General features: G+C 42.7%; 1 protein-coding gene across 2 annotated transcripts; it reads right to left on the bottom strand.

The window, feature by feature from the left end:
* Positions 1 to 18810: 18810 nt before the first annotated feature.
* Positions 18811 to 71045, bottom strand: LOC137561459 (uncharacterized). 2 transcript variants are annotated; one of them, XM_068272755.1, is made up of 11 exons: positions 70567 to 71045; positions 70405 to 70464; positions 66058 to 66204; positions 56949 to 56993; positions 46235 to 46282; positions 40752 to 40796; positions 39756 to 39800; positions 35558 to 35602; positions 34016 to 34057; positions 30388 to 30474; positions 18811 to 19417 (listed from the first exon to the last, which is right to left on the bottom strand). In XM_068272755.1, the coding sequence occupies exons 1-11, from the start codon at positions 70696 to 70698 to the stop codon at positions 19343 to 19345; spliced, it is 771 nt and encodes a 256-aa protein (XP_068128856.1). In that variant the 5' UTR covers positions 70699 to 71045; the 3' UTR covers positions 18811 to 19342. The 2 variants fall into 2 exon arrangements, 1 of the variants encoding a protein (XP_068128856.1); XR_011030022.1 differs by having other exon boundaries at positions 19401 to 19417; positions 30388 to 30469.
* Positions 71046 to 72089: the final 1044 nt, after the last annotated feature.

Raw genomic sequence — 72089 nt, 5'->3', positions numbered from 1 at the left:
AACCAAAATATTCATCACCCTTTACTGATGGGCTTCCCTCTCTACAAATAAAGGAATTAGGGTCCCTTTACACTTAATCAGCTGCTGTTAACTGTAATCAAAAAATAACAACTGATGTACAGTCCAGCGTCCGTGTCCCCCTATGGCCTCTTTCACACCATACACTGAAAAAACATTGAAATCTTTTCACAGTGCATTGCCATTGGGGAAAAAACAACAACAACAAAAAACAAGAAAAAACAAACAACAACAAAATTGTATGCGTACTACTACTAATGCATACCAGCGCATTAAGTGTAAAAGGGCCCTCAGGAGAACCTGGGCTATACAACTCTTTGGCCTGTGTATACACAGTGTCCTCCCCTAAAAACTTTAACCCATCCTCTCTCCTCTTCCAATAATTAACTCACTATTTCCCAGGTTAATCATGATCACTTTAATTTATTCTTGATAGTCGGAGTCAATTACTCCTCCTATTACTATAGCTCCTTTCTGAGCAAAACTGAATTGGGTAGCTATTTGCCCATAATGTTAGTCAGGTATTTTACATCCTATACCTGTGGGAATGGTTGTAACCTGTGAGGGGTTAATGATAACAACTTCTAAAGCATGCAAATCCAACCCAGCTGATACAGGTTTTCCCCTATATGGAGCTACCGCATCCTTATGCATTTTTCAATAAGAAATCGTTTCTACTTTAACCACCCCACCAGCTAGTTTCTGGTATAAACAAAAATCTGTTATCTTCACAGTTTGTTTGTATTATTCTAAACTAGCATATGCATACATTCTAGCATCTTTAACAGAGGTATTCTTAAACATATAATACACTATATCAGTAAGGTCTCAAAGCAAACTTCATACAATTCATTAGAAACAACTCAATTCACACTTCATCATCAACACATTCTGCCACTTCACGCCATTCAGCTAATCAGTACAACATTCAACCCTAGAGAAACCAGACATTTCTCTGCAAGACAAACAAATCTCATTTAGTAACTAATGACCTTAGCCCGTTTAAAAAAAAACAAGCTAGGCCTTTCGCTGCGCATGCATGTGCCCGCTGTGCACATGCACCCGCCACGCGCGTGCCCTCATACACCGTTGCGCACACGCTAGCCGCCTCTGGCCCTATCCTCCCTCAACTTTTCCCCTGTGTTTCTGCGCCCCTCCCTGCACATGTGCAGTGCTAAAAAAAAAACCAAAACAAAACTCTGAATAGACGCAGAGACACTGGCATATTATATAAAAAGGTTTTCCAGTCTAATTACGCAATATTTTCATTCTACATTGCCATAATAGACTTCACAATTCTATTTCTTTCACACGGTCTCATCTAATCTAGCTTTCTTAGCTCAACAGGTAAACAATTTCACTCCTGCACAATTATAGCTAGAAACCAGGGGAAAAATTGCTGGCAGAGATGTCACCGTGACACCATAATCACATTTAACCCTGTAACCCAAAAAAAAAAAAAAAAAAAAAATAAAAAAAATAAAAAAAAATAAATGAGCATTTGCAGGGATTTGGAAGTTCTAGCAAAACCCAGCACAACGCACAGTGCTGCACCAAACACACAACGCACACACACACAAGAAAGTTGCTTTACTATTTCTCACCTCTTTAACCATTTATTTTATCAAACAAGACGCATATCCCATGAAGTAAGAGTTAAAGGTCAATATTTTTTTTTTACAGCATGTACTCCTGAATGAAAAAAAAAAAAAATAATGCTTGCCAAGCACCCCCAGTTGAGGAGAGCAGCATCTCAAACACTCACTGGCTCACACACATTCCCTAGGAGCACTCACCTCCCGTGCACAAATGCATTTTTTTTTAAAAAAACATTCCTCTATGCATTCAATTAAACAAAAACCAGACATATGAATACATAGCTTACGACTTCACACTGTATTAGGATATTTATTCAATTATTTACATTATTTACAGGTATAGCAGTGAATCATGGATAAGTAATAGAGTAAAGAATCAATACATTACCGGATATTGCATCATCACTCCGTATCGGGGGACCAGCGATCGTCAGGAGGCAGCGCATACACAACATCACACAACTCGTCAGTAGTGGAGAGTCCCATCAGAGCAAGGGAAATCTCTCTTTCTTATACTCATAGCTCCACCCATTTTCCCTATTGCATCCTGGGGATGCACAGGCATGAGCTTCACTATGGTTGGATGACTTATAGTCAATATTTTCATAAACAGAACTAGTTCTAGTTAAGTTGCGCATTCCCTGAAACAGTTAATTCAGGGTTACGCGCTTATTGCAACACAATGTTATATAACCATATCACGTGCCACGCATGCTCAGTACTTGTTGTGACTGGGTGGGTTCGTCCTTCAGCCTATCCACAACGTGGAAGTATGATTCATCCCTCGTGATAACCGCGTGAACACAGCGCACAGCCGTATGTTTTTATAACTTGCAGTAACCTTTTGTTCTTCTGTCAATGGTTTTCTATGGAGAATGGTCCATCACTACTAAAAGATGCAAAATATGTCCTCTCTACCTACTGACTAGCTTGCTAATGTGTTTCTTACCTAACAGCCAGTCATTCACACAGACTTTTCAGACTTGTATCACACCAACATTACTGAGCATGTGCAAGCAGTCTAACACGGCTTAGCCGCCTATAACGTACTGCATGCAGTACTTTCTCTTGACGTCTAGCGTTACAATGTATCGCAACGTGGGCACTGTGAACAGCCCATTGATTTTTCATTACTGTGCGGTGGGCTGCGTTACAGGCTGCTCTAACATGCGCCTATAACATCCCACTGTGAAAGCAGCCTTAACCTAAGCTCACTTTTCATTGTTGGGCAACAGATATGAAAACAATGAAAAGTGAGTGGCTAGGTTATTCTATTTTATAACAATGCATAGACCTTTATGTAGCTGTTAGTTAACCTTTCTTAACAGCCTAAATTGAAGGTAGTGTAATTTCATTCATCATTTTTATGGAAATGTATCATAGCAGCTACCTGTGGTAATACAGTTAATTTCCCGCTTTCACCAGAGTTTCTAAAGGCTACTGTTAAGATTAATTGCCAGGGACTTGCAGTTCCAGCACCTTCATGGCAATTCTGAGTTAGGAGACCTTCCCTAGCGGCTCATAAAACAGTGGTTGTTCCGCACACATACACCCAATGAAACTCTATCCCGGGTGGCCAATACTCCCAAGAAAACGCAGAAAGTTGAATGGACCAATAGTTTTCGAGGTCACACCGCAAGAAGGAGAGATGGAACTCTGGACACTCAACATCCAAAATAGTTAACATGCAGTTAAGTTTCAGCATGACTGTTCAATTTTTCTGGAAAAGGGCGGGGTTTGTTCTTTTGTATGCTGTAGGGGTTATCCCTCTCTCATTCAATTTGTATCATTTATGTTGTCATGTGAAATATGTGCCATCACGTCACACTACTTAACTACAATTATGGTTATTGAAATAGTCAAATGTAATGTGAAGGGCTTGAGATGTCTGGTGAAAGGTGTGCAGGTTCTGAAACATCTCAACAAGCTGCACACACACATTGCTCTGTTGCAAGAGACATATTTAAAGAGAGTCTGAAGCGAGAATAAATCTCGCTTCAGACCTCATTGATAGCAGGGGCACGTGTGCCCCTGCTAAACCGCCGCTATCCCGCAGCTTAACGGGGGTCCCTGATCCCCCAAATCCCCTCCATAATGCGGGGGAGCGCTTCCTGGTTGGGGCAGGGCTAACCACCGCAGCCCTGCCCCACGCGCGTCTGTCAGCGCGTATCTCCGCCTCTCCCCCGCCCCTCTCAGTCTTCCTTCACTGAGAGGGGCGGGGGAGAGGCGGCGATGCGCCGCTGACAGACGCGACTGGAGGCAGGGCTGCAGCCGTTAGCCCTGCCTCCAGGAGCGACCAAGTCTGCGACCAAGTGTTGCAGTGGGGGGTTTGGGGGTCAAGGGACCCCCGTTAAGCGGCGCTATTGCGGCGGTTTAGCAGGGGCAAACGTGCCCCTGCTAACTATGAGCTCTGAAGCGAGATTTATTCTCGCTTCAGAGTCTCTTTAAAGAAATCTGAATTTTATCATCTAAAAGGTTCAGTGGAGCAAAGTGTGAGGTTCCCTTCAAAAGGGAGGAAAGCAGGGGTGATTACTTCAATCAACTAACAATTCCAAGCAGAGTTTATTGATATGCAGCATGATGAGGATGGAAGATGCCTTGCCATGTTATCAGGGCCGGCACTCCCATATAGAGATGAGCCGAACGGTTTGCCGGCGAACGGTTCCAGGCGAACCTAGGGTGGTTCGCCTTCGCCGACGAAGGCGAACTTTCTCGGAAGTTCGATTCGCCCCATAATGCTCTATGAGGGTCAACTTTGACCCTCTGCATCACAGTCAGCAGGCACATTGTAGCCAATCCGGCTACATTAAGCCCTGGAGCCCCACCCCCCCTTATATAAGGCACGCTCCGGCGGCCATTAGCCTCACTCGTGTGCCTGCTAGAGACAGACTAGAGACAGATCCTGCAGACTTGTTCTCCTAGGGACAGGCTCTTGCCTTCTTAGCTTGCTCCTAGCTGAATCTTATTGCTGTAATAGCACCCCAGAACAGCTCTTTTCAGAGCTCATCCTGCTCGTGTGATAATTTTTTTTTCCTGTGTTTGAAACTGACACTTGTGTTGCTTAGACAGCATTGCTAATTCATACTGTGTGTGTCCCACTGCCAGTAGCCCAGCAGCAGCAGCAGCACATTCAGTGACTACCTGTGTGTGTGACAGGGAGCTGCACATTGTACTACCCAGTACTGCATTTACCTACTACTAGTACCTGTTGTGTTTAGTAAACCCACCTCATCACTGCATACACCTACGTTTGTGTTGAGTGAACCCACCTCGCTGCACATAACTACCTTTTGTGTTGAGTGAACTCACCTCACTGCATATCTACCTTTTGTGTTGAGTGAACTCACCTCACTGCATATAACTACTCACCTGACTGCATCTAACTACCTTTTGTGTTGAGGGAACTCACCTCACTGCATATCTACCTTTTGTGTTCAGTGAACCCACCTCACTGCATCTACCTACCTTTGTGTTGAGTGAACTCACCTCACTGCATATCTACCTTTTGTGTTCAGTGAACCCACCACACAGCATCTACCTACCTTTGTGTTGAGTGAACTCACCTCACTGCATATCTACCTTTTGTGTTTACCTAACCAAACATTACTGAGTGAGGAAGAGCAATCCTTACCATGGTGCGCAGTAGTCCAGCACGACCGTCACTACACAAACAACTGTTTGCGGTGCGTTACACAGTGAGTTTGGTGTGTCAGTGTGCAGCAGTACTCTAATTACACTCCCTGATTGATGTATACACATGCAAGATGTTTTAAAGCACGTTAGGCCTGCAATTTAGCATTCAATGTGATTTCTTCCCTTAAAACGCTGCTTTGCGTTCAATCCAGATTTTTCCCCGGGACTTTTGGCGTCTATCCCACTCCGCCATGCCCCCCTCCAGGTGTTAGACCCCTTGAAACATCTTTTCCATCAGTTTTGTGGCCAGCATAATTTTTTCTATTTTTCAAAGTTCGCCTCCCCATTGAAGACTATGGCGGTTCGCAAACGTTTTCGCGAACCGAACCTTCCGCGGAAGTTCACGAACCCGGTTCACGAACCTAAAATCGGAGGTTCGGCCCATCACTACTCCCATAGAGGGCCCCCGACCTCTATGGCTCCCAACCTCTGCAGGTGCCTGTGCCGCCGACCCTGCTAAATGCTGCCTGCTTCCCCGCTCGCTCTGCTCCCCGGGGCCCTTGCTAACAAGCTACAGTAGCAATTACTCACCTCTTCCAGCGGACGGCATAGTCCGGGCACTCTTGCCTTGTTGTCCTCCACCTCCTCTATGTCCTGGTGCGTGTTTACGCACCAGGTCATAGAGGAGGAAGAGGTGAGTAAATGCTGCTGCAGTTTGTTAGCCAGGGCCCCGGGGAGCAGGGGTAATTGCCGGGAAGGGGGGGGGGGGTGTTCAGGCAAGGGGTTTCCCCATTCAATTTGCCCCAGAGCCCCTTAAGCCAGCCCTGCATGTCATTGAGATTACAGGGGGAAGAACTTACAATGTATAATGTGTATGGTGCTCACATAGAAAATACCCTCTTCTTAAAAATGTTACAAACCCATTTCATAGGAAAATATACTGTATAAACAATTGAATAAAAGCAGGGGATTGTAACTGAATTATGTACGAGGAAGACAGATTGGGCATTATATTGGGATCTCTCGGAAGGCAAGTAAAAACACACAGTCTAGGCTAATCGTCTCAAGCTAGGACATTTAAATAAATTACAAGAGATGTGTCAAAGGGGGTGTGGCCAACAAAACAGCAAAATCAGTTAGCCCTTTGCGCACTCACATGCAAATGCTTTCATGCAAATCAATCATTCAGGAACCACTGTTATTCTTACAGCTAAGTTCAAAGCTGTGGTCACCATTACAAAAGAACACATTCTCTTGCATACGCTATGTAGAGGCTCCTCAAAGTTCATATGTATCCTAACTCGTGTCCTATAACATGCATAGTGCATACCTCCCAACATTTTCATGGGAGAAAACGGGACACTTAGGCCACACCCCTAGCCCCCCCCCCCCCCGGCCACACCCCCAACCCCCTAGTCACGCCCACCCCACACACAAAAAAGTTTTTTGTAAAACAAAGTTATTTACTCCCAAAAGGGAGTGAGGGTACCAGTGGGTGGGGAGAGTGAGGGTGCCAGTGGGTGGGGAGGGGGAGGGTGTCAGTGGATGGGCAGAGAAAGGGGGGAAAAAACGATCAAGGCACCAGCCCAGGATGCGGCATGGATGGCCGCCGCCCGCCGCCATTACACTTCTCCCTCCCTCCTAATGTGCCTCCCAGTGTCCCCTTCCCCCCGCAGAGTAAAATGGGCAGCAGAGCGGGCAGTAACTTACCACTGCCGTACCAGGAACTCCTCTGATCTTCTCGCTTCCTGCTTCCTGTGACGTCACAGGAAGCCGGAAGATCAGAGGAGATCCCGGTACGCAGTGGAGAGGCAGTGGTAAGACTTACTGCCCGCTCCGCTGCCCATTTTACTCTGCGGGGGGAAGAGGACACTGCGGGGCACATTAGGAGGGAGGAAGGGAGGGAGAAGTGTAATGGCGGCGGCCATCCATACCGCATCCCGGGCTGGTGCCTCGATCGGCTTTTTTTCCCCCTCTCTCCCCAGCGGCCGGGACCTGGAGGGGGGGGGGGCAGCGTGGGACAGCGGGACGGCTTCTCGAAATCGGGACCGTCCCGCCGAAAATGGGGCGGTTGGGGGCCCTGATAGTGCAAGCATGCAAGCATTCAGTGCCTCTCCCTATCTAAAGATTAGGAGCACATATCCTAATGTCCTCTCTTGGGACAGATAGTGCATCAAACAAATCCCACAAGGGAGTTACAAAATACATCCATGTGCACCATACACAAGCTAGTATACACTGTGTGTATGCTGGCAATGATCATAGACAGGGACAGAGGGAGAGCCTACAGATAATATAAACAAGACATATAAACCCACCTAAAGTGAATAGAATCGAATGGATTAAAAGAAAGGGATAAATACTTAAAATGTACCTGAGATGGTACACTCGACCCTATTTATGCTTACCTGGGGCTTCCTCCAGCCCCATGAGGATGGTGGCATCCCTCATCGTGCTGTTTGGCCCCTCCCTTCTGCCACTATGACTCTTTGTAATCCAGGCAGTCGTGGGCTTCTGCACATACACGGCTAAGCCGCACGTGCACCCCTCGCCGCACCCCCACGGCCTGGAGCACTCTGCTAGCGCAGAACGCTCCCAGGGACAGAAGTGATGCACAGGCACAGCTTAGCTGCAAATGCACAGGAGGCAACAACTGACGGCGGCTGACCGGATTAACGGGAATCTTAGCACGAGAACAGAGGGACCAAGGAGGACGGCGAGGGAGGCCATGGCGCTCATGGGACTGGAGAAAGCACCAGGAGAAAAAAAAGATAAAGCACATTGTTATGTGCGATCTTTTGAAATTTCAGCTTCACCCAGCAGCCTTTTAATACAGTTATTTTAATATTTATTATTCTAATGGAGATAAAGGTGAAAAAATTATTTAAAAAAACATTGTTATAAACAATATTTTGAAACTTTGGCTTCACTCTGTGCCCCTTTTTTTCCCCTTGTGCCTTCATTTAATGTACACAGGGAAGCACCTAGCCATCTATATACTTCAAGGGGGGAGGGGGGGTAACATCTCTGGCCACCTTCATATAACAAGTAGAGGGTGGGAGGAAGCGCCTGGCCACCGTTCGTTATACTTTAAGGGGGGGGGAGGGGTCATCTGTGGCCACATATATACCACAAGGGGAGGGAGGGGGAAGCACCTGGCCACATATATACTACAAGGGTAGGGAGGGGGGAATCATCTGTGGCCACATATATACTACAAGGGGAGGGAGGGGGGTAACATCTGTGGCCACATATATACTACAAGGGGAGAGAGGGGGGGGGGGAGAGGGAGGGAGTGAGGGGGGAAGTGCCTGTTCACATATATACTACAAGGGGAGAGAGAGGGAGGGAGGGAGGGGGGGAAGCACCTGTTCACATATGTACTACAAGGGGAGAGAGGGAGGGAGGGGGGAAGCACCTGTTCACATATATACTACAAGGGAAGAGAGGGAGGGATAATGAATGGGCGAACCAGGGGTGACTCTTTTGGGAGAGTTACTATGAACTCTCACGTAGGCAGCAGTGTGGTAGATTATGCCATCACAGACACAGACCCCATAAATATCAATGCCCTCATAGTCACCCCTGAAACACACCTGTCAGACCACAACCCAGTCTTTCTGTACCTGAAATCACTGATAAACCAACCGCACAGCAACCTCACCAGACCGGTCTCTACAAGCTGCCACCACCCTTCAAATTGCCCAAACAGTCTGCCACCGAGTACACCAACTTGACCAAAACTGCCAAAATCCAAGAACTGCTGACAAACTTTTATAACAACCCATATGAACCAATTACCAACAGGGTGTCAGCCATGCAGTGAAGGACATGTAACATCTTATATACCATGGCAGTGCTAGCAAGCCTCAAGCAGACCAACTTCAAGAGATCCACAAATAAACAGTCCCAAAAATGGTTTGACAGTGAATGCAAGGCTCTACGTAATTCTCTAAGGGCAGCCTCTAACCAAACGCACAGAGATGCCAACAACCGAGACCTAAGGGAAGCCCATGACCACCTACAGTGACAATACAAAGACACCTTCAGGCGGAAAAAACAGAGCCACATCTCCCACAAACTCCAAAAGCTGGAGGACTCCCTCCAGGACAACTCATTCTGGGAGACCTGGACCATATCGGCGCAAAGCCTAAAAAAGCCCTCTTCATATCCAAAATGGCCACATCTGGCTCCACTACTTTAGGGACCTCTACAAAGACATCCCAGAAAATGCCCAAACCCTGGAACAGAAACAAATAGCCGCAAAACGAAGGACATGGAGGAGACAATCAAGGACTTTCAAAACCCTCTGGATACACCAATCATGGTTCAGGAAATAAGAGAAAGAACAAAGCTGATAAAATGTAAGAAGGCCAGCGGTACAGATGGCATCCTGCCAGAGATGAATAAATACTACAGGATAGCCTGGGAGTATTGGAGAGTTTCTGCACCACATGGGCACTGCCCATCAACCCAAAGAAGACGAAAGTGATGGTGTTCCAGAGGAAGAATGGAAATAAAACCCCCACCTCCTCATTTATATTAAATGGCTCCCCACTGGTGTCCACCAACAGCTACACCTACATGGGGTTGGAGATCAACCAATCAGGGAGCTTTAAACCAGCAGTAAAGGCCCTGAAAAAAAAATGTCTGCAGAACATTTTATGCCATCAGAAGACAGCTTTACCACCTAAAACCACCAGTGAGAGTGCGGGTAAAGATATTCGACAGCATCATCAACCCAATCCTGCTCTATAGCAGTGAGGTATGGGGCCCGGCCACCTACCCTGACCAATCAAAATGGGACTCCAGCCCAACAGAAATCTTCCATCTAGAGTTCTGCAAGTATCTTCTGCAAGTCCATCGCAGCACTTCGAACTCAGCCAGCCGGGCAGAGCTAGGTAGATTCCCATTATGGTTGACTATTCAGCAGAGGGCACTCTCATACTGGGCGCATATACAGAGCAGCAACCCCAGCACTTACCACCATAAAGCCTCACTGAACCAGGGGGGCGAGGCCATACCACGCACTCTCAAGCAAAGCATCAGCAGCCAGCCCAGCCAAGACCACCAACACAGGCTGACAAAAGCCCAAATAAAAGGGACTATAGAAAGCTGCAAGGAACGATACATAGAGGAATGGAGAAGTGACATAAAGAACTCAAAGAAACTCACTGTCTACCAATCACTACAGAGGGAGTACCCAATGGCTCCATATCTGGAGAGGCTACACCACCACAAAGACAGAGAGAACCTGAGCCTGTACCTCCTGAGTGCCCACAGCCTGGAGGTAGAGACAGGGCGGCACAAACAGACATGAAAGCCCCGGGAGGAGAGATTGTGCAAGCAAAGTGACCAGGGAGTCCTGGAGGATGAGGCCCACTTCCTGTTACACTGCAGTAAGTACGCACCTGTGAGGACTGTCCACTTCCAGAGACTCTCTGAACAGAACCAGGATTTTACCTCCACAGATGAGGAGAGGAAACTCTACATCCTACTGGGGGAGGAGGAAACAACCGTGCAAATAGCTGCCTGATATGTCACAGCCTGCCACCAACTGAGAGGAACATGATACCACATGGACTGTATACCCCCAATAACCCCTATGGACCATATATCTCAGCCCCCCATATTGTCCCCTACATCCTCCACACCCTAAGGACTACATACCCCAACCCCCTATACCCTTCCCTTCAGGGGTGTAACTATAGAGCGTGCAAGCCATGCAGGCGCAGGGGGGCCCGGAGGAAGAGATGCCTAACAGGGGGCCATGAGAAGAAGAAGCTGTGTGCGCCTGAAATGGGGCCTGTTGCCCGCCGCCCACCAATGCGTTCATTGCTGCTGTTTGCGGCGATGGCGGCGGGCACTAGGACCTGGGAGAAGGACGAGGTTTATTTCCTGGACAGGGGGTGGCTACTAGCGCTGTGCTTCCTCGCCGTTGCCACCCCCAATCACATGCAGAACACATGGCCAGCCAGCAGTAATCCCTCCTGTGTGTCTCCAGTGCAGGCTGGGAAGGAGAACCGGAAGAAGGACCAGCCCAGCCAGGACAACTCTTCTTCTGCATTGCCACCCTTAGACCCAGCCTGCCGTCAGCCTAGCGTTACTGTGCACTGTGTGTGTGCAGTGCAGGCTTGTTGTGACAACTGACAGCCAGCCTGCCGGTGGCTGTGTGGAGACACTGGCAGTCGTCTGGGACAGGACCGGTGGATGGCTGACCGGGGGCTGCAGAGAGGCGGAGACTCAGTCTGTGTAAGTGTGTGTGCACATGGACACATAAAGTTAGCTCCCTTGTGCGATTGGTAAGATGCACCGTCTTTCCCAGGAGAGGAAGTTAGGATGTGTGCTCCTAATCCATTGATAGGTTTGATGCAATGAATGTGTTTGCATGTCTGCACTATGCATGTTACAGGGCCAGAGTTAGGACACCTATGTTTACCTGGGTACTTCTACGCAGTATAGGTGACTAAGCATAAGAATGCATTCTTCTGTGAACTAAAACCCTGGCTTTTAATTTGGCTGTAGGGATAACAGTTGTGCCTGGATGAGTAAATCTGTGAATGCATTTGTTTGAACATTTGCATGTGAGAGTGCGAAGGGTTAATTGATTTTTGCTGTTTCTAGCCACACCCCCTTCAGCACCTCCCTTTCCCTAATAATTTATTTAATGTCCTAACTAGAGGCGATGTGCCTGAATATATGTATGTTTATACATATACTGCAAGGGGTACACGGCTTGGTAACTTGTGCTGAAGCACTTTACAGAGTACGTAGTCCTGTCATGGGCTGTCCTCAGAAAAGCTTACAATCTAATTCTACCATAGTCATAGTCTAAAGTCCTACCATATTATTATTATATATTTGTATAGGACTGACATCTTCTGCAGCACTTTGCAGAGTACATATTCATGTCATGGACTGTCCTCAGAGAAGCTCGCAATCTAATCTCTACTATATATATAGTAAGTAAGGCATTATTTTTTATTAAAATAAACAATATAAGGGTTAGCGCTCAGGACACAGTCTGTGTAATAAAGTTCTTCATAATACTCCACACGGGGACAGCAGATGTCAACAGGGCACTTGTTGCCCACCCCCCAACATAGAGAGACTCACCGGAAGGTGCGGCCAAGATGGGCCCGACTTCGCTTTAGGGGTATTGGCCACCCCTCAGCCTCCAAGGCGATCTCCACACTTCAGCAGACTCAGCTCTCCGTGTTCTCAGGGGGTAAGCTTTGCTGTGACCTCAAAAATAAAAATGGACGCTACACATAGCGTAAATGTGTTTTGAGGGAGAGTTCCCACGTTTAATAAAAAACACTTTGTGTTAAAAACAACATAAAATACAAAGAGATATAGCGCACGGCTACGTCAAGCGGGAGGAGCGGGCAGCTTCTGTGGATGTTTATCCAGCTACCGTAACGCATCCCCGGCTAGTATTCCAAGACGTGCCGCCGCAAACCAAAAGTTCCACGCCAAACAGTCACTGCGTCCAGTGACGTCAGACGTTACGCCGCTCCGTAGCTCCGCCCTACGCGTTTCGTTGCCTGAGGAGTTGCCATAGCAACGAAACGCGTAGGGCGGAGCTACGGAGCGGCGTAACGTCTGACGTCACTGGACGCAGTGACTGTTTGGCGTGGAACTTTTGGTTTGCGGCGGCACGTCTTGAAATACTAGCCGGGGATGCGTTACGGTAGCTGGATAAACATCCACAGAAGCTGCCCGCTCCTCCCGCTTGACGTAGCCGTGCGCTATATCTCTTTGTATTTTATGTTGTTTTTAACACAACGTGTTTTTTATTAAACGTGGGAACTCTCCCTCAAAACACATTTACGCTATGTGTAGCGTCCATTTTTATTTTTGAGGTCACAGCAAAGCTTACCCCCTGAGAACACGGAGTGCTGAGTCTGCTGAAGTGTGGAGATCGCCTTGGAGGCTGAGGGGTGGCCAATACCCCTAAAGCGAAGTCGGGCCCATCTTGGCCGCACCTTCCGGTGAGTCTCTCTATGTTGAGGGGTGGGCAACAAGTGCCCTGTTGACATCTGCTGTCCCCGTGTGGAGTATTATGAAGAACTTTATTACACAGACTGTGTCCTGAGCGCTAACCCTTATATTGTTTATTTTATTCTAGCTACTCACAAATAGCCAGGGAGCGCTCCATCATTGAACTGGTGTTTTCAGTCTGTGTTTCATATTTTTGAACTGCGAGCGCTTGTATACAATTTCTTGCATATTATTTTTTATTAGGGGGCTTCATTCAAAGTTTTGAATTCCAATGCTGCTAAGGTCATGTACATTTGGCCCTACCCATGACCCGTCATTACCATGCCCACTTTCCAGTGCATGGACACACCCATTTTTTGCCACGCGCACCACAGGTCAACAGCTACCCCACCAGTGGATCCAGCACCTGCATAGCACCCTCAATATCCTGGAGCTGCCCTGGAGAGAAGGCTAATAGGGCTGGAACTTAATGGGATGGGAGGGTTCAGGGAATGAATGTTGATTCTTGTATCAGACTATTTTGGCAGTTAAACTGCTGTTCAGGAAATGCTGTTGAAAACAAAGAAAACCCTGAGAATCCCCCATGAGGAGATGGACTGGCCCAAACCTGTCGGTTCTGTCAGATTTTAACTGCCTACTTTTTTTTCACGGTAGTGGTCCTTTAATATTGAGGATCGCTCTGGCTACCTAATACTAAGGGGCATCTGTAGCGACCTATGATGGGCAAAATAACTAAGGGAGAAGTGACAGAATTGACTTGCGGTGCGGCTTGGCGGGTGTTTGTAAATTCATGGAGGGAGAAGTCTAAGGTGCCAAGGTATCTGCGGCTATAGGCTTCTCTGATGTAAATCCAGGCCTGACCTAATTAAGCTAATTAGTATGCTGCACTGAACTGCACTGAACTCTTGGATGCCAAGAGATTTTTATATGTCTGACTGCAGAAGGTAAGTGTCATTTATAGCTGGGAGCGTCTGTATATATGCTAAACTGACAGAAAGATGAATATTCTGAAGAATTGCAGTATGTTACGTACAACATGTTGTTACATGAAAGATGGCTGCTTCTAGTACTAGTGGATAAGTCACATTTTTACAAAGATGGTATTACTTTGCCGTATGTTAACTCTGTTTAAAGGGAAGGTCCAAGCAAAATAAAAAAATGAGTTTCACTTACCTGGGGCTTCTACCAGCCCCATGCAGCCATCCTGTGCCCTCTTAGTCACTCACTGCTGCTCCTGTCCCCCACTGGCAGCATCTGAGGTCGGCAGGCTGCATTGCGTACATTTTTACGCATTCCAGTTAGTGCAGGAACATTAACACATACATTTTTACGCGTTAGTGGATCAATGCATAAAAATGTACGCATTAAACCACTAACGCGTAAAAATGTATGTGTTAATGTTCCTGCACTAACTGGAATGCGTAAAAATGTACGCAATGCGGCCCGCCGACCTCCGAGGTCGGGAAGCTGCCAGTGGGGAACTGGAGCAGCAGTGAGTGACTACGAGGGCACAGGATGGCTGCATGGGGCTGGTAGAAGCCCCAGGTAAATGAAACTCATTTTTTTTTTATTTTGCTTGGACCTTCCCTTTAAGTGTGGGTCATGTCATATCATAGTCAGGGCTGCTAAGATGTTTGTAAATTAGTGATTAATTGCAGTTTCATGCAGCTTACAGAACAAGGTTTTTTTTAAGTAAATTCTGGACAGACTGGGTGTATTAAAAAAAAAGTTCTCACTTTTGCTATGTGCCTGAAACTGCAGTCATGAAGTTTTCATTTTTGCTATGTGCCTGAAACTGTAGTCATGTAATCCTTAAAGGACCACTATCGTGAAAAAAGTAGGTATTGAAAATCTGAAAGAACCAACAGGTTTCGGGCCAGTCCATCTCCTCATGGGGGATTCTCAGGATTTATTTTGTTTTCAACAGCATTTCCTGAACAGCCATTTAACTGCCAAAATAGTTAGATATCAGCCAGCCTCCCTACTGCCTTGCACACTATTTTGTCAGACTTTGCAACTGCTGTTCAGGAAATTCTATTGAAAACAAAGAAAACCCCGAGAATCCCCCATTAGGAGATGGACTGGCCCAAACCTGTCGGTTCTGTCAGATTTTAACTGCCTACTTTTTTCGCAATAGTCGTCCTTTACCTCCTTGCCGCTGCCTAATGCCAATTGGCGTCCGCAAGGTGGCTCCCCCAGGATCGCCTAACGCCAAAAGGCGTCAAGTCCCGGGGGAAGAGATTGCAGGGGATCGCTTCCCCGCTTGAGTGATGGAGCTGAGCTCCATCAACAGTCTGCCAGCGGCGATCACCACTAGCAGACTGAAAAGAAAAGAAACGGCAGTTTCCTTTCATTGTACAGCACTGCAATCTAATGCAGCGCTGTACTGGGGATAGCCCTGTCACTTGGCTGTCCCTGATTGGACAACGGAGCGAGGGAGGGGATAGGGGAGAAAAAAATACACAATTTTATTTAAAATAAAATAAGAATAAAATGTATAAAAAAAAAAAAATAAAGCCTGCAGCAGCGATCAGAGCCGACCAACAGAAAGCACTTTCTGGTGGGCAGAAAAGGGGGAAACCATTCCATTTGTGTGCTAAGTTGTATGGCTCTGCAGCGAGCATGTTATAGCTGCAGAGCACTGATTTTTAAAAAATTGCCTGGTCACTGGCGGGGGGGGGGGGGGGGGGGGGGAATTGGTGGGGTTAGCCAGTGGCCCTTAAGTGGTTAAGGACAAAATAGTAGAGTTTTTTTTATCCTATGCAAAGGGGCTGGATCATGTCTACTAACTGAATTAGATGTGTTTGGAGCTCTCTAGAGATGCCTTGGTAAATAATCTTTAATGTACAGCTCCCTATTGGGGATATCGCATACTTAATAACTAGCAAAGAAAATGACAAAATCCTGTTCCTCCATTTATCACCTGAATTTTGTCTGATTGAGTTCCCCATTAATTAATTCTCTTTCATTAACAGCATGCCTGCAAACACTGCATGTGTCAGACTTGCAATTGTAAATGCTTCAGCCAAATTCAGTTGAAGTTATTGTGGTGCTTTTCTGTCATCGCATTGTTTCCTGTCTACATGTAACACCTTTAGCATGTGGCTTATGATGCTGGCGATAAGCAACAATTACTGTAACTGGCTCCTTACCAGCAGCTTCCAGTAAAGTCTTTTTGTCTGCACGCTTTTCTTTCTTTCTTTCTTTCTTTCTTTCTTTCTTTCTTTCTTTCTTTCTTTCTTTCTTTCTTTCTTTCCTTCTTTCTTTCCTCTCAACCAATTTTTTGCTACATATGGGCTAGTTCACACTGGGCACTTTGGTAGCGTTTTGCAAAGCTGTTTTTTTTTTACTGTACAGGAAAGCGATTTAGGAGTGATTGCGTTTTGTGATTCTATAACATTGACATGCAATCGCTCCAAAATCGCTCCAGAAATGCTGCATGCACCATCAGCAAATCGCTAATCACTGGCGATTGCTACAGTGTGAACACTACCATTGACTTGTATTAGCAGCAGCATTTTGCTGATTGCCACTGATCAGCAAATCACTGAAAAATCACCCAGTGTGAACTAGCCCTAAGCCTTTGAAATTATGAAGGATTGGTTTCATTAATATAGAATGAAGACTTTGAAATGTTACGCATTTAGATAAATACAGGGAATGACATATAGGCCCATATGCAATTCACTGCCGAATACTTTTGCGAACCACTGTATGTTGAGCTGAGGTTCAAATGGTAACATGTAACTTTATGCTATGTACTCACCTCACGCTGCAGGGAGATGGATCCAGTGATGTCTCCCTGATGAGGAGCCATCTTCCTGCATCTTCCGGCTGGCGGGTATGCGGGATGTTACACGACGGGGCGAACGAGACTTCAAGCGATCCCGATATTTTTCGAGGGAGTCATTGGGGATATTAAAGACCAATCCGTCGTGACAGTCATTATCGCCGCGTCATACTAAGTGACGTTCGCGTGATCGGATCGTTCACTTGTACCCTCAAAAAATAGCCGGTCAGTGGGAAAATTGTCGAAAAACATCATGAGGTGGGTAATGGGGCTTTTGGGTCACAGATCAACGATGAAGCAACCTTTCACCGTCAAAATCTGGAACCCCCCCCCCCAATAAAAAAACAAATTGCAGCAGCACGCAGAGTTAAAATTCAACCCTGTTCAAAGCTCTTTCCAGCAAACAAAATGATATTTATTCTACAGAATCTTCTTACTGAAGTGGATCTTGGCTGGCTGGTTGGCGGGAAAATAAAGTTCTGCTGCTATGCATGTGTGTGATCTAAGCCAGAACAGTTGAGAAAACTAAGTGTTTGCATCCGGCAGTGGCCCTTGCAGTCCCAGAAGAGTTGTCCGATCAAATCCATGTAAATATTTAGCCTGTGGAGAAAAACACCTGTATGCGAAAATGTAATGGTTTTTGCTGTTGGAACTTGTTTGCATTCTAGATCTGGCCATTTAACATCATTACTTGTGAGGCTCTTGAGACTAAGTTATGCACGGTTTCCCATCATTGTAAAGGAATGTGAAAGCTAAAGCTTTTAGTCCAGGACTGATCACAGTTTTGTAAGAAGCATTGTTCTGACGAGCACTGTAATGAAATGTTGACAGTGCTAAAGAGGCTTTGCCTGTACATACTATATGTTCTGGCATTGATTTTTAATCTCAGCTTTTCTTAATGTCAGTGTACATTCTTTTCCATTGTACTTGGTTTTTAGTAAGGCATTATGCTGAATTCCCTATCAAGGGTGTTTCTAGCCCTTTTTTTGCCATAGGCAGTTAAACCCAATTTCACCCTTTCCACTATTTTTCTGAAAAAAATAAAAAAAATCTATACTAGTGTTCCTAAAAGTCATTGCTACACTATCTCATATAACTACTGCAAGTGAAACTACATACTAAGTATACTGTATACTTTACAGGGGCACTATGAAGAAAACTGTAAAATGTAAAATATGTTGCCAGACAGATATTTTGGATATACTGTATTTGTTGTAAAGAGTACAGATATGCAATGCACAAAAATGTGTGCAATGCTAAGAAATATACATTTACTATCATATGAATTCTAAAAAAATGACTTGTGTACTCGTCATTTACGATCTCTCTATAATAGCCTGAGTCAGGGGTACAAAAAAGTACTTGTGCAAGAGTGCCTAGTGCTAAAGTACATTCATCTAAACTAACCATACAGTTCACATATCACAAATTGACAGTCTTTCAGCTAAGGTAACAGCCAGGCCTGGACCTGTTTACATCTCTGTGTTGTACTCACTGAATGCAGGCTCTGAGTTAATGTCTATGGCCAGCCTCCATTGAAGTTCACAGTCATTATAACACATGTGTTATGCAACTGAAAACTGTGAATCCAGCCTTAAAACAAATGACAGCAAGACTCAGTGCTAATATTGATTACACCTCTGCCGCCTTAGCATTCACAAAATAAACATTACATTTTTAATACTTTTTTTAATTAAACAAAATAAAATATATATTTATGATGTAATACTGATAATAAATATAAATAGCTATATTCACAATGTGGCAATGCAAGTTTTGTTCTTGTGATGTAATTGTTCATTTTGCATAAAGCTTTTGTTCTCCAATATGGATGTCCGTTATAGAAGTGATACAGCGCTCTGAATTGCAGCTTATTGGAGAGCAGGGCAAAGACAACAATGGAAAGGTATTGTTTTTTGTGTGAAATACCCTTCATTTCAGGTATCCATTTTTGCCCAGGTCGATAGTGTGTCTTGTTTGAGTAAAAATTTTACCTGTTCAACATAATTTCCAGCTAAACATAGAATGTGTGTTCTATCTTGAGTTGGGCGATCACTAATGGTTGAAAATACAGTTGCTTAACTTCAGCCATTTTGCTATAGAATTTAAGGGTTTTCTGAGCATTATTATGTTTTTCACTTCTCCAACAAGTTCTGTGAATTATTTTACCCTGTATTTTTTTTTCAACATTGCAATGATGTATAAAGTTGTTGTGTAATGAAGATCTCCATTGTGTGATGCTGTAACTGCTCATAAAGTTGAGTGTCCTTCATTGTAGTTGATTTTCCTGGAGGAAATTTCATTTTGCTGAACGTAAAAAGCCCCAGAGGATTTTGAGTTCATCAAAAAACTTTTCCTGTACTTTTGCTGGTTTCTGGAATAAAATAAAAACATATAAGAACATATTAATAGTATCATTCATCTTCAAAAGTGAATTATTCTTAAAGAAAATGTATATACTTCAAATACATGGGTCATTATCTGCATTTTGAAGTAGCAGATGTGCTTATCATAGTATGTGGGTGATTCACTAAACCCCAGTAAAGTTATTCAGACAGTGCATGGCAATTTTACTGGTATTTATGCCAGCAATGTAGCACAACTCATGTACACACTTCACACTTTACCCACAAAAGTACCGTATATACTCGCATACAAGCCGAATTTTTGACCCCCAAAAAGGGGGCCAAAAGTTGGGGGTTCGGCTTGTATGCGAGTCATGGTGGTCCGCGGGTCCCCCCCCTCTGCTGGTCCGCGGGTCCCCCGCTCCCCCCATGGCCGCCGCCGCCGCTATTACCTGGCTGCATCTTCTATTTCAATCTCCGTTCTTGTAAACATTCAGAGCAGCGCGCCCGGCGCTGCTACTGTGACGAGGCAGGAAAGAGCGTCCTGTTACTATGGGAACCGCTCTTTCCTGGCTCGCCGCTCGTCACAGTAGCAGCGCCGGGCGCGCTGCTCTGAATGTTTACAAGAACGGAGATTGAAATAGAAGATGCAGCCAGGTAATAGCGGCGGCGGCCATGGGGAGCGGGGACTGGCTAAACTGGGGCACGTAACTAGCTTTACTGAGCGCTATACTAGCTAAACTGGGGCGCTATACTAGCTATACTGAGCGCTATACTAGCTAAACTGGGGCACTATACTAGCTAAACTGAGGCACTATACTAGCTAAACTGGGGCACTATACTAGCTATACTGAGCACTATACTAGCTAAACTGGGGCACTATACTAGCTAAACTGGGGCACTATACTAGCTATACTGAGCGCTATACTAGCTAAACTGGGGCACTATACTAGCTAAACTGAGGCACTATACTAGCTAAACTGGGGCACTATACTAGCTATACTGAGCACTATACTAGCTAAACTGGGGCACTATACTAGCTAAACTGGGGCACTATACTAGCTAAACTGGGGCACTATACTAGCTATACTGAGCACTATACTAGCTATACTGGGGCACTATACTAGCTATACTGAGCACTATACTAGCTATACTGGGGCACTTTACTAGCTATACTGAGCACTATACTAGCTATACTGAGCACTATACTAGCTAAACTGGGGCACTATACTGAGCACTATACTAGCTATACTGAGCACTATACTAGCTAAACTGGGGCACTATACTAGCTATACTGAGCACTATACTAGCTATACTGAGCACTATACTGAGCACTATACTAGCTAAACTGGGGCACTTTACTAGCTATACTAAGCACTATACTAGCTGTACTGGGCAGTATACTAGCTAAACTGGGGCACTTTACTAGCTATACTGAGCACTATACTAGCTATACTGAGCACTATTCTAGCTATACTGGGCACTATACTAGCTATACTGGGGCACTACCTACCCATACTGGACACTTTACTAGCTATACTAAGACACACTCGGGGAATAAGGCGGCCAGCATTTCCTACCCCCGGCTTATATGGGGGTCAATCATTTTCCCCTGGTTTTTCAGGGAAAAGTTGGGGGGTCGGCTTATATGCGGGTCGGCTTATATGCGAGTATATACGGTATGTGTTTTACAAAGGATACAGATGCCCGCACAATGTCCATTCAAAGTCAAAAACTCTTTATTGTGGACGTGTCCAAAGCTTAAAAGACATCAAACAACTGACATGTTTCAGACTGGTGTGGCCCTTAATCATAGTTGCCATTCAATGACACAACATCAACATTTATATCCTCCTCCCATGGGGTGTGTTGGCCATCCAGAAGGGAACCACCCAAAACAAAGTTGGGAAGCTCCCTACCCAGACACACCCACCACTCCAACAATAAGAGGAAGTCAAGTTAAATATACAAGAAAATAACATCCCTGGCCAATCTTTATATGGGTTGGTGGGAGGAGTGCTACATCTTTGGGGGTGGGGGCCACCACCTGGAGGATGTTGCGTGGTACGAGAGGTACATTGATGATCTCCTGCTCGTCTGCCAGGGTCCCCCTGAGTGCATTCCTACTTTTCTGAACCATCTTAATGACAACCCTCATAACCTAGAGTTCATGCTCAAATGGGACCCCATATCTATTGATTATTTAGATGTTACTCTGGTGGGGGATCCCGAGTGCAATAGAATATGCTCTAGATCCTGTAAAACCCTGTAGTGGCAAAACTACCCTTCGGGCCACAAGTTGCCATCCGGCACATACTATATGTGGTGTCCCTGTAGGTGAATTTATCAGAGCCCGACGTAACTGCTCAGAGGTGAGCTGGCTGTCACAGTCAGATGACTTTGAAAAGGTTGAACATAGATTGCAGAAGAGAGGTTACCCCAAGTATAGATGGCCCGAATGGTTCGCACACGAACTTATTCGCGCGAACTTCGGTGGCTCGTGTTCGCGGTGAACCGCAAACTATATGCGAGTTCGACACGCCCCCTATACAACATCATTAGGGTCAACTTTGACCCTTTATATCACAGTCAGCAGACACAGGGTAGCTAATCAGGCTACACTCCCTCCTGGAGCCCCCCCCTTATAAAACGCAGGCAGCGTCAGCCATTTCACTCACTCTTGTGGCTGCAGTAATTAGAGAAGGCAGAGAACCTGGCTGCTGACATAGGGAAAGCTTAGTTAGGCTCTTGTGTTAGGCTTGTTAGGTTGCTCCTTCTTGCTGATCTTATTGCTAAAAAGCACTCCTCATCCTCAACAGCTCTTTTGAGAGCAAATGTTGTTCTTGTGATCTATTTTTTTTGTGTGTGTCCCACAGACACTTGTGTTGCATATACAGCCCTGTCAGTCAGTCGCAGCTGCTGGTGGGACCTTGGCCCCTTGGTAATTCCTACTGTGCCACTGCCAGGCCCAGCACATTCAGTGACTACCTGTGTGTGTGACAGCTGCACATTTGTAATACCAATCACTGCATACCCACCTGTTTAGTGCACCTACCTACCTATGTGAGCGCATGCAGTGTTATATACCAGTCAGTCACTGCACCTGTTCACGGTACCTGTGTGTGTGACAGCTGCACGTTTGTAATACCAATCACTGCATACCCACCTGGTCAGTGCACCTACCTACCTACCTACGTGAGCGCATGCAGTGTTATATACCAGTCAGTCGCTGCACCTGTTCACGGTACCTGTGTGTGTGACAGCTGCACATTGTATTGATACCAGTCACTGCATACCTGTTCACTGCACCTGTGTGACTGCACATTGTATTAGTCAAGTCAGTGAATACCTTTCACTTCATCCCCCCAATATGGGCAAAACAGGCAGAGGCAGAGGCAGGCCACCCGGCAGGTCTGTTCGAGGTCGTGCTGTCGTGATTTCATGCAGCCCTGGACCAAAGTACAGTGTTCAGAAGGCACATGCCATCAACCCCCAAGATTGTCAGGTAGTTGACAATTTAACACAAATCACGTAGTTGACAATTTAACACAGAACACTTAATCTTCCTCAGCTTCCGCACGGAAGCGTGACATATCTCCCTCCTCCTGCTCTGATTCTGGCACCCCACTTAACACTCAGTCGGCTCAGTGGTGTGGACATTTTTTTTGTGTGTCTGCCTCAGATGAGAGCAATGCCATCTGTACTCTCTGCCATCAAAAATTGAGCCGTGGAAAGACTTCCTTACGAAGGCACATGATGACAAAGCACAAACTGCAATGGGATGACCACCTGAGGAAAAGCAGCACACAAAAGCAAAGCCACACACCACAGTGGAAGATACCAGGCCGCAATTATTTCTCAAAAAAGGTGATACCCAAACTGTACCGTGATGTTGAAAGGCAGTCACTGTTTTGTCATTGAGCTACCTCAGCCCGGCGACCATATGGGCTGGAAAGCCGCCATCACCTGCACTCTCGTCATGGTGCGCACCAGTCCAGCACGGCCGTCACTACACAAACTGCTGTGTGCGGTGCGTTACACAGTGAGTTTGGTCTGTCAGTGTGAAGCAGTACACTAATTACACTACCTGATTGATGTATACACATGCAAGATGTTTTAAAGCACTTTAGGCCTCCAAATTAGCATGCAATGTGATTTCTGCCCTTAAAACGCTGCTGTGCATCAAATCCAGATTCCCCCCCCCCCGGTACTTTTGGCGTGTATCCCACTCCCCCATGCAAAAACTCAGATGTTAGACCCCTTGAAACATCTTTTCCATCACTTTTGTGGCCAGCATAAATGTTTCTAATTTTCAAAGTTCGCCTCCCCATTGAAGTCTATTGTGGTTCACAGGAGTTCGCGCAAACCAAACTTTTTGCGGAGGTTCGCGTTTGAGGTTCGCGAACTGAAAATCGGAGGTTTGAGCCATCTCTAACCCCAAGTGGATGATCAATAGGGGTAGGACCAGAGCTAGCACCAAAAGTAGGGACCAACTAATTAAAACCACAACAGGAGTATTGGTGCCGGCAGGCCAACTTTTGTGACAACACACAGTAAAGAATATGACAAGGTGGTGTCAATTCTAAAGAAGTATCTTCCTGTACTGGAAGCTGACAGGTTGCGCCCGATTCTCCGCTGAGGGGTACACTTTGCCAGCAAAAGAGCTCCTACACTGCCCCAATTACTGTCGCCTAGTGTGAGTCAGGTCCCAGATCCTCTTCCTGGCTCAATTTGGTTGGTTCATATAGGTGTGGAGTCAAGAAATGTCACTACTATGTTGACCATGTTAAAACAGGGTCCGCGGTGTCTTTGTCGAACGGCTGTAGGTTCCCTATAAAGCAGTTTATAAACTGTGGATCCACCAATGTGGTCTATATGATCACATGTAGTAGTTGTGCTCTACAATATGTTAGATGTACCATGAGACCTTTACCGCTCCGAAACATGTTAGTTGTGTCAAGATTTCCAAGATGGCAGAATATCGCTTTTCCGATTAATCAAATTGTATATGATCAAATAAAAATAAGCCTAATAGTTTTCCTTTCCTTAGGTACAGAAGATGATGTCCATGAGATGTATAATTTAACATGCTTATGATTATAGAGGTGTGCTGATTGATTATTATTAATATGCAATTATGATACCTATGAATTATAGGCATTTTGATGTAAGTATATTGGAATTGAGCTATCTCATCCATGGACAATGAAATCAGGCTATTCCTTACAGAGAAACAGACCCAGTGTTCTCCCCAGGGCTAATTAGGTGGGCGGGCCGCCCGGCTGATTTGAAACCCCGCCCCCCTGTTGTCATGTGCTTTCCTGGGGCTTCTAAAATCCAGAGCTGTAAACCTTATTAAACTTCACATAGGAGCGCTCTGTTCCCTGCTTTCAATCAGCGCCAGCCTCGCACAATAGCAAAGGCTGACGCTGTAAACTGCAGGAGCGCTCCTCTGCCTGTCAGCTCAAGTGTTCTGGTGAGACAGGGTCCAGGATTGGCTGCGCGGGTTGTAAGGGGCGGGATTCCTGCTCCGGTTCTCCCTCCTGCCCTCCAGTAATGATGGAGCCTCTCTTGTAATAAAAAGAGAGAGCAGGGATGCTGGAGCCTAATCAAGCAAGGGATGGACTGGGAAGGGGGAGATTTCCCCTGTCTGCATCCCCCTGGTATGTTATGTAAATGCCTTTCTGCGGCTGCTCGTTTTTTGCCCGGCACATCAATTAATAACCCTGCCCCCAGCACAGTGTTCATACTTTCCTGATGTGCGGGAAGATCTTGGGTGTAACTGCCCGATCATTATTAGCTTCTGCCGAAGGTGATTCTTCCCCTGCAGATATGCAGGCTAGACACAGCCAGGCAGAGCTAATGGAGCAGGGGGTGGAGAAGCAGCCAGCAGGACAGCACATGTCACTCAGTGAGTCCGTTCTTAATGACCTGTGCGCTTCCTGCTGGTTTATGGCCAGCCACAGTCCTTCCTGAACTTTCAGCCTCCTGTCTGATGTGTCAGATCGTCTGGACAGGAGATCTGAAAAAAAGTCACCTTTACCGTGTAATAAAGGTGGCTGAGAAGAGCCAGGCTGAGGAGCTGCAGTTTGATTGCCATCAGCCTAGTCAGGACTCGGGAGCAGATCAGGTTATATGTCTTACACACATACAGCTTGTGCAATCTTGCAAGGAAGAAGCCGCTTCCAGATTTGTTTAGAACTCTTCGTGTAAATATCAATGAATAAACTATGTGCATTGGTGGTGTGAAATTCCTGCTCATAATTATTGCAATTCACATGGCTGTAAATTCACCTGGGTGTGTTATTCATGCAGCTGGTATTATAATCAAATCTATAGCCCCTGCACACTATCTGCAATACCCTAGGACAAGCCCCCTCCCCCTGCAGGAATAACATCCATGAGAGTTCGCAGCCATGAGAATTGCAAGAATTATGAGCAGGGACACACTGGAGCCTGTGTAGAGGCTAAGCAAGTTTATTAGTAAGTTTATGTGCAGATGGGTATTGGTTATTGCATTTCACGTACATGTTATTTCATATTGTTTTCCTGAAAGGGGCAAAAGGTGTGCAGGGGCCGTATATGATCATTATCAGTTACATACAGCCCCTGCACACTATCTGCATACAACCCTCCCCTTCCCCCAGGACAATAACATCCATGTGAAATAAGCCATGTGACATGTAATAATAATGAACAGGGACACTGAAGTCTGTGTATAGTGGCCATACATCAGGCAACTTGCGGCTGATCAACCATCCGATTTGATTATTATAATCAAAACGGATGAAAATCTGTGCCACCAAGTGCATGCCCAACCGACACTATGACCAATTTCGGGCAGAAATTGGTCACATATATCGTTCAAAGAAGCTGCAAGATGTAGGGCCACCCTAGTAGATCAAGTGTACAGAGGTAATGGAGAGAGGATATCGAGACGAGTGACGAACACGGTAAACCCCTGGTGCTGTTCCATCTAGTTTATAAATGTGCATTTACACATTACCTGCCCTATGTCACCTACCACTCTGTGCCCATCAGTCTTCTGGTTCATCCTCTTCCATTAGTGCCACATATGTCGCCAGCATATAGCGCACGTGTAACATCAAATGCACCATGCTCTAAACATCCCACCCGGCTACTTTTTCATGCCAACCGGCTTGAAAAAAATTCTGGGGAGAACACTGCAGACCATTGAGACAGAATGTTGACAGAATGATAGTTATCCTAGGATTAGAAGTAACCTTGTGCATTTGGGAAAAATACTTCCAGTATTGACAAAAGTTGAAGCTACAGACATGAATGCTATCTGATAAATAGCTAACTCCGTATTTGTTAACTAGTCCCAGGAGCAAAACACATACCTCAAGGCATTGATGTGTCAAGCTGAATTAAGTTAATATAAAAATATACTGGGTCGCTGTCAGCATTTGTTTTATATTAGAGAGATATACATTCAAATTCCCAGAGGGTACATTCAAATTCCCATATGTAAAAGTGACGGTTCAACCCACATTACTAGTTATTAACAATAGGAGTTCATAAGAAAGTGTATTGCTTGAAAACATGACTATTAATTTTGAATGAACCAAATATAAATCATTAGTAATAGGCACATATGGGATAAATATTACATTATAATCAATATCATGTCTTATATGAAATTATAATTTCAATATTGTGCTGCTTTGTATGGAATATAATTATTGGAAGGTTTATGCAATTGCACATATATATTGTAATGGCGTGCATAGAGACACATGTGTATGTAGAGATGTAGTGTATGTGTATGGAGATGTGCATTTGTATATGATCCCACTCTTGAGATGTTTCATATATGTTCCTTGCATAATTAGGTAAATCTTATATGAGACATTTCATCAAGTATATATATATATATATATATATATATATATATATATGTATATATATATATATATATATATATATATATATATATATACACACACACACACACTTATTCCATGCTGAATAGAGATTTAGCTGACGTCTTGTGTCTTCTGTTTACCAGAATTGCTCCAGACCAGGATAAATAATTAACAATGAAACTCAGTTGGATACCATTCATTGTAACTTTAGAGTTGACCAAACCCTTCAGTGTGGTATGCAGAACTAGTTTTATGTTTGATAAGACCAACTGGTTTTAAGCAGCCATGAATAGGCTGTGAATTGGACAGAGCTTATCCCAAAACACTCTCACCTATCTGCTGAATGGTCCCGAGTAATCTTCCAGATAGGTATAATAATTTGAAGGGGGTATATTAGGAGGGTGCAGGAAGAACAGGGAGAGATCAGCAGAGAGAAATCATAGGTCATCGTAAGGGATACATGCCATTTGTTTGATCTCCATCGCTGCCACACCCATATTGGAAACCATCTTGGTGACTATACTGAATGTGATTATATATATTTTATTATGTACAGTACAGCTATCTGAATATACGATTGATAAAGCGACTTTTATTAGTTGATAGTCATAACCATTGCAAAAAGGGTTGATTCTAACAGAGTGCACGCTGGGAGAATCCCCTGCATTAGCAAGAAATTTATTTACAGATAATGTATTTCTCTATAGATTATTAGATATAATCCAATATTCATTGATGGCTTACTGTAACATTGTATAGTTCATTCTAGAGATAAATACTAGATCTGTTAAACTATCTACCTTAGACATTGGTGTCTGCACGTATATTAACCAGACCACACCTAACAAAGTTTAAGCTGACTTATTGGATATCTATTCCTGTTTGTTAAATATATATATTGATTTTGCTTGTTGGGCAATGCCCATCCACTCTATCCAACGAGTCACCATAAATTTGTTACAGTTAAATAAGATCTATTTTGTGTTTGATAGCCACCATTTTTTTTTTAGATAAACTGACTGCTTATTGGTTCAACCTTCTGTTTATTGATTAATGCAAATTATATCACTTTGATCGTTTCATTGAAGCCATGTTATACAGCTTATTGTAAGAATAATCTTGTGAGTTTTATGTGAATCAAAAGTACAATTTTATATTGTTTTGATATATTGTCATATTTATTTGATATTAAATTAATATTTTTACAAATTGGTCTACGTTTGCATGTTTAAACCAGTACTGTGAGAATCTTATTTGACTTCATATACTTCAATATACTGTCCATATTCTTGCATTAATACTCTTGCATCAATACCAGCAGCACCCCCACCATGAGCACTCACTAGTGATCAGACTCACCGGATGTATTGGCCACTATTAGACTGGCCAATCATGCACAATTCCAGGAATCCTAGGTGCCTCAAGATCCTGGCGCAGATCGCTGCTCTGTATCGTTATCCTTTTTGTGTTGCAATACCTCAAAGAAAAGGTCTCACATAGCATAATACTGTCTCCTTAAAATAGCTTTTATTATAAAATTACACTCACATGTCCAAATGGTTATACTGCACACAGAGTTTTTCTCACGGCCTCTCCCCCGCTGCCAGGCTGGGCATACTTTATGGACTCCACTGCCGTCCAACCCCCACTGGCTCCACTCACAGGGCGCTTCTCTTGTCCTGGTACGTCCGCCTCCGCCCTATCGATCTCGTTACTCTCTTGTAACTCATCAGGGGCACTATTATCAGTATTACGCTATGTGAGACCTTTTCTTTGAGGTATTGCAACACAAAAAGGATAACGATACAGAGCAGCGATCTGCGCCAGGATCTTGAGGCACCTAGGATTCCTGGAATTGTGCATGATTGGCCAGTCTAATAGTGGCCAATACATCCGGTGAGTCTGATCACTAGTGGGTGCTCATGGTGGAGGTGCTGCTGGTATTGATGCAATAGTATTAATGCAAGAATATGGACAGTATATTGAAGTATATGAAGTCAAATAAGTGATGGTGTGCACTAAACAACTATAAACTGATTTGAAAAGGTTTACCTGAGCCTGGTGGTAGCGCACCCTATGGGATATTATTGGCTATAGCGCTTTGATATTGTGTTTTCAGTACTGTGAGAAACCTACAAAAACGAACTCAAAAGTTGGGCGTATATTATAGTCTAAAACTCCTCCTACTGTTTCAGGAACTTTGGACTATTGATTTTATATTTTCAGTAACGATTTATACAATCGTTTTATTAAACGTCCGACAGTTGTTTGATGTCTTTTAAGCTTTGGATACGTCCACAATAAAGAATTTGTGACTTTTAATGGACATTGTGTGGGCATCTGTATCCTTTGTACTGTTACTGGATTGGCAATCCTAGCCCTGGCACTGTCCCTGTTTGAAGTTGAGCGGTCTACACACCACACCATTACCAGTTATGTTTTTTACATTGTGTTTGCATGTCATATCTAAGGACTATATTTTACACCAATAAAAAAATTCTGTGCTGGATTTATCCTCTCTGCTCCTACCCTAAATGATTATACCACGAAAATCCAGAAGGTCCGCACACTCAATACGTTTAGATTACATTACAAGCCAGATGTCCATTTTATCAATGAATCTTGAACTTTGCTAAAATTATTTTACAGTCACTATGTTATGAATTGGGTAGAACATCCAACAGTGAATTTGCAGCATACCAAGGCCCAGTGGCGTAGCTAAGGAGCTGTGGGCCCCAATGCAAGTTTTACAATGGGGCCCCCCAAGCATTTTATTAAAAACAATTGATACTATGCACCAAAACCTGACAATGGCAACTACAGTGTCAGAAGGGCAAGAAGGGGATGGGGAACAGTTTGTTAATGATTACCACTATTCAAAGTATCTATAGAAGTGATTATTATGAGCACAGGACCAATAGAGAGCTAATACTATAGTTGAGGGAGGGCCCTTCGGGGCCCCTCTGGCCCAAGGGCCCCGATGCGGTCGCTACCTCTGCAACCCCTAATGCTACGCCCCTGCCAAGGCCTTCTATATGTTGGTCCTTACAAGTATAAGCTTGTAAACAGAGAAATGAAGGAGGAAAAAGGGAGAAACTGAAATAACTTACTTTTTTCTTTTGGGTTTTTAAACTTCTTAACTGGCAATTTAGTATTTCTGTTCCATTTAGATTCATGTCCTTATTGTACTTCCTGCACTGAAGCAAAATCATACAGCAAAATGAAAAAGAACATCTCTGATAGGGCTGCAGCATCATGAGTTATTTTGTATGGAATACTCTGAAATGACAACACTCACTGGCATAAACTGCTATAAGGATTTTGAAATTTGGTCACAGGCCTGGTGCACACCAAAAACCGCTAGTAGATCCGCAAAATGCTAGCAGATTTTGAAACACTTTGTCTTATTTTTCTGTAGCGTTTCAGCTAGCATTTTGCGGTTTTGGGAAGCGTTTTTGGTGTAGTAGATTTAGATATTGTTACAGTAAAGCTGTTACTGAACTGCCGGTTTTCAGAGCTATTTGCGTTTTTCCTATACTTTACATTGGAGGCAGAAACGCCTCCGCAATCCAAAATCTGCAGCAGCCCGGGAGTATTCGATTCTGCAAAACGCCTCCCTCTCTGGTGTGCACCAGCCCATTGAAATACATTACCCAAGCGTTTCCACATCCGCAAGTGGATCGAGAAACGCTGCCGAACCGCTCTAGTGTGCACTAGGCCAAAGACAACAATATCTACACACTTGTTTCAAAGCTCTGGTTATGTTAATACTTTGCAATAACATTACCCACATTGATACCCTATATTTGAGCAATATCATAAAGGGACTTTTACCCTCTACGAAAAAAAATTCACTAAGCCTCACAAACACAAAAAAAAAAAAAATAGGAAAAGTTTAGAAGAAAAACAACTCTCTTAATTATTAGTTTGATTTGAGCAGGATAATTCAGACCAGGCATGGGAGTTCGAGTAGAGTACTATTCAAATTCGGAATTCAAATGATGTCTAATGACTTCAGGTGTGACTGCGGGATTCAGTCTTCAGGACATATGCGTTCATTACGCGTCATAGGCATAATGAAAACCGTGTTCCAAGACTCACTAACGCGCTTCCTCTTTCAAGGAGGAAGCGCGGTAGTGAGGTTTGAAACGCGGCATTTGAATTCCGAATTTGAGTAGTACTCTACTCGAAAGCCCATGCCTGATTCAGACTCACTGTGCTATGCAGTGGCATAACTACAATAAGGCTGCAGGTCCTCACAGCACCAGGAGTAGCCATGGCTATGGGTGCCACTGTGGTGCTCAGTCAATGTGTTCTTCCACCTGGGACCTTTTTTGCACATTTTGGGCAACATTCTGGAAAATAGCAGCAGGCAGTGGATTGGACTGTACTACTTCCTGCACTAGATGTAGCACCCCTCCCCCTTTATGTCTCGTGGGCAATGTGTCTCCTTGCTCTCCACACACAGCCTGCAGTGAGTGAACGTGCAGAGCAGCAGGGTGAGTGGAGAGAATGATTGCTATGCTGCAACTGGGACATTAGCGGGAAGAGGTTTAGTGCTTCAGAAGTTGCCTGTCATTAGTGGCAATGTGCACTGGCTGCTGTAATACCAGAGTGCCCTAGACTATTGCATATTTATCCCGATCAGAGTAATTAATCAATAATGCAGGCCAGTCTGCTGTTGCAGAAGCCATTGATACAGGTGCTGACAGTCGACTTCTGTAGTGAGCAGAGCAGCAAGCTCCAGGCGATGTAGATTAGCTTGATTGCAGGTAATCTTATCTTTTCCCAGCTCCCCCTCCCACCCTGTTGCCTTCCCCATGACCCTTTCCTCTTTTCAGATTTTAATGGCTTCTTTTAACAGCATGTCCCTGCCAAACCGCACTGGTGGTGTCTGCAGTTCTGGTGAGAGGTCTTCCTGCCTTTTCTCTTCTCCCATCAGGCTCTCTGTCTTGTGCCTCTACCTCTTTATCCCCACCCCCCCTCCTCCTATGCATCCCCCTCTTTCGTATGTCCCCCTTTTCTGACTGTCCTCAGAGGAGCTCACACTCTAATCGTACCATAGTCATAGTCTAATGTCCTACCATATTATTATTGTGCATTTATATAGCACTTACATTTTCTGCAGCATTGTATAGAGCACAGAGTTTCATAACAATTATCTCTGTCCACATCCTGACGACTTCTTTTCCCCAAAAGACGGCAAAAATTTGTAGCGACACCCTTGGTGCCTCAACCCATCAACCCTCCCATCAAAAAGATTGTTTTTTTTAGGGGGGTGGATTGTAAATAATCAGCACCAGATGTCAAATTCCCTAGGTACACCATTGGTGCTATGTTACTTACCTGTTCAATTAATCAGGGGAAATCACTGCAGCTTAGTAGTATATAGCTGGGTTAACATTGTCTTGTCCATGAGGTGTGTCCAAATAATTAAAAAAAATCCTGCAGTGGAACTTCTCAGTGAACATTTTCCATTGTTCGCACTACTGCTGTATAAAGTAACATAGCCATCGTATGATGGTCAAGGGGAATTCTGCAGTCCCTATTCTCATAAATACACCCATCTAATATATGATTATTAACTGAATATTCTCCTTAAAGTGTACCTGAGATGAAACAGGTACAAGCATTTATACTTACCCGGGGCTTCCTCCAGCCCCCTTTAGGCCCTTGGGCTCCTTCACCATCCTCCTAGGCTGCTCCATTGTCCCACAGTATGGCCCAGTTGCTCTCCACTGTGTATGCCTGGTCTCAGCCATGCACACCCACCGATTGCACTCCTGTGGCCAGGAGCATTCTGTGCATGTGCAGTTCGCTAAGTCTGTAACTGCGCAGGTGCAGAATGCTCCCAGCCATGGAAGTGCGACAAAGGATGCATTCGGCCAAGGTTGCGCATAGAGCGGACTGTGGTAGAACAGAGGGGCCTGGGAGGATAACAATGGAGCCCATAGCCTACAGGAGACCGAAAGAAGCCCCAGGTAAGTATAAATGCTGGTATTTGTTTTATTTCAAGTTTCCTCTAAGAGTCCCTTGGTCAGACTCCCCATTTTCTTTCCAAAAACAAATATAATGTTTTACTTCGGTGCTACTCAGGGCCGGGCCGAGGCATAGGCTGGAGAGGCTCCAGCCTCAGGGCGCAGTGTAGGAGGGGGCGCACAATTCATTCAGCTGTCATTCCTAATTGTGTTTGAAGCAGAAAGAAATAAGAAAGGGGGATACATAGCAGTGACTGCAAGCCAGATAACTAGATATTAAGGTGTTGGGGAGGTTGTGGGCCTTGTGGCACCTCTTAGTCTAATAGCAATCAGTGTGTGATGGCTGGGGTGGCAGGGATGGAGGGGCGCACTTTGGTGTCTCAGCCTTGGGTGCTGGAGGACCTTGTCCCGCCTCGCCTCTTTTACTGAACAATTGTCTCAAAGAAGAGTAGATAGGACAGGTCTGAAGAAAATGATCTCTTCTTGTGTAGGTAAAAACACATATATACTTTGACTATGGAAAATAATGCACTTGTTTACTTGTTCTGGGAAAAAATAGACCATCCATCATTTTTTTATTTGCATCCATTTATGCATTCGATATCCTGATGTCTTGTGGTAGAAAGATGAGTTAGATGGCGTAGCCTCAATTAGGTTGCTGTACTCTTGCCTTTCAATGGCAAAATAATGCATGCAATTTAATATAATTTAACATACTGACAACAAGGGCTCTATCTAGTAAATGTAATATGTTACTTACCTCTGAATTGGATTTTTTTCCTAATATTCCTGTGCAAACCTTCTGCAAAACAAACCACAGTGAAACAGAAATTATTAAGAACCAAAATCTGTATGAAGTGTTATTCCTGAAGAATAGCCAGTTAACTTAATTCATCTATAATTCATCTTAATTCATCTATAATATAAAAAGTATAAGAATGCTGACTATGTTAGGATAACAAGGTAGAGCTCAGCAGGATGAAGATGACATGGCTCCTGGAGCATCACTCACTCACTCACTCACTCACTCACTCACTCACTCACTCACTTGAGTTATAATGTTTCAGAGATATCAACAAAGTTGTCTTTGTGGGTCAGGATCTTCCGGTGGGTAGAGCGGAGGCCTGGCTCAGAGCGGAACTATGGCGTGGGACCTAACAGACTTCAAGGGGTGGAAGAAGCCCCATGTGAGTGAAACTTTTTTTTTTTTTACTTTTTACCCCGGATGTATCCTTTCAAATAATTGTTGATATGACAACCTTCTTGGTACTGTGGTATTGCTGGCTAAAGTGATATTCCACTCTCAGTGGAAAAATCATTGTGTACCAGACCACCCATAAGGTTCACAAAAGGCTGGTAAAATTACTGTGCATACACAGTGATTGGAAAATTGAATACTTATACAAGTGTCTCCCCCCCCCCCCCCACTTAGTATTGGTAGTCAGGTGCTGCCCCACCCTTAGTATCTTAGTATAGGTAGACAGATGATGTCCCCCATTGCCCCCACCCTTTAGTATTGGTAGCCAAATTCTGCCCCCCCCCCTTAACTACTCGCCGACCGTGTCACACCAATGGGCATGATCATGGCGGCAGCCCCAGGGGGCAGGGTTTTGCAAGATATCGCATGCGCCGATGCGTCTGCATCTCCGCTTGGATGATGTAGCTCTGCTCCGCCATCAGTCTCCCAGTGGCAATCGCCGTCTATTTACTGTGTTCAGCGCTGTGATCCACGGCAGCGCTGTACTGTGTGTGATATGGCTGTCCCCCTGGGGGAGACAGGAGCAATCCGCTGTCATAGGCTGGCAGGGGGAGGGAGGGATAGGAAAATAATTTTAAAAAATAGGTCGGGCAACATTTAGCTCCCTCCCTATACTAAAATGGGGGACACAGCATAGCATCTGGCTACCTATGCCAGACCATGTCCATTCTGTCCGTCAATCACCCCCTTCCCTCTCCTTAGATGAGAAACTTTTTTTTTTATTTTTACTTATTTTTACTTCAGATTCTCTTTATGTAATTGTAATGTGTAAAAATGAATTGGAAGAAGGATGGAGGAAAGGGCAGATAGTGCCCTGTTTTTGTATTACACCCATCTAAAATGTAAACTGTTCCTGTGAAATTGTTCTGTGAACTGTTTAATCTGGTACTGGCAGAGTGCCAAGAATGGTTTGCGGTAATGGTTCAGTGGTACACACACCGGTAGCGGCAGCAACAGATAAGAAAAACAGATACAAGATATGTAGAAATCTACTAACAAATATATATTCTGCAGTATTTTAAGGGCAAAAATTATGGCACTTACCACCCGTGAATGCTTTTTATTAATAGATGACTTTGTACATTTTGCCTGTAAAAATATAACACAAAGCTTAGCACCAGAGCCAACAGAATATTGAATGACCCCCACCCCGGTAGTAGCTACTTCAACCTTCTCCCATTAGACCGCAGCTCCAGAACCATCCCCACCAAAACCTCCAGGCACAAAAAACACCTTCTTTCCCCAAGCTGGCCTTCTGAACTCAAGCCCCCACCCCTGCAAAATCCCCTAGCTTCCCATCCTCGCCTCTCAGGCATCCTTTGCTTTGCTGATTTGACCTGTCCGTACCTTGTTGTCTCTATGTCTGTAATGTCTACATGCCAGTTTTTAATGTCTGTTAAATGCACTATTACCAATGCTGTGTGTACCACAAATAATTTCGGGTGCGACAACTGTCATACTTGGCAAATAAAGCTGATTTCCGATTCTGATTAATATAGAAAATCTTATATTCGTTTTCATATAGTACACTTCTAATTCATTATAACTGATTTTTCTTATATCATGAACTTGTAGCATATCTTGAGGATTTTAAAGCCCACAAACCAGTTTGAATAACATTACTGTAGATAGAGGTGCATTTACCAGCTTAAGAACAACAGCAATCAGCCATGAAAACTCATCCTCGTGGAATGCTAGTCACTGCGCAAAATATTACAAAGGATGCGATCCATCCATCTATCCATCCATAAACAATTACTCTGCACTTCAACTGCATCTGAGTTGTTTCATTTAAAATTCAGTGGCTTCAATTCATGAAGCATTACTGCATTCGGTAATGCTGCAAACAGCTGACTTTACCGAGCATTTAGGAAAATGTCAATTCATCAAAGCAGTTACTGCATGAAAAGCTGAAATTACTGAGCAGTGAGATAAATTACTGACTTGTGCTGTAAATACCTCAACACATGTCAGTAAATGTCAATTCATCAATGTTACAGCATTCGGTAACACTTTCGGTGATTACCTCCAGCTCTCCTCTGACAGTAACTAGCTTCGAATGCCTGTCATGTGGATGTCCCCATGATTGACAGGAGCAGGGAGCAAATAGAAAGTGACCCTGTCTCCTGCAAGTGCCGCTGATGCCCAGGCAGTGAGCAGAGACAAAATATCAAAAGATGTTTTACAGGCACCCTTCGGTAGTGACATACTTTGAGTGCCTGATTGAACATGCATGCTGTTTCTTGGCAGTTCATCTAAGCCATTGTGATACAAGTCTGAAGAGTCTGTGTGAATGACTGGCTGTTAGGTGAGAAACACATTAGCAAGCTAGTCTGTAGGTAGAGAGGATATATCTTATATCTTTTAGTAGTGATGAGACCATTCTCCATAGAAAACCGTTGACAGAATAAAGGTTATTTTAGGTTATGAAAACATGCTGTTCGCGCCGTGATCATGCAATAATCACGAGGGATGAATCATCCTTCCACGTTGTGGATAGGCTGACGGCCGACTACACCCTATCAAAACAAGTACTGAGCATGCGTGGCACATGATATGGTTATATAACATTGTGTTGCAATAAGCGCGTAACCCTGAATTAACTGTTTCAGGAATTGCATGACTTAACTAGAACTAGTCCTGTTCATGAAAATATTGACTATAAGTTATCCAACCATAGTGAGGCTCATGCCTGAGCATCCCCAAGATGCAATAGGGAAAATGGGTGGATCTATGAGTATAAGACAGAGAGATTCCCCTTGCTCTGATGGGACTCTCCACTACTGACGAGTTGTGTGATGTTGTGTATGCGCTGCCTCCTGACGATCGCTGGTCCCCCGATACGGAGTGATGATGCAATATCCGGTAATGTATTGATTCTTAACTCTATTATTTATCCATGATTCACTGCTATACCTGTAAATAATGTAAATAATTGAATAAATATCCTAATACAGTGTGAAGTTGTAAACTATGTATTTACCCGGCCTATAGGCTGGTGTGAGTCGAGTGTGAGGCCTTAGCAACGCCAAAAACATAGCAATACAGCCATATATGTCAAACTCCGGCCCGCAGGCCAAATCTGGCGCTCAGGGCTATTAAATTTGGCCCTCAAGGGGTTTCCCCACTTTGCATTATGTTTGGCCCACTCTAGACCACCAGGGAAACTGTACTGGAGATGAAGCCCTAGATCACCAGAGAAGCCATATGGGGAAGGTAGGGGGGAAAGCCCTAAACACTAGGGAACTATAAAGGCGAGGGTGGGGGTCTCTAGACACCAGGGAGCTGTATAGGGGAGGAGGACCACTAGACACTAGGGAACTGTATAGGAGTTTGAAGGGAGGGGGCATTAGAAAACTGGGACTTTATAAGGGAGGGATGTGGCCAGTAGACATTGAGGTTGGCCCGCAACTAGGTCCCAGTGTACAATTTCGGCCCACATTGTATTTGAGTTTGACACCCCTGATCTAAGCTGTAGCAAGTAAATAGCATGTTAAGACTAATGGGACAGATTAAGAGCAGATTCAGAGCAAGCAGCATCAGTAAGCCAGCACCTATTCAGTAAGGAGCTCTTTGGGCGAGACTCCCTAACACTGCTACTACCTACTGAGTGCACTGTAGTGGCTGCCTCGCAATGCGCTTTGAGTCCGACAGGAGAAAAACGCTATACAAAAAAAGGAACAATAATAACATTCACATCTAAAGGGATGTTGAGGATGCCTCTTTTCTATTGTAATGCCCTCACTGCAGGGAACAGCGTAACAACACAGAGACACTTAGGTAACTTAACGGACATCTACCACACGTGAAAATATTGATGAATTAGCACACACAAGTTTAAAATACAGCACACACAAGTCCAACAAAGTCGTGATATGACCCCTCTGGAGGAGCCTCTTGCAATGGCCATGCGGGTAACTTCCTCTTCCTGCTTCATTCAGTGATGCATTTCTCTAACAGAGAAGACAGGGGTGACCCAGAAGTTATAACATAGCCAAGATGGTAGCTGTGATTTTTTAAATTAAATTGAAAACTATTTGGTGTAGAATGGCGATTCAGGCATCAAATGAAAGAGCAGAGCACAAGCTACAGGAAGGTATGCATCTTTGAATACTTTGCAGTACTGGTCATGTCTCTTTAAAGGCATACCCATGAGAGATGCTCAGAGTCCCTTTAAACTGCCCTTTTCTCCTGGCGGACTCAAAGCTCCAGCCAGAGCTGCAGCCACTAGGATGCGCTCTATAGGCAGCAGCAGTGTTAGGGAGTCTTGCCTAAGGTCTCCTACTGAATAGGTGCTGGCTTACTGAACAGGAAGAGCTGAGAATGTGTCAGAGGCAGAGAACTTAACCAGTACACTATCCAACCACTGTTAGATTTGTTTTGCCAACCCTAAATTCCTTACCCAGTGACACCATGGGAACATATAGTTTAATTAAATTATTTGTTGTCACCTAGACAGGATGTTAGTTTAATCCTCCTATACAGGTCGTAATATAGCAGTTGTATCTAAACAGCATTTCAAATACAAGTGAAAAAAAATTTGATTCAGGTTTTAAGTGCAGTGTGTCATTTTTATAGTTTTTCTCCCACCTACTTTCTCCCACCTACTTATCTTTGTGCTTACTTTACAAAGATTGTATCTATCTCTTTACAGAACATTGTTATTTGCTTACTTTAAATATTAACCTCCCTGGCGGTACGCAGTTTTAGAGGCTGCATCCGTGGGAGGATTTTTTAAAATGAAAGTTGCTGTATGTGCCTAAGCTAGCACTTTGCTAGCTTATTGTGTCCCCCAGGCCCCCCGGCACCGCTCTGATCCCCCCGATCGCTGCCGGCAATATTTACCCATCCGCGATCCCACGAGAGGCGCAACTTCACGATCCAGCTTCACTCGTCGCTATGGTGACGATCAGACATGACGTCATGCGCAGTCTCGATCCTCCCCATACCGAAGCCTGGAGGTGAAGGCTGCAGCTGCGCCATCGCAGGATCCCTGGGGGGTAGGTATTGCGGCGGTGATTGGGGGCGATCGGTGGGGACCCGAGGCACTTGGGGGACATGGTTAGCTAGCAAGGTGCTAGCTGAAGAATATGGCACAATTTTTATTTTAGAAAAATCCTCCTGGGGCCATGTGATCCCCTGCGGCGGCTAGCCTGACCCTAGGTCGGGCTTACCGCCAGAGAGGTTAAAGATGCAGACACATAAGTACAACATTTTATCCAATATAATTGGTGCTACTTACTCGATTAGACTGTGCTTTACTTCCTGATACTTTTTTGCAGTTTTTCTAAGAAAATAGAAAGACAACATGATTAATTTGTCAGTGACACCTATAAAATTGCTATTGTAGGTGGACAGGGCTAATGAATGGATATCTCAGCTGCTGTCAGCCAGCCATTAATTAGACTGAGGATGTTTTCTTTTGAGGAATCTCCACAACTCCCATTATGATGATCACATATGTGGCAATTTAAACTTTCATTCAACTTTCATCTTTTTTTCTCTTTTCAATTGTGATCACTTTGATTGGCTTACAGTGATCACAGAGTCAGGAGCCCATGAAATTGTTGGCTTCTAACTGGCGCACGGAGCTCAGCTCACATTAGACAGGTGTGTTTAGTGGTGAAGGAGTGGCAATAGCGGTGATGGGAGATTGAAATTGACATCCTGGCAGCGATAAGAGGCTCCAAGCATAGTGTAGATATCAATTGCATGTGTCTGGAGTGTCTGGAAGAGGTTATGATCACCACATTAGAATGAAAAGGAAATGAATGATTGTGTGTATTCAATCAAGTGCAATAAACAACCTAAAGGGCGTTGAGGGATAGTCAAGAAATGCCAGCAAAATTACTGTATGGACACAGTGTCTGGCAGGTTACCAGAATGTACGCAACTGACATAGTGCACTTTGCACAAGTAGCATCAATTAGATATAATGCTAGTATAATGCATGTTGCGCTACTAAATTTGGGCTCTGCAGTACAGGTAGTATGTAACCGAACTCCATAGAGCGGCTGTGATGCAGCTGGCCACCGTGTACAATGGTGGAGACTGCATTTGGGGTTCTTTGGGTGTCCAGCTTTGGTTGCACCACGGAACCACGCTACTGTTAGGCATAGGTAGATGGGACTTTAGCATAAGGTGTAGGTAGAGGGGGTTAAGGGAGGAAAAATAATATTTTTCATATTTGTTCTACCTAAAAATGTAATTATTTAATTAGCGTTTCACTGTCACATACCTTTTTTGGTTCTTTCTCTCCTTCAACAATTTCTTTGAAACATTTCTGAAAAAAAATATGAAAGTAAACTATTAAGATTCTTGTCATAGTTGCTTTGTCGCCTTAGTGTGGGGACCCAGTTATATAGTTAAGATGTATTTAGACACCTCTAATGATGTACACTAAAACATAGGTAGGTGCCATGCATGTTATTAAAATAAACATTATTCACGCTTAAGGGTGGCAAAGGGTCAGGAAGACAATTGTGAGGATCCTGTCCTTTCACAGCCCTCTGGTAAAATGTCTTCATTTTAATAAAATGACAAAGTAATGTAGCACACATTGGGCACATAGCACAACTCACACTGTATACAGAATACACACATTGGTTCTTTAGGATTCGTTATGACACTTGCATTGTGCATGTTATGCTAGCAAAATGCATTGTGAATTGTTCTATGCGTGCAATGTGGGCTATGTCACCGGCATAAATACTGGTAAAATAGCAGTCCGTGGTCTATGCACTGCAACTTTACCGGGACTTAGTGAATCAACCCCAATATGCATTAAAAAACATAAGAACAAACTAGTGCGTTAAGCAGCCAAATTAGAACACAAATTATTTTACACCACTTCCCAAAAAAGTCTTGATCCAAGATCCATACAAAGTTTGAAGCTTTTCGTTTGTATAGAAAAAGCTGAACTTTTTCACAACTAAATCATTTGACTACACAAGATTCAAGTTTGATTTTTATAAAAATGTAAGGAACATTAATATTTATTGTATGTTTGGAAAAAAAAAAGCCAATCTACAACTTCCATAGCGGAATACGATGAGTCCCTGAGATTTATTGCCAATGTACTGAAAGTGATATGGAAGCATTAGCCAATTTAGAATTTTAGAGGAAAATGAATCGCCTAGAAAGCCAGTAAGTCAGTCTGTACAACAGTCAGCAGTAGAGTTCAACAACCTACACCCTGCATAGCGTGCAAATCAGTGATCACATTCCCTCCAATACAGGGTTCTAAAGGTGACCACACACCATACAATTTTTTAAATATCTGTTCAATTTAAGAATTGCTATAAATTTTTCTGACTGATTGTAACATTTCAAAAATATGACCAATGTACCACACACATATGTTACATTTTTTCCCCAATTATGATAAAAATGTTTGGAAACGCTGACAAAATTGCTAGGGTTTGTATATTAATAAATTGACAATCTAACACACACCATACAATCTTTAGAAAGATTGAAGAAAAATATCTGGCATTCCAGATCGATAAAAATCGAACAAAATGGGAAATCCGTTCTGATTTTTCAGCCGAATGAAAAAAAGCTTTCGATTTTTTTTTGGGAGATCCGATCGTTTTTATCGAATTGCCGTAAAATCGGATCATTTTATTGTATCGTGTGTGGCCACCTTAAGTTTGATATCTAAGTTATATTGAGGTCCCTGTTGAGAGCCTAGGTAGAAAATGGGTTTATCAACAAAAAGCTGGGTTAACAGTTGTTTGACCCTTTCCCACGGAGACCCGTGATATATTTTCTATCAACGATTTATTAATCCCTGGTGGATCCCACTGGCAGACCCATTGTCTCAGGGAGGGGCTCAGAGTATCTGGATCATGTCCTCCGACTCCTACTACAGCATATACCCTTTTACCTCAAGGATAAAAGGCATATATTACAAAAAGTAAACTAAATGAAATGGAATCCTGATGATCACCTAGCCACCGTTGATGTAGTGAATCTGTACAATTATATCTAAAAAAAATGGGGGTCCAGGTGATCTATAAATGATTAAGTTGGATTCCAAACACAGAAGAAGAAAAATAATAATTTCTCTGTAGATGTCTTGAATTTGTGTTAAATAACAATTCATTCCTTTTTTGGGGGATGGAGTACTGCTGGCCATCTGAGGTCCTGGTCCAGATATGTGGATGAGGTGTTTGTCATTTGGTTATCTGCCAGAGACAAATTTCTTGATATTAAGACATGCTTACAGCAGAACAACTGCCATCCACAGGTGAATGGGGTGGAGACAAAGTCTCTTTCCTGGATCTATCACTTGAGGTATATGGTGATAATTTGATCACTAAAGGGCATGAGAAGGAAAGAGCCACAAATGCCCTGCTGCAATATAGTAGCTACCATCCTAAACATACCAAAGACTCCATTCCATACAGTCAATTTTTAAGATTAAAGTGTAACTGTCGGGCATAAAATAAAAAATCAATTCTTTATTTTTATCTGGTAAACAAGTAATATGGATGCTAACTAGGCAACCCAAAATTTAAAATCACTGTTACTTTTCTTGTTCATGAATGATCATTCCCCAGTTTACCTGACTCTTATTTGGTACACAAAAATTTGGTACACAAAAAAATGTTGCAGGGCATGCTGGGTTGTCCTTTTTTGCTTCTCTAGTAGAGAAGTAGAAGTAGAGAAGCAAAAGATGACAACCCAGCATGCCCTGCAACTTCCTTTTTGTGTACCAAAGTTTGTGTATACCAAATAAGAGTCAGGTAAACTGGGGAATGATCATTAATCAACAAGAAAAGTAATAGAGATTTTAACTTTTGGATTGCCTGGTTAGCATCCTAATTACTTGTTTACCAGCTAAAAATAAAGAATTGATTTTTGATTTTATGCCCGACAGTTACACTTTAAAGAGGAATAATGCTAATGAGACAGATTTTGAGACACAGGCAAAATACATAAGCAATATATTTCTTGAGAGAGTATATAAAGCTAAACAAATCAATCAGTCATTAAATGAAGTGTAAATGCTAACTCACAATGAGAAATTGATATATAAAAATAAACAAAGGATTAAAGTAGAACATGATATATTTATCTTCACTTTTGACAATACCCACTTAGCTGAAACCATTAAAATGTACTGGAAAAAAAATGAGGTTCGCATCCATGTGGCTATTGTCCTACTTGCAACCATGTCCCTAAACAAAATGGGTCAAATTGGGGGATATGAGATTAAAATTTGGAAATTCATTAGCTGTAGAACTGCATTTGTGGTGTATGCCCTCCTATGCCCTTGACACTTCTTTTATGTAGGCAAAAGGACTAGACCAATGAGAGTTAGATTAGTTGAACATCTGCAGTCTCTAAAAACTGGAGTGGTTCAGTTAATTCAACATTTAAAAAACTGTACATAGAGGAAATCCATCATGCTTAAGACTAATCAGACTGGACACCACTGGAACTCCCTACAGAGGTGGGAATAGAAAGAGACTCTTATTGCAATGATAGGCTGAATTGTTTCCAGAACAAATGCAATGGGTCCCTTAGGATTCAACATTTGTAACTAATTGGGGGTATTTTTGGAACGTTACATTTTTGATATCCATAATAATTATGATTCTACTGCAAACTCTAACTCTATAACCACCAAAATGCATATAATATTTCATTCACCCTTTTTGCACCACTATATAAAACTTTAATAGTGATTTCATATGCAGCATACCCGCATGCACATGTGTATCCTTCTCCAAAAACGGACTAATTTAAATAACAGCCTGAAGAAGCTTCCCTTTTTTGCTAAGCATTGTCACCCTCTTCAAGTGTCACCTTCACAGGCTCTGACTGGAAATAAGCTAAATGAATAACGTTTGGCACCTACAAAGCTTTGCAGCTACTCTTATGAAGTCAGAAATGTTGCCACATCACACGTTTATTAATAGCACTTCCTACCAAATGTATAGAGTTGTTATTGCCAAATCACATACAAGAAAAGAGTCAATGAAACTTTAGAGAACCTTCGAGGCATTATAAATACCTGTGTTCAAGCCCTAGTTTGTGGGTGTGTTAGAGCACAAGAATTGCAGGTATGTACTTGTTGCAATAAATATATTTCAAGTGAACTTGGATTTTAAATGGAACCAGAAGTAAGAGGAATACGAAGGTTGCCATCTTCAATCTTCATTCTCTAATAAACAATGCCAGTGTCTTTGTAAGCTAATGCTCTGCCTCTAATTCTTTCCCGGGCCCAGGCCCAGGGCCCAGAATGAGCATGTAGACACAATGCTCAGACTCCACTGGCTACATTCTTGTTGCAGGTCCCCTGACCACCTGAAAACCCCAGGAGGACATTCTCTGCTCTTTCTGTGGATATATGGTATGTACATTTTCACTACCAAAAGGAAAGTACATTATCCGTCAATTAACCGCATTTAAAAAATTTTTTTATCTTAACTAAAATGAATCTTCTCAAAAACAGTGATGATCAGCTAATTACAATTATGCGAAATTTTGTATTTACACTTATACGTAATTACGGGTCGTAAATTCAATTGATTTCATATGGTAAATTGTAATTTCACCTAAAATGTGCGTGTAATTTTTGTGTAATTTTGTGCCGACTTGAATAGCAAAGCCCCCATACATGGTAATGACACCAAAATGCTACATGTGTTAAGGAGAATAGTGGGTACAAGTCAAAAAAAGAATTTTCCAAAAAGACCTTGTAATTTTTGAGAAAATTGATCTTAAAAATGCAAAGAAAAAATAGTTTTTAAACAAAAAAATGACGGTTTAAAAACCATTTTTCTTTGCATATTTAAAATCGATTTTCTCAACAACTACAAGGTCTTTTCGAAAAAGTCTTTTGTCTTTTTTTTGTGTTGTTCCCAATATTCTCCTTAACATATGTAGCAATTTTGGTAGCTATAGCATGTATGGGGGCTTTGCTATTAACCGCCAAAGTTGGCACACAATTTCGTGAAATTGCGCAAAAATTATGAGAAAAATTTTGCGAAATGATGAAATATTACTATTACATACGAAATGAATTAAGATTTTCCCTGAAATTTCGCATTACGATTTCGATACGTAAATGTGATGCATCTTTTTAAAAATGTCCCCACTGTTCTCCTTAATATACCTAGTAAATTTGGTGATTATAGCATGTATGGGGGCTTCAAAAAACTTTGCAAGGACATTTTTGCAGAAATTTACAAGACAACTGTACATTTGAGAAACATTTTGCTGTTAGGTCAGAGGCACTTTCGCCCATCCCTAGTCAGACTTTCCAAGGACACTCATGAAGAAATCTGAGATCCAAAATTTCAACTAAAATGAAACCCCCAAAAAAGTAACCGTCCCATTTCTTGGAGTGAAGATGCACTTCAACTTGTATGGAGTGGACAAAAAAACATTTGCATCTACCATGTCAAAACAGCCCTCCCCCCGAACAAAAAACAAAACAAAACATGTTGGGTACCCCAACAAGATTAAAATAATTAACCATCAGGTCCCGATGTAATTCGGCACTGTTATGTTGCATGGTCGCACGATGAACAACTGGGGAGGGGAGGTGTGAGGGTTGGGGTTTGGGATGGGCACACTGGGGGGGGGGGGGGGTTGCTGTTTCAACTGTTAAAAAAATAAATAATTAACCATCAGATACACAGCTAGATTGCCTCCCCAATAAGCCTTCAAGACACACACGTTTGTACTGTATAAGATAGTGCTTACCCTCTTTGGTTTTGCTCTGGTATTATCAAATATTCCTGTGCAGTCTTTCTGTAAAATATAACAGGAGGATAATTACTATTATAACAATCAGTATTTCAAAAGGCAAGCATTCTTCTGTTTTTTTTTGGTCTGTATAAAGCTACTGTAAAGAATTTAATGTTATGATTTGTTCACACCATGAACAGGTATAGCTACACGCTGCATGACACTATGTTGCTTCTTTACATAGTACGAAGTCACAGCCATCTGCAGCACTGTGTAGGTTATGGAGAGAGAAACAGACTGGGCATGTTTATTGAAAGTTCACATAAGCTACATATGTGTACTTGTGGCAATGGTTATATGCTATACAGCAATATTTGTACACATGGTCTCACGTGAATAAAGATTACCTATATGGATGCAACATGATAGACCATTTGCTGTGGCCAAGAACCACTGCTGGTGGTTATCTTTTGCAAATGAAACAAGTTTTGGACCACCAAGCCCAGCTAAAATGTCTTTATTAATGGAAAAAAGAAAAAAGCTGATCTTAGCTGCATCACATAAAGCCATCAAGATATATTTATGACTAAACAATTTGGGAATTTGCTTTAAGAGTTAAAAACTTAGAGGATACAATGATCATACATGGGGTTTGTATGTAATTCATTCATTATCTTCCCAAATTGTATGGTATGTATAAGGTGTAACAGCCCTTATATAAAGTGAGATGCTCTTGCCAGATAGGAGTTCAAAACATGGAAGAAACATCAGCTGTCTGGCTCCTAACTCCTTCACCCAAGAGCAGCCCATACACATGTAGATTTCCACCCAATGTTTCAGAAGTAATCGATACCTACCACACACAGCACATCGATTTTCAATAGATTCCATTAAAGGGATACTGTAGGGGGGTCGGGGGAAAATGAGCTGAACTTACCCGGGGCTTCTAACGGTCCCCCGCAGACATCCTGTGCCCGCGCAGCCGCTCACCGATGCTCCGGCCCCGCCTCCGGTTCACTTCTGGAATTTCTGACTTTAAAGTCAGAAAACCACTGCGCCTGTGTTGCCGTGTCCTCGATCCCACTGATGTCATCAAGAGCGCACAGCGCAGGCCCAGTATGGTCTGTGTCTGCGCAGTACACTCCTGGTGACATCAGCGGGAGCGAGGACACGGCAACGCAGGCGCAGTGGTTTTCTGACTTTAAAGTCAGAAATTCCAGAAGTGAACCGGAGGCGGGGCCGGAGCATTGGGGAGTGGCTGCGCCAACACAGGATGTCTGCGGGGGACCATTAGAAGCCCCGGGTAAGTTCAGCTCCTTTTCCCCCGACCCCCCTACAGTATCCCTTTAAGGAATCTTGAAAATTGAGTGAACAGCAGCATTGTGGTTTTTGATGTTATCCTGCCCCGCCCCCTGATTGAGCTAAATTTTCCATCCTGTCTGATCACAATGTTCATTTAATTTTTGGTCAAAATCTGTCTATATACAGCATTATTAATCAAACATTTCAAGGGTGGAATCTGCAGGGAACAAAATGGGAAAATTGATTTGTGTATTGGTAACTTTAGTCACTGGGAACAAAACAGGGCAACTATTCTTCATTCTAATTTTTTTATATACTCTCCATGTTTGTTTAATTTTTATTCTATTTTTATTTATCTATTTTTTTTCTCCCTACTTTGCCATTATACATATACCGATAGTTCTATTAGTTTTATGGAGCTGTAGTTCCTCTTTTTCAACACTAGATGGTAGACTTAATTCCCTAGCCCAGTGCTTCTCAAACCTGTCCTCATAACTTCCCAATGGTTCATGTTTTTCACACAAATTAACCTATGCACAGGTGGGGTAATTAGTGTCTCAACTAGGTGTATTCCATGTAGCTGAGACACTAATTACCCCGCCTGTGCAGAGGTGAGGTTGCCTGAAAAACATGGACCGTTGGAGAGTCACAAGGACAAGTTTGAGAAACACGGCACCGCCCTAGCCTCTTCCAGTTTGTAGGTTTGGTGCCATATGCAATTTGCCAGCAAGGAGGGTGCCCTGCCAGATGGTTTGGAGATACTTTTTTTGCCGAGGAATCCCATTTTACTGTATAGAGAAGAGCACTGTAGCATGTTTGGCAGTGGTCTTGGTGGAATTGGCACTGCTGCAGTGGGGAGCTGCTTTACACTTGTGCCTGCAATTGGTTTGCTACCTACTTTTACCTATCAAGATCCAGCTACCTGTTTGCAATACAGCACTGTGGGGTTGTAGAGATACTGTAGGTAAAGTGTACGGAGCATTACAAAAACTGCATACTGTCAATTTAAGCTTTAAGCATGGTATGTATCCAACACATATGTTAGTCCTAATTTGAGGGTAACAACATACACAATAGGAGCAACATATGCGCTGGCTGCATACCATGCTTAGCCTACATAATGCAATGGTGTGTAGTTTACATAACTCTCGGTAAACTGTACCATCTCTGCAAGTGCAACCTAAGAGTTGCCAGTGAATTCATCCTTTAACCTCCCTGGCGTTCTATTAAAATCGCCAGGGAGGCTGCGGGAGGGTTTTTTTTAAATTAAAAAAAATCTATTTCATGCAGCCAACTGAAAGTTGGCTGCATGAAAGCCCACTAGAGGGCGCTCCGGAAGCGTACTTTCGATCGCCTCCGGCAATCGAAAGTAACAAGATAGGCCGCAATGAGCGGCCTATCTTGTTTTGCTTTCCTCGTCGCCATGGCGACGAGCGGAGTGACGTCATGGACGTCAGTCGACGTCCTGACGTCAGAGCCGCCCGATCCAGCCCCTAGCGCCGGCCGGAACTGTTTGTTCCGGCTGCACTGGGCTCGGGCGGCTGGGGGGACCCTCTTTCGCCGCTGCACGCGGCGGATCGCCGCGGAGCGGCGGCGATCGGGCAGCACACGCGGCTGGCAAAGTGCCGGCTGCGTGTGCTGCTTTTTTCAGATTAAAAATCGGCCCAGCAGGGCCTGAGCGGCGACCTCCGGCGGCATACCCCGAGCTCAGCTCGGGATTACCGCCAAGGGGGTTAAAAGATGACAAAACGAGAGGCGCATGCGCGGAGCCAGCCTGAACGGATGCAGGCAAAGTGAGCTCCGTGACTACACTGCATAAAACGCCCTAAAAAGCATTCCAGAGACGACTAAAGGACACTTCCGAGAGACCCACACGTATGGAGGATGTCACAGAGAGGAAAAAAGAATAAAACCAAGGTCTCTACAGCCTCTACACAAACTTTACCAGACTTCTTCCAGAAGCGCAACACCAGACAGGGCACCAAAATGGCGGAAGGAGCCTGCTCCTCATCCCCGGCAGCCGAAGACTCTGAGGTAATGGAGGCACAGGCGGACATCTCCTCCAAAACGCACCCGGAGTTGCTCTCATCCATCAAGCTGCTATTCAAAACAGAATTGGCTGTTGCAGTTACCAGCATTAATGCTGAAATCCGGGACATCGGAACTCGTGTGAACACACTGGAGACTCGATGCGACAATATGGCGGATGCCATCGCGGCTGACAAAAAAGTACAAACAGCACAAGACCTAAGAATTGCCCAATTAGAGGAGTGACTCGAAGACTTTGAAAATCGGGCTCGCAGATCGAATCTTAGGATTCGCGGGCTCCCCGAATCTTACACCGCACTTAGGGAGGTGGCAGGAACTCTTTTTACCACCATGCTACCCCAAGCAGAACCCGGCCTATTCCGCATTGATAGGATTCACAGGGCCTTGGGGAAGCCCCGCAACCCCGACCTCCCAAGAGACGTAATAATGAAACTACATTACTTCGAAGCGAAAGATCAACTAATGAATGCCGCCCGCCAGCTGCAGACATTGCCGGGAGTCCCGGAATCCGTCCAGCTATACTCAGACTTAGCCCCAGGCACACTACAAAAACGAAAGTCTTTGAGACCGATCGCTCAGGCCCTACGAAAAGAGAGTATCCCATACCGCTGGACCTTCCCATGCAGGCTGACATTTCAACACCAAGGTTCTTCATATACCATCAAGTCTATGGAAGAAGGACTACCTATCTGCTCCTCGCTAAAAATTGATGTTGTAGTCCCACCATCGTCATCTCCTCAGCCACTGCAACAGTCACCTAGGCCAGAGAGAGTTTGGACACCAGTATCCCAAAGATCGTCTTCCTCCACTTCACGTACATCCTCACCATCTCGATAAGTACCTGAAGGAGTTAGCTCTGAAGGCCCACGATGACTCCATCTTTAATCCCCGTGATGCGCTGACATTTGCTTTGCTCCTCGCCCCCCTCTTCTACCATCCTAATCCACTGCATAACTCTACGGAATCGGTCTATGGGTATGTACTGTGAAAAATCCTCTTTTTACCACCATGTTTTTCTGTCTCTCTCCCCTCCCGGGACCATATGACACACTGGCTTCACATCTTAAATACCTCATGTCATGAGCCAGACACCATATTGCCCAGTCCCCTCCATCCGATATACTTATTATATCACCCTAAAAAACTGATGGAAATGGATCGGACAAATAACCCTATCTTCAGGACTTGCTCCCTTAAAAACCCCTACGCTACATCTTCTGCTCACACATCGATTGATATAAGCTGTCAGATGTTAACAACAGGACTGCTTAATATTTCCGTATATGCCTGCTGATTTAATGCTATTAGAATAATGTTCATAATGTATGCCTAATGTTACCAGACACCTGACCATACTAAAGAACTGACCATATGTTTAATGAGTGATGTGATTTAAAACGGCCAGTATACTACTTTTAGTATGGTGTGGAAGGGACCTCTCGGATGCCTTTGCCCTGCAATATAAGGCTGGTCAGCGGGTCTCTGGGACTCCCTTCTCACACCGGAATAAAGTTATCTCTGTCTCCTATGGAGATCTTCTTTAGCTATTGAATCTGCAGTCGCTGGACCTGAGGGCTGGGAGGGGGGAGGGAAAAGACATAACTAAATTGATATACCTGTAAAGCTTCCCTCATAAAGATTACTACCTATGGGACTCCACGCAGATACAAATACCTTATTATTCTGATGGGAGGAAAAGGGGAGATGGAATTAGGGACGAAAAAAAAAAAAATCTAATGAGATAATCTCTCATTGGAAAATCCCTCAAAGGGATCTATAGCGTGGGACCATGATATCTAAAATATATATATAAAATAAAGTTACCAAGTTATTTTGTTGTTAAATTTCTCATCCTTACTGTTTATCTATGAGCCTATATTCTCTGTTATATGGTTATAGTTCCTCTGTTTATAAAAAGGGCTGTTATGCAGTGTTAATAACCCATGTTGCCTCCAAATAAGGAAATATGGACTGGACCCAATGTTTATGGGCCACTCCCATATATCCTTACTATGTCCACGACCTTTGAGGTTCGTCAACGGTTTTGGTTCTTCTACTCATTAACTCGGTACACTAGGGAGGCTATGCTCATAAAAATAATCATGCAAACAAGAGACCCGGGTGATTAATGGCTACTGACAATAATAAAACTTCTTTGGTAATCCTCTCGATAAATGCTAGAGGCCTTAACGCGCCCACAAAAAGACCTCAGGTATTGCAACACTTGGCTAAACTTATCCCAGACATAATATGCATACAGGAGACTCACTTCTCCAGTAACTCATACCCCAGATTTCTCCACACTAAATATAGACAATATATTCTGTCATCTCCAAAACAGAAAAAACACAGAGGTACAGCAATTCTCATAAAAAACACTTTGCCCCTCAATATCACCAAAACAGAATGTGACACGCAAGGCAGATTCATAATTTTACATGGCGAACTTTACTCGAAAAAGATCTACCTAATCAATTCCTACGCTCCCCCAGAAGCAGCTTTCCAACTCTTCTCCCAACTACAAAAAACAATTGATATCCAACCTAACACAATATTCCTTTGGTGTGGAGACTTTAACTTCACTCTCATGGAATCGCTAGAAAAATCCAAACCCTCACCAGACAAACTGACCAAAAAACAGAGGAAACAACTCCAATTAAAGTTAGAACACAACTTCCTAGTAGACATCTGGCGCGAATTACAAGGTAATAAAAAAGGTTATACCCACTTTTCTCAAACACACAATACCTACGCAAAAATTGATCATATACTCACAACTACCTCCGTGGTTCCATCTTTATTGTATATACGACATATCCCAGTATCCTGGTCAGACCACGACATAATACTAGCTGGAATTGATCTAATGGAGGGCCCAAAATCCCCTTATGTGTGGAGGTTAAATGAATCCCTTCTAATTAATCCGGATAATAAAAAAAACTATTGCAGACCATCTTACTACCTACTTTAAAGAGAACAAAACCGAAGGGATGTCGCACAGAACTATATGGCTAGCGCACAAGGCTACCATGAGAGGTTACCTAATTAAACTAGCCTCCTCTGCTAAATAGAAAAGACATGAGAAATCTGATAACCTATTCTATAAACTGAGAAGACTCACCATAGAAAATCAACTATACCCTAGTAGATACCTAGCTGCTCTGATTAAGGATACCCAACTTCAACTAAATATAGCCCAAATATCCCAGGTAGAAAAAGCTCTAAAATGGACAAAGGCTAGACAGTACAAATACCTTAACAAACCAGACTCATGGCTAGCAGCCAAACTACGCCATCAAAATAATATTAATAATATATATAAAATTAAAACAACAGGAAGCATAACTAGTAACCCAACCAAAATATTCCAAACTTTTAAGGCCTTCTTTCAAAAATTATATCAGGCTCCACCAGACGCTAGCCACGCAGATATCCAACAGTTCCTCCTCAGCCTAAATCTCCCCAAACTAAGCAAAAAATCAGTAGATTCTTTAAATAGTAAAATTAGTGAAGAGGAGGTATCAGAAACTATCAAAAAATTGAAACTTAAAAAAGCTCCGGGCCCTGATGGGTTTAGTGCGGGCTACTATAAAAAATTTAGAGAGGAATTAATACCACACCTAACAGCCTTCCTTAATGACCTACTCAAACCCACCCTGATAACACCAGAATACCTTGATGCTCAAATCAGTATAATCCCCAAACCCAATAAGGACCATCTTGATATTAAGAACTACAGACCTATATCCCTACTCAATTTAGATTACAAAATATTGACATCAATCCTAGCTACCCGACTGAACACTTTCCTGCCAGCCCTTGTGTCCATGGACCAGGTAGGATTCATACCACTACGCCAAGCAACGGATAATATCCGTAAAAATATAGACATCATTAATCATTCCAACAGATATAAAAACAAACTAATGCTATTAACATTAGATATTGAAAAGGCGTTTGATAGCCTAGCCTGGAATTATATGTTCAACACTCTCAATCATGCAGGGATTACAGGAAATTATATAAAATGGCTACACCAACTATACTCTGCACCAAGGGCAACGCTCAAATTGCCTGGCTCAGATGGCACTAGTTTCAATATAACCAGAGGCACCAGACAGGGCTGCCCACTATCCCCAGCCTTGTTTGCACTCGCCATAGAGCCCCTATCACGTGCAATAAACCAACATCAAGGTATATTAGGATACACTATCAATAACAACACGAACAAAATCAGCCTCTTCGCAGATGACGTCCTACTGACATTGACATCCCCTGAAACATCGCTCCCTAATCTCACTCAAACATTAATCCACTTTGGCCAATTATCAGGTCTACAAATAAACGCTACCAAATCAGAAGCCCTTTTCTGCAACATTAACATTTCCACAGCCAAGCAAATAGCAGACGAATATAAATTCCAATACAAAAGCCACTACTTGAAATATCTAGGTATTAACCTATCAAACAACAGCCTTAATCTCTACAAACTCAATTACACTCCTCTAATCCAATCCCTTAAGAAAGAATTAGAAGCCTGGAAAAAATATAACATCTCATGGTCTGGTCGTATATCATCAATTAAGATGACTCTTCTACCCAAATTGACATACCTCTTTAGAGTCTTGCCTATACCTGTTAAAAATGATGATATGAAAGCTCTCCAAAATGATATCTTGAAATTTATCTGGAATGGCAGGAGGGCCAGAATAGCAAAAAAAATACTATGGATCCATAAATCATTAGGAGGCCTCTCGGTCCCACATATCATGCGCTACTACAAAGCGTCCCAATTGGCCCTCCTCCCATTCCTATATGCTGGGTGACCATACTCCAGCATGGGTTAAACTGGAAAATGAAATTATTCATCCAAAAACTTGGAAAGGATTGTTGTGGTCTCGGACCTGGAAATTAACTCCACTGCAGGACTTAGCTCCAACTGTCTTTCATACTCTAGATGTGTGGAGGGGGATGAGAGAGAAGTATATTCTCCAGTCTAAAACCTCAATGCTAGCAGAAATTTGTGGGAACCCTGATTTTCCTACAGGGCTCAACCATCAAGCATTTCTAAAATGGACAAATGCTAATTTATGCACTATAAAGGACATCCTTCATGGATATAAATTACCAACACTCCAACAACTAAAGGACATCAGTCCTAATCAACAGAGCGAATTTTTTCGCACCTACCAAATATATCACTTCGCCTCGTCCCTCTCTACCCACCGGGGAAACATTACCACCACTGAATTTGAACGTATATGCTTAAATGACCCAACCAAGAAAGGAGTTCTATCTCTACTTTACTCAACATTCAACCAGCCATCACAGTCTTTCCGCCATAAATACCAAGCAGACTGGGAATTAGATATAGGAGAAGCAATAGACGATAACACATGGCTAGAATGTATGGAAACATTATCTAAAGGAAGTCTATACAGCTCAGGGCTTGAAACCTCAATAAAGCTGCTCCATAGGGCATACATGACCCCACAAAAAATCCATAGATTTGATAACACTAAATCCTCCCAGTGTTACCGAGGCTGCCCAAACATAGGCTCCCTATACCACATATTCTGGGCATGTCCAAAAGCATCCAAACTATGGAAAAAAATGCACGCACTTATACGAAATGACTTAAACATCCCTATAGACTTTGACCCTAAGATACTCTTACTGGGCTACAAACCATTAGAAATCCCATATGCCTCTCACAACCTAACACAATTTATTGCTTTAGCCACAAAAATGCATATAGCTCACTTATGGCTACAACCAGATCTGAGATATAAGCAAGTCCGAGATAGAATTAATTATATCATGCAATGCGAACAACTGAACGCTAGAATATCCGACCATTTTGACCACTTCACCAAGGTATGGCAACCATAGCTAGACAAGGCATGCTCTAGAGGAGTCTCCAGATCCATACGAGAGGAGACCTAAGGATACAACATCCAAAGTAGCCTACATATAACCCCACGATTAAACCATTGTTACCGACTCGATCTGCATACAGAGAGCATAGCTACCCAATATACACTCCGTCCCCTCCTGGGTCGGCCTCCACCCTTGTACCGTTAATGAACCTGACAACACTCACATCCCCTTAAGCGGGATAGAGTGTCTCTCCATATAGCTCCTCAGTCTATGACTAATTAGGAGCTATCGTTCTTTATGCTATAATTAAGCGTAATGTTATACTGCTGATATTGTTATCTTCTTCATTTTCTTTTTCTTACTGTATAATATAGCTATATATCTTCAGTCTACGAGCAACAATCTTCAGCCTTGATTTCCAATTCTGTAAGACATTTGCTAATGTTATCATAACTTGATATGTTCTGCTTGTGCTGTGCTATATTCAATAAAAGTATTTGAAACTAAAAGATGACAAAACACTAAAGATATTTTTCTTAATTGATTGTATTGTTTGAAAAATCGAAACAATCACCATACACTCTTGAATTTTTTCCAAAAATTGATCAGAATTTTCTACCAGTCGATAGATCAAAAGATAAAAACAATTTGAGATATGCAATCAATTTTTTTGTGATGAAAAATTACTTTTTCGTATATAATCCCCCGTACTGTTATTTGGGGGATATGCTGCTTACTTACGATCGTGGCATAGTGGCATAGTGTATAGCTAACAGTACTAGAGTCCCTGGTTCATATCTGGGCCAGGACAACATGTATGTGTGTTTGCATTGATTTCCTCTGGGCTCTCCAGTTTCCTACCATACCCCCAAAACATACAGATAAGTTAATTAGTCCCTCTGCCCCCCCGCCCCAAAAGGACCTCTTTTTTAAGGTACACAATAGTTTAATATAAAACATGTGTTGGCCTTTGCCATGGCTATTGCGATCTACCCGTACAAAGGTTTTGCCACCACTAGCCATTAGCCATTTGGTATATGGAGGTTTTATATGTGCAGATGGCGAGAGGGAGTGAATTGGCCTGCACAAGCTTTACCTTGAACTACTGCCTTCGTTAAAAATGGGGTCCCTCCTGAATCACTGGATATATGGACTTCTTGCAAACAAAATGCTTTAAGATTAAAATAATGATATTGATGAGCTGGCTGGCATCTTTGTTATACTGGCAGTTTTCACAGGTATTGCCCACCACCACCAGTACTCATGGTCAGCTGGTGGCAGTAATACCAACAGTGTGTAGTACATGCTCTGTATACACTCATCAGCCACATCTGTGACTGACAACTGTAGGAAATCTTTCTGAGGCACCAGTTTTACAATTCTGAGAAGCTGAATGGTGTAAGAAAATGTATCTAAGAATGTGAACAGTGCAAAAACACTAGCTGAAAATAAGCAACCTTTGTAAAGTGTAATATTATAACCAATAAGTTTGACTTACCTTCTTTGCTTGTGTCTTATTTCCAAACATTTCTTGGCATATTTCCTTTAAAAATATGAAGGGAAGTTGATTAGTATCTAAATACCCCTTGCCTTTCATGTCTCAGCTGAAATTATTTTTTCCTGGCCTCAGGCGGGACTATTACTATATTGTAAAAGACTCCTGTAGGTGGTTAAACCAGTTCTCCTTCATATTCTGCCTGCAATATTTAGCACGGTTTTCAATCTAGTGATATGTTCTCCTAGACTAAATGATTCATTAAATGATTTTACAATTGAAATAGCCAATGTCTGATGTTAAATTATTGTAGGTTCTCCAGAAGTACAGTAATTTTCATCTTCAAGCTGTTGAACTGCTTGCATAGTTTGTAACCAATGGATATCAAGGGGAAGTGCCCTCCAGTGCAGTGGTGTATCTGCAGAGCCATGGACCCCACAGTGAATTTAACACTTTGCCCCTCCTCCATTCTATCCCACCATTGCATATATTTAACAATTGCATGATATAGCAGTGTTCTCCCCAGGCTCTTTTAGCCGGGTGCTCCACCCGGCTAGTTTTGGTGACCACCCGGCTGTCATCGGCTTAACTCCACCTCTGCTGTAAGCAGAAATGTGTAGAGAAGCACCGGCCCTGCATTCTTTCATCTCGCCCCACCCGGCTACTTTTTCATGCCACCCGGCTGAAAAAAAATTCTGGGGAGAACACTGTATAGAACAACAAAGCCTGTGAGTCAAGGACAACTCCAGTGTGACATAAGTGTAAGAGATAGGAGGGGAATAGGTGATCATTACCACTACAGCAACTCTGAAAAACATATGCAGTTGCTTAAGGAGGAGCCTCTGATCTATGGGCAGTACTTCCATTGCAACCCCTCCATCCCCTATGATCCATGGGCCCTAGTTCCATGGCAACCTCTGCATCCCCTATGATCCATGGGCCCTAGTTTCATGGCAACCTCTGCATCCCCTATGATCCATGGGCCCTAGTTCCATGGCAACCTCTGCATCCCCTATGATCCACGAGCCCTAGTTCTATTACAATCTCTGCCTCCCCTATGATCCACAGGCCCTAGTTCTATTACAATCTCTGCATCCCCTATGATCCACAGTCCCTATTTCTATTACAATCTCTGCATCCCCTATGATCCACAGTCCCTATTTCTATTACAATCTCTGCATCCCCTATGATCCACGGGCCCTAGTTCCATTGCAATCTCTGCATCCCCTATGATCTACAGGCCCTAGTTCTATTACAATCTCTGCATCCCCTATGATCCACAGTCCCTATTTCTATTACAATCTCTGCATCCCCTATGATCCACGGGCCCTAGTTCCATTGCAATCTCTGCATCCCCTATGATCTACAGGCCCTAGTTCTATTACAATCTCTGCATCCCCTATGATCCACAGTCCCTAGTTCCATTGTAACCTCTGCATTCCCTATGATCCACGGGCCCTAGTTCCATTGTGACCTCTGCATCCCCTATGATCCACGGGCCCTAGTTCCATTGCAACCTCTGCATCCCCAATGATCCACAGGCCCTAGTGCTATTACAATCTCTGCATCCCCTATGATCCACAGGCTAGGTCCATCCCCTATGATCCACAGGCTAGGTCCATTGCAATCTTTGCATCCCCAATGATCCACAGGCCCTAGTTCTATTACAATCTCTGCATCCCCTATGATCCACAGGCTAGGTCCATTGCAATCTTTGCATCCCCTATGATCCACAGGCCCTAGTTCTGTTACAATCTCTGCATCCCCTAGGAATCACAGGCCCTAGTTCCATTGCAATCTCTGCATCCCCTATGATCCATGAGCCCTAGTTCCATTGCAACCTCTGCATCCCCTATGATCCAAATTGACAGATTACAGTTATTGGACTAGGCAATAAAAGAGAAATGCATTTAGATATTATTTTGGGGTTTTGACTCCTAGGTATCTCTCTCTAAAAAAGCGAATTTTAGCCGATGTCAGGAAAATGTAGACAATTTATACATTTTCTGGCTAAAGCTAGGCATACACTGTTAGACATTTTAATAGATTAGATGTTAGATTCAATGAGAAAATCAAACCTAACACAAATCTACTGCAAACAATGGTGCATCTGACCGTATTTTAAATCACAATATAAGTCAAATATTGATATAGATTGGACATGTGCTATCGATTTGTACTCCATGGTGCAGTGCAAAGCTAGCAGCTAAAGTGGTACGATTGTTTATCTGATCTACCATAAATTGTACAGTGTATATATAAATAAATTATAATAGCAAGCATTCCAGAGAGATCATCATCACTTTATCAGGCACGCTATGCAAGGAGATCTAAAAGATTTAAATCTGCTCTCTGTATATGACTGCACTCTCCAAGTGAACAGAAATATCTGTCATTACACTTCACCGTCACTAAATTATTCTGAAAATTGGGAATTTGTTTGCCAAATGATTATGTTTACTTATTTTAGTACAGCTGTCACTTTATGTAACTATTTCTTTTTATTGGAAATGATTAGTTGCTCAAAATAAACAAAGTAACCTAAATGTGCTGGATTGAAGCAGACCTGAACTCAGAACGTCCTCTCTGCTCTAAAAGATACGCAATAGCATAATAACCTATACAGAAAAACATTTCTTTGTTACTGCTGATACAAATCCTGCAACAATTCTTCAGTGTCGCTACTTCCTGCTTTCATGGAATCAGCTATATTGTTAACTTCCTGTATTTATCAATTAGCTCTTTGCTGTGGTAGTCAGCTGACACAGCTGATGGATCAAATTACAACTTGTGCTTAAACACAGATGAGGGGGAATTAGACAGCGTAAGCTCTCTAAATACATACAGGGTGCATTTCTATATGTTTCCTTCTGTCCTGTGCAAGAGTTCAGGTCAACTTTAATAGATCAGTTCAGAACAGTACTGGTGACCCCCTTACAAGACAATTTACATGCATTAGCACTGATTAATTTTTTTTTTTTTAAATCTAAGGATTCTCCCTTCACATCAGTAGATGTTTAATAAGAATTGAATTTAGCAAAATGTGAATACTTTAAAAAATCAGCAGCTCATGCTTGAAGTTTAAAGCTATGCACTGAATTAGAATAGGTATTTAAATTAAATCCAGTGTATCTGTGAAATCTGCTCTTATAGTAACAATAAAACAAATATGGACTACATGTGTATATATACAAATATGTTCAAATATACCTGCAATCTTTCCAGTGTTTCCCAAATCTGCTCTGAAATCCCACCAAGGGTTGACGTTCAGGGTAGTTAAAGCACATTGCTGAGACACCAAAGACTCCACTTCGACATATATGAGGTTACCTGCAAAACATGCAGCGTTGGTGGGACTTTAGGAAAGGTTTAGGAAACACTGTGTTTATTACATTTCCTTTCTCCCTTGTACTAACAGTTGGTATATAGTAGTTACTATACTGACTGCCAGTGCAGACAGTACTGAAATTCCAGAACCATTCGTCTGCCTGCGAGTTATCAGGGTGTAAATAGAATAGTATCAACAATGTCTAGATTACTACTTTCCTAACCATAACCCCTTATTATCCCCTGCCATACGCTAATCAGGACTACATGGATCCCGTGCTCTTCTCCTTCACCCACCATACACATAAGTGTAATCCTTACAACAGGGACAAATGTTCTTAGATTTGTGTAGGCACTGTGCATTTGCAGAACTGTTTTGGTTGTCTACAAGCTTCTTGATGATTTGATTGTAAAATGATCACAGTAACTGGTCATGAGCCCAGACACTGACTACTTCCGGCCCTGAACACTCATTGCTATAGGTTGCAATTTTCTTAGTGCTGAGACCCAATAAGAAGCTCTTTTGGAGCGATTGCCAGTGATCATCAAAGAGCTACAAAAGTGGAACCCTATGAGGGTTATTCTACTACGCTAATTGTCAGTGCTTGCAATTAGATCTTAGTGATTACCGGGTAGCCATCAACCTGCAGGATTTTCGGAGTGCTTTAATTTGAAGGAATGTGGGTAAAATTGCATTCCTTCGAAACACTCAGAGAATCCTGGTGGAATTCACTGTTGTTTTATATGTCACAAACCACAATTGAAAAGGCTAGCATTTGGGATTGTGGTTTGCGATTCTTAGTGGGTCCCAGCCTTTAGAAACATTCAGTCTGTGCCTGCTCCTTTTCAATATAAAAAGCAAGATGATGCAATCCAAACATCAGCAGTGGCCCTATCCACAGAACCTGAAAAGGATTTGATAAGCTCAGCATCTAGTTACGAGATCAAAACGTTAAGAGTATTTTTAGCTGCAGGAGCTTTGTATCATATAAAAAAGTCAGCACTGGACCACTGTAATCACTAAGTTATTAGATTGTAATTTTACATCTTTGCCTAAGATGGGGTTTACCCTATTCCCCCCAAATGCCTAGCGCCATCAGAGCCTGTCACCTAAACATGATCTTAACCTACACTCTTTCATTATTCCCTAACTGTAACCTATTCTGAAATTTATTTTTTACTTTTTACTGACCCAATCATTTCCAATAAGCCTACCATTAACTGTATTTCCCTCATACTGTCAACAACATTTTCCTATCAGAATGAAGAATCTTGATAATTGCTTTGGGTGAAGCTCTGCTGTATTTACCTCTTTAATGCCTGCTGGGTTGAAATAAGTGATATTCTTCCAGACAGTCAATCCTCTTGATTTTTATTTGTCATATATTGCACCAGTAGTTTATTCACAGCACTTAAGGCAGCAAAAAAGTAGATTCCATTCCAACTTAGTAAGCAGGCCCAATAAGGCTAACAATTTCTTTGTTCTTGAGATGAAATGGGGAATCTATGCAGCAAGTGCTGGAACTCAGCTTTATATAGTCTACACAGAAACACAATGTCCCATCCTCATATCTTCCAAACCCTATTAGAGCAGCTAATGGACTTTGACTTTCTTGTATTATCTCTCCATCCTATGTTTTCTCTAGTGGACTTTTTACTTCTTTAAAATAACCTGGGAAATGTGTTCCACTAGCATTCCTGATTGCAGAAATTGGCCCCAGTGTTGATAATATGAATAATTGCTTCCCTATAACCAAAATCATCATCATGCCAAGAGAAGACATTCTCATTTTTCCGTAAAACCTATTGAAGAGCCTTTTTTGCCCAGTACTGATCACTCTGTAAACACTCAAGTTGGTCAGAAATCCATATTAAGTCTGAAGTATTCTCTGCTTGGAAAAATAATTAGCATAAACAATAGATTATTCTATTTTGTTCTGCAGGTATGACAACTTCCTCAGTTTTTACCATGTGCATTTGGCAAGTTAGAAATTTGGTAGACGTTGAAATGCTGTTTCTCCAAGTTTTAGTAAAAGATTTAAGATCATCCCATATTGTACCCAACAAACACTTTGCACTACTAGCCTCTCAGCATTCATAGCAGTGAACATTACTGCCCTCACCAGAACTATTGTTCCCTTTCAGCTTCTATGTACTTACACAGGTATTTGTGTGACCACTTCCTGTCTAGGGTTTACCAATGGTGCCTGCTATCTGAAGGTACACATCAACCTTGCATCATCACTAATTTTTCAAGGGAGTTCTTCCATCTGTACACTTTTAGTAATCATTGTAATGTCCTTGATTCCTTTTGATCTGTAGTGATACAAGTCAAATTCCTAAAACCCAACATTTTAAATAATAGATCACTCATTTTCTTGGTAGCATTCAAGTTGATAAAATTATCTTCTGATTTAAATGAAAGCTGCACCTTTGAGGTGCACAGTACCATCAAAACGATTAACATCTACCTATGTGACACCTATGTCCTCTTATGGTAGGTTATTAGCTACTTTTAGTACAATTCAAGGTAGGTTTATAGCATCTGGATGGTAATGCCTCTGGTAAACTGTTAAGTTAGGATGATTACTTCACACCCAGTATCTATAAGACTTAGGGCGTTCTCCTAAACTATCTTCTACTGTTGGACTTTTGTATCTATAAGACTTAGGGCTTTCTCCTAAACTATCTTCTACTGTTGGACTTTTGTATCTATAAGACACAGGGCTGTCTCTTAAACTATCTTCTACTGTTGGACTTTTTGCAAACAAACACCATCATTTCTTTTGGGGCTTTTAAGCAACCAACCTGCAGGAAACCTCTCCACACTCCACAGTAGGTTGCACTAGTTTAAAGATTGGTTTCTTGTGGTTAACTGCTCATTTTGACAGCAGATCTGAACCAGATGTCCTTCCTGATTACATCAACATTACTGCCTTCACTTAAGCATTCTTACTTGTATGTCTACAGTTGAACTTTGACATCTAGCAGCTGATGTTTATAGACCCAATTCACCTTTTCTCCTAAGTTTTCTCCTAGGTGATATTTTCATACCTTATCAGTAAAATGCCTTTTAAACCACTAGCAAGCAAGAAAATACTCAGGATAATTTTGACAGAACTTTTCACTTACTTTTTGGTACTTTTTCAATTGCAGAGTGCTGAAAAGCTATTTTGAACAGAAGATTAAAAATTATCTCCTAGGAGAAAACTTATAATCAAAATTGAATTGGATTGGTCTATGTGGTCTAAATCAGCAGTCACAGAGATTTTATTTTGTATAATGTCATAGCTTTTTTATCAGGGGTCTAGTCTTATGAAAAGAGGTGAGTGGACTGACCCCGAAAACCCCTGCGGCGTGCCAAAAAATGGGTGTGGCCAAGCATAAAGTGGGTGTGGTCATGGGTGGGGCCAAATATACATGACCTTAGCAGTGATGTAAAAGGTCTGCCGTTGAATTTTGAGCTCTGCCGTAGTGTATTCCACAAAAATAAATGTAATCTGACAGTAATTCACCAAAAAGACACGTAATCTGGTAAAAGTTCCTCCAAAATACAGATAATATGGCAGTGGTCCCCCCAAAATAGACAATGTGGCAGCACAGTTCCCCCAACATACACATAATCTGGAAGCAGTTCCCCAAAATATGCGAAACCTGGCAGCGGATCACCCAAAATACACGTAACACCCAAAATACATGTGATCTGGCAGCAGTGGTCCCCAAACATACACAATCTGGCAGCAGTTCCCCAAAATACGTGTAATCTGGCAGCAGCTGTTCCCCTAACATACACATAATCTGGCAGCGGTTCCCCAAAATACACTTAAGGTATATATGTCCCATAGGTAGCCAGGTGTATTGATGTGTATAGATGTCCACAGAATAGGTAGCCAGGTGTATATGTTCCATAAGTAGCCAGGTGTATAGTAGTCCCCAGTATATGTAGCCAGGTGTATAGCTGTCCCCAGTATATGTAGGCAGGGGTATATGTCCCCAGTATATGTAGGCAGGGGTATATGTCCCCAGTATATGTAGGCAGGGGTATATGTCCCCAGTATCTATAGCCAGGGGTATATGTCCCTAGTATATGTGGGCAGCGGTATATGTCCCCAGTACATGTAATCAGGGGTATATGTCCCCAGTATATGTAGGCAGGGGTATATGTCCCCAGTATATATAGCCAAGGGTATATGTGCCCAGTATATGTAGGCAGGGGTATATGTCCCCAGTATATACCAAGAAAGGTTAGATAAACTGGGTTTATTTAGTCTAGAGAAAAGACGCCTTAGAGGAAATCTAATTAACATGTATAAATACATCAGAGGGCAATATAATAGCTTGGCGGATGAGCTTTTTGTCCCTAGGCCTTCTCAAAGGACTAGAGGACATGATCTGCGCATGGAGGAAAAACGTTTTAGCCATTTATTTAGGAAAGGGTTCTTTACAGTAAGAGTGATTAAGATGTGGAATGCATTGCCACAGGAAGTCGTTATGGCAAACTCTATACCTTCATTTAAAGGGGGCTTAGATGCTTTCCTTGCGTTGAAAGACATCCATGGCTACAATTACTAGGTTATGCCTAATGATGTTGATCCAGGGATTTTATCTGATTGCCATCTGGAGTCGGGAAGGAATTTTTCCCTTTTGGGGCTAATTGGACCATGCCTTGTGGGTTTTTTTTTGCCTTCCTCTGGATCAACAGGGGTATGTGAGGGGGCGGGCTGGAGTTGTACTTTGTACTGGTTGAACTCGATGGACGTATGTCTTTTTTCAACCAAAATAACTATGGAACTATATGTAGGCAGAGGTATATGTCCCCAGAATAGGTAGCCAGGTGTCCCCCCAGCAGGAGGGGAGCAGCACAGAGAAGGAGAGCTGTGGGATCAGCAGTGGGGAAGGGGGGACGTCTCTCCCCTCCTTCCCTCACCTTGGGGCTCCCCTCCCTCGCTCTCCCCTTCAGAACTAAGTGTTGTGCGGCGGCTGGCAGCGGGCGGAACTTACCTCCGTCTTGTTGCAGGCGCGGGATGGTCTAATGCATTTGCTGCTAGTCTGGTCTGGTCCAGACAAGAGCAGCGGCACCAGAACTTCTGGCGCTTGGAGCAAGACGGAAGTTAGTTCCGCCCACTGCCAAACACAGTACAAGACTTAGTTCTGGAGGGGAGAGCGAGGGAGGGGGAGCCCCAAGGTGAGGGAAGGAGCTCTCCTTCTCTGCGCTGCTCCCCTCCACACAGGCCAGGGTGGACGACGTCTACCCTCTGAAAAAAGCGTCTACGCTCCACTCGACCCCTGCTTTTTTTGTACATATCTCTGAAAATATAGTTTCAAATGTAAAACAAGATGAAACAATATACACTATATACATGAGACAGGAGGGGCTAGCAGAATTATATCATTAATAGCAGGGAACAATTTGGACGCAAACAGGCGAGGAACATCATCTTTCATGAAAAGGTCAAAGTACTGGATGTCCTGAAATATTGACAGCCAAGTCTCTTTTTAACATGCAACAATGCTTTGCACCCAGAAATAAACAGCAAATATTTAGTGCACTGTCATGTATAGCTTTAACTTGCACAATTATTTTGAGAACAAAATCTCTTCTAGCATTCCCACAATTCCATTCCTAATGTCAGGACCTTTAGACTCATCTGTACAAACTGCTATGGATACAGAGATGCCTACCAAGGTAATTGTGAAGATTCATTAGTGTTGATGTTATGGCAGATTAGGAAGCACAACACATAGGAATGCAATGTACAGCAGCCAGCTACATAAATAAACTTACACATTTTAGGCAGTGATCTTCAAAATATACTAGATTGGTGTACATTTCACAGACACGGTTTTCTGGGATTTTGGTGCTCCATACATCTTGGTTTACTAATGTATAAAATTCAATTACCTTTTTTAAAAGGCATACTTTTTCTGTATCCTGTAAAATAAAATAACACAATAGTAATAACTATAATACATGGCAATGGGACAGAATATCACTAGAGATGGTCTATGAGATGCTATTCATTTCAAGTTGATGTAAAGTTTATGTTCATTTTATGCAAATGTATGCAGCCTGGAATTTGCCTGGTACAGTCACAAGCTGCACAAGATTGCATACATTTGACACTCTTGTCTGGGCTACCATCAGAGGGGTGCAGACACTACTCTAGTATTGGGCCTAGGGTGTGAGTACCAACATTCTGAATTGGAAGCCTAAGAAGAACCCTGAAGTGAGTATGGTATGAAGCACACACTTTTTTTTATTCTTTCAAATGTTGACCCTGGTTTTTCTCACTTCTGAAAATAATGCTTTCTTCTGTACAGCTCCCCATTGGGTGACCTTTTCTGCACACAGTGATATGAACCAATCGACAACAGCTCTTATTTAACAGTTATTGAAGAGCTTTTAGACAAATATCACATTTTCACAGGTAAAATTTGAATATTTTCTAATAGGGAAAAATACTTTAGAATGTATTTTTGGCACTAACACTAATCAACAAATTACTACTAATATATATATATATATATATATATATATATATATATATATATATATATATATCCAAGTTGCTGGAAGAGTTATTACTGAAACTTCTACTTTAGCCAGAAGCTCATTGATAAGATAAGTAGCTGTTTCTATCTGCTGTGCCAAAATGATCGGATTGACTTGAGATATACCAAGCTGTGTAAAAAAAATGTAGAAAACAATGACTGGTGGCCAGAATGCATAGGGTGTACTGTATGTGGCTATATCATCCTCTCTCCAATAGTTATGTTTAAAAAAACTAATATGACATAAAGCCATGTTGGATCTACATACAGGCTTCAAGATATAGAAGTCCTTCTCCAGTATGTGATCCAATACAAAGGCTATAAAACAGTCAGATGGGGTGGGATCCATCCATGGTTGGGCAGACCTCCACACATAAGTGCAGCAAGGGCTGACAGGACTATGTACAAGGTCATTTAAAAAAAAAACAAAAAACAAAAAAAACACTGCTGAGAGTGTTGCACAGTGTAAGCCTTACCCTCAGAAATGATTTTGAGATATTAGCACAGATCTGCTTTGAGAATAGGTGACTCTTTCCACACTCAATAAAACCATGTCAGGAGGTAAATGAAAGTTTCTCAAACACACACACAAACCACAAAAACTATAACAAAAATGTATGACAGCACGTAAACTGAAAGAGTCTGCAAGAAGAGTTTTGGAGTGCCAGTTTTGTTTTTTTGTTTTTTTCAGATAGTAGGGTTACCTAGAGACTTGTGATGTCATTTCAAGTGTGCTATGGTTGCTAACGCAAACCTGTTTCACAAGAAGCATGGAATTTGTTTGCTCTGTCCAATTGCCAGCAAGGTCTGGAACTATGTGAATGGCTGCGGTATGCTTGGCAGGGACACAAGAGGATTCTTAATGGTCGTCACAGTAAATTAATTAGAAAACAGAAAGAATGAGGCATATACCATATAACAAAACTAACTACGGTAACTACTTATTACTTGATTAAAAGCATAACGCAATGTGTGTTTATTGCTTATAAATGTATCTGTTAGCGGTGTCTTACCCCCATAACGGGGTGTACACTGTAATAATTTTGAGAAAGGTTAACAAAGAGCTTATATCTGTCGTCTACCTCTTTTGACCTTACTAGTTATTGAAAAATCCCCTGCTAAAGAGAATAAGAAATCCTATCACCTGAATGTTGGAACTTACACGGGGATATTTTTCTAATATCAGACTAAGCAGTTTGCAGAGTAAAAGTAATATTTAGTAAGCTATTTAACCTTAGATCACTTTATAATTACTATTATCACTGCCAAGTACAGCAATATATTTTAAAATGATCAATAAATGCCTGGCAGGGTTTAAAACAAAATCAGCAACATTTGATTGAACTTTCACTTTAATAAATGTCCCAGATATTATTAAGAAAAGATCAGACAAGTAATACAATTTAATGCGTAGTAGTTAAGACTGGAACGAAAATATGCAGGTAAGATGCAGCTCTTTGATAGAGGCATATATCACTGTGCTGAGTGACTAAACATAGCCACACCTCAGATCACACAAATTCGCCTCAGGGATCAACAATCAACTTGCGTGCTTTCGCTGAGTTTGAATAGGCGGAGTGCTGTATCTATTTTATGTTTGGATATGCAACTTTCATATATAGGTTTTGTTTGTTTCTGGATCTGTCTCAGCTTTGACAAAATGTTGGACTCCTAAACGGACAAATATACCGGTATGTGGTACATAAATACTACAAAAGAGAACCACAACTTAAAAAGAAAATGCACAAATGTTTTGTTATCCTCCAGGACTCTCTGGAAGCAGGGACGGATCTAGGGGGGGGCAAGCGGGTCTCTTGCCCCAGGTGCAGTTTGTTGAATTCTTAAAAAGGCGGCAAAATGTGGATGGGGAATGGCAGTTTAGGCGCCAAAACCTGACCTTGCCCCAGGCGCAACTTGGGGCAACTTGGTCTAGATCCGTCCCTGTCTGGAAGTGCCTGATGGCTGGTATCCTCTATGCATCTTATTTACTAAGGGCGGGCCGCGGGGTCACATTTGCATCTGCTGGAATTGCAGCCGATTCCCCACAAGTGTTTTGCCTCACAATTGTGCATTTTGTGGTGCATTTTATCACATGATTTTCTTACAAGAGCCATTGATGTCAATGAGAAAACGCATGTGTTATGCAGAAAAGTCATTTTTTCGAATACTATGCAGTATCACATATGCCTCCGGAAAACGCAGCAGCACCATAAACTATCATTACATGCATTTCTCTATATATTTTGATGTGCAGCAAAGCGATTCATTTTTTCTGAAGTTTGATCCCTGCCTCAGGGATTTCCAGTGATTCCTGAGTATCCTATGTGGGAATGCCATAAGTGATCCATAAAACCTAGAGTGCATTCATTAAAAACATCCTGCTATAAAGTGGTTAGAATTTTCTTTCCCTCAGCTGAGTCTTATCAGATCATAGTGATGGTTGCCAAAAGGAATAGGTGTAGTGGTTGTGCAATTACGTCTATAAGATATGTGAGACACACCACAGTAATGACTCATGAAATTGCTGTACTGTCCTGGATGCTAGGAGGGAACAGGGAATCCAACAATACTAAAATAAGTCCACACAGAGAAAGAATCATCTGTGAATTGCCCTACCAATTAACATGATAAAAAAAGAAAACAATCGGTAACGATGGCTGTTGATTGTCAGCTGTCTTGAGTCTTTCTCTGTAAAGGCTGATTTCCCTAGCTGTGGATTACATCTACATTCATGTTTCCATAGCAAGTTGTAATTAAATTTAAAACAGCTTGGATTTATTACAAAAAAAAAATCTCACTGCAGACGCCTTTGTGACCCACTGCAATCACACATCAGCTAATCAGCTTTCTTTTTAGCAACCATACTGTGTTCTTCCTAAATGGAGTTTGCAATTTGTATTCCACATTATAGCAGACAGTTAGATCATCAGTTCTGGTTTGCCATATTGCCTATGGTATTCCCACTAATGAATCACTAATGATCTGCAAGTGACACCAATGGACTCTCTGTGCAATGTGTGCCTCAACATAAATTAGTGAGCGTTGCTGGCTTTTACTCTGAGGGTGGCTGGAGTGAGTGAGGGCAGAGCTCTGCTTTGTATACATGCCGGCATTTCTGCTGTCAGCCCAACAATGCACAATTTACTGCAGTTTGCTTTATATATAACAATCAGTATCAAGCCACACTAACTGGGAAAAATAGTGCCACCGATCCTACATAAATATCAAAAGTTAAACATTTCAATAAAATGATTTGGATTGCGCCTGTTCTGAAACTATTGTATAGGGACCACAAACTGTCTCTGGGTCTGTGCCAGGGGGTCATACTGTGCATTGCCATACAGTCGCTGGACAGTCCCCATGCAGAGAATAGATTTTGATTGGGTTCCACAAATTACTGAATTGTGTTTAATCACAGTGAGGATTCCATCATTACCGCCATACATTCAATACCTAACGTCACCTAGAATCTACACTCATCACCTCAAAATGCCCTCCACATCATTTAAATATCATTTCACTTCATCCTGTAAGCACCTGCCTATATGAACAGACCCATTAATTCACATTCCAGACTTACACTCAGCTGATTAAAGTGATGCTTGAAAACCAGAACCCGCTTTCTTGAGACATTCACATTCTGTAAAGTAAAATCATACGAAGTTAATAATCCCATTAGTAATACCGCAGTTCACCGAATACAAGCAATAGATATGAAAATGATCAGTATTTTGTCACTTACCTCCATTTCGTATGTAAAATTCATGAAGGTGTTACAAGGTGCCTTTGTAATATTGATGGTACAGTTGTTTAACGTTTGCATGAAAGCCAGAGGCATCAGGAGCAGACAAGCACATGTAGCAGCCAATCTCATGATCTAGGTACTGAAGGGATGGGACATGCTGAAATATAACAGCGAGGGAACTCTCACGCAGTTACATTACTATTTCCCTCTCCTTCCAGCTTCTTCTGTGCTTCAAAGATTGACTTTTCCCATCCATTCAGTTGTCCTGTACCACGTCTCGTTTCCAAGTCTCCACCTGCAGGTTTACATATCCATGCCGAGGTCAGATTTCACCTTACTCATTGCTCTCTCCTGCTCTTCTGTATTCTCCTACACTTTGTAGATGTGAGACTGGAATGCTTACAGGAACCGGAAGTATTTACATATGGTCTTAGCAGAGAAAGAATGTGGATTTAGCAAAAGAAAAACAATAAATCCTCCTATGACTAAGTATTTATTAATGAATGCCTCTTCTGCTTGTGTTCTGAACTTGTACAGCAGTTACAAAGACATCTGAAGACTTGCAGCTGCCACCTGGACTGATCACGAAAGACTGTCTGACTGCTAGAGAAGCTGCCTGCTTGAATTTAAGTAGGAAAAAGAATCAGACACCCACAACAAATCTGATATATAGGTCAGATAGCGGTTCTTCTACAGAATTTAATTCTACTAGCATCTTATTCTCAGAGACTGGAAATATGTAAATTTCAAGCTGAGTTAGAATAAATTTCACATAAAAATAGGTCAGACATTGATGCCCTATTGTAAGCCACCAAACTAAAGAGAAAATTTGTACTATCTGCAGGCAACAAAATAGTGACGGATGTACATACAAAAAACAAAAAGAAAACTAATAAATGTCCTGAGGATTATCCATTGGCTCCTAGTTGACTTGGTATAATCATCCTAGACAATGAAATGTGATACAGACAAGGGCATACCAGTGTTTTTCCCAGAATTTTTTTCCAGCCGGGTGGCATGAAAAAGTAGCCGGGTGGGGCGACATGAGAGAATGCTGGGCCGGCACCTCTCTGAACAATTCTGCTTACAGCAGAGGAGGAGGTGAGCCAATGACAGCCAGGTGCTCACCAAAACTAGCCGGGTGGAGCACCCGGCTAACAGAGCCTGGGGAGAACACTGCATACCTATAATGCTGATTGTACACCTATGCAGTTGTCGATTTATAATGTACTAGTGGACCTAAGCCTGTCCCTAATGGGCCGCACGCATGCGCGTGCCCACCACGCACTCATCGCGCGCACGCCACCGCACATGACGCACACACGCCCGCCCCTTCTGGCCCCTTCCTTCTCCGGCTCTCGGCAGTGTCTCTGCGTCCCTGCACATGCGCAGTGTACAAAAAGCTCTGACGGAAGGACATTGGACGCAGCGACACTTGCCTTTTATTAGGTAGGATGAGTTTACCTGGGATTTCTGTCAGGAGCAATTCTGAATGACCACGGCTGTGTTTAGGCATAGGC

The sequence above is a fragment of the Hyperolius riggenbachi genome, chromosome 3, assembly GCF_040937935.1.
Source record: "Hyperolius riggenbachi isolate aHypRig1 chromosome 3, aHypRig1.pri, whole genome shotgun sequence".
Lineage (NCBI taxonomy): Eukaryota > Metazoa > Chordata > Amphibia > Anura > Hyperoliidae > Hyperolius > Hyperolius riggenbachi.
The sequence above is the reverse complement of the archived record's forward strand: the minus strand, read 5'-3'. Positions and strand labels throughout refer to the sequence as shown.

Excerpts from the sequence above, each read along its gene's own strand:
- LOC137561459 (XM_068272755.1), bottom strand. The coding sequence starts at position 70,698 with ATGAGATTGGCTGCTACATGTGCTTGTCTGCTCCTGATGCCTCTGGCT. Across the intron at positions 56,994-66,057 it reads AAGATCACTGCCTAAAATGT|GAAATATGCCAAGAAATGTT; the intron begins GTAAGTTTATTT and ends ATATTTTTAAAG. Across the intron at positions 39,801-40,751 it reads GAGAGAAAGAACCAAAAAAG|AAAAACTGCAAAAAAGTATC; the intron begins GTATGTGACAGT and ends CTATTTTCTTAG.